The 70,878-nt window shown below is 39.6% G+C and overlaps 5 protein-coding genes, 3 long non-coding RNA genes and 3 pseudogenes across 13 annotated transcripts in view; 4 read left to right on the plus strand and 7 right to left on the minus strand.

Annotated features, from left to right (window-relative positions):
* Nucleotides 1-624, minus strand: part of LOC108955591 — a 1,209-nt pseudogene extending 585 nt beyond the window's left edge.
* A 1,208-nt stretch (nt 625-1,832) lies between these two features.
* On the plus strand, nt 1,833-3,480 carry LOC120290402. 2 transcript variants are annotated; one of them, XR_005548372.1, is made up of 3 exons: nt 1,833-2,022; nt 2,537-2,867; nt 2,955-3,480. It is a non-coding gene; the product is annotated as an uncharacterized LOC120290402 (long non-coding RNA). The 2 variants fall into 2 exon arrangements; XR_005548371.1 differs by lacking the exon at nt 1,833-2,022 and having other exon boundaries at nt 2,039-2,692; nt 2,810-2,867.
* A 247-nt stretch (nt 3,481-3,727) lies between these two features.
* On the plus strand, nt 3,728-4,825 carry LOC104432240. 2 transcript variants are annotated; one of them, XR_005548375.1, is made up of 3 exons: nt 3,728-3,946; nt 4,026-4,091; nt 4,503-4,825. It is a non-coding gene; the product is annotated as an uncharacterized LOC104432240 (long non-coding RNA). The 2 variants fall into 2 exon arrangements; XR_005548376.1 differs by lacking the exons at nt 3,728-3,946; nt 4,026-4,091 and adding an exon at nt 4,114-4,250.
* Nucleotides 4,826-5,648: 823 nt separating this feature from the next.
* Nucleotides 5,649-11,748, minus strand: LOC120290817 (putative disease resistance RPP13-like protein 1). The gene is made up of 5 exons (XM_039307250.1): nt 10,102-11,748; nt 9,280-9,359; nt 6,357-6,471; nt 6,058-6,245; nt 5,649-5,817 (listed from the first exon to the last, which is right to left on the minus strand). The coding sequence occupies exons 1-5, from the start codon at nt 11,746-11,748 to the stop codon at nt 5,649-5,651; spliced, it is 2,199 nt and encodes a 732-aa protein (XP_039163184.1).
* Nucleotides 11,749-18,713: 6,965 nt separating this feature from the next.
* Nucleotides 18,714-20,212, minus strand: LOC120290818 (annotated as a pseudogene).
* A 2,278-nt stretch (nt 20,213-22,490) lies between these two features.
* On the plus strand, nt 22,491-24,802 carry LOC104435089. Of its 4 annotated transcripts, none has more exons than XR_005548368.1 (3): nt 22,491-23,329; nt 23,496-23,574; nt 23,810-24,802. XR_005548368.1 is itself a non-coding variant. In XM_039306516.1 (3 exons), exons 1-3 carry the CDS (start codon nt 23,059-23,061, stop codon nt 24,187-24,189), a joined length of 486 nt encoding a protein of 161 aa, XP_039162450.1. In that variant the 5' UTR covers nt 22,491-23,058; the 3' UTR covers nt 24,190-24,802. The 4 variants fall into 4 exon arrangements, 1 of the variants encoding a protein (XP_039162450.1); XM_039306516.1 differs by having other exon boundaries at nt 22,491-23,085; XR_005548367.1 differs by having other exon boundaries at nt 22,498-23,085; nt 23,175-23,574.
* A 1,774-nt stretch (nt 24,803-26,576) lies between these two features.
* On the minus strand, nt 26,577-28,850 carry LOC120290819 (annotated as a pseudogene).
* Nucleotides 28,851-29,031: 181 nt separating this feature from the next.
* Nucleotides 29,032-32,579, minus strand: LOC120290820 (putative disease resistance RPP13-like protein 1). The gene is made up of 2 exons (XM_039307251.1): nt 30,912-32,579; nt 29,032-30,192 (listed from the first exon to the last, which is right to left on the minus strand). Exons 1-2 carry the CDS (start codon nt 32,577-32,579, stop codon nt 29,032-29,034), a joined length of 2,829 nt encoding a protein of 942 aa, XP_039163185.1.
* A 21,311-nt stretch (nt 32,580-53,890) lies between these two features.
* LOC104432264 lies at nt 53,891-54,788 on the plus strand. The gene is made up of 3 exons (XR_005548374.1): nt 53,891-53,980; nt 54,068-54,288; nt 54,463-54,788. It is a non-coding gene; the product is annotated as an uncharacterized LOC104432264 (long non-coding RNA).
* A 10,224-nt stretch (nt 54,789-65,012) lies between these two features.
* LOC120290822 lies at nt 65,013-65,666 on the minus strand. The gene is made up of 3 exons (XM_039307252.1): nt 65,647-65,666; nt 65,295-65,511; nt 65,013-65,204 (listed from the first exon to the last, which is right to left on the minus strand). The coding sequence occupies exons 1-3, from the start codon at nt 65,664-65,666 to the stop codon at nt 65,013-65,015; spliced, it is 429 nt and encodes a 142-aa protein (XP_039163186.1).
* A 3,537-nt stretch (nt 65,667-69,203) lies between these two features.
* LOC120290823 (putative disease resistance RPP13-like protein 1) overlaps nt 69,204-70,878 on the minus strand; it is a 2,171-nt gene continuing 496 nt past the window's right edge. Inside the window, exons 1-2 of the mRNA XM_039307253.1 lie at nt 70,644-70,878; nt 69,204-70,589 (exon numbers count right to left, since the gene is read on the minus strand). The exon at nt 70,644-70,878 is cut by the window's right edge and continues 496 nt beyond it. Of these exons, the coding sequence (XP_039163187.1) occupies nt 69,204-70,589; nt 70,644-70,878 (1,621 nt within the window). The remainder of the gene's footprint in view (nt 70,590-70,643) is intronic.

Here is a 70,878-nt window from a genome sequence, read left to right on the forward strand (position 1 = left end):
AACTGGCAGGAAACTTCAAGGGGAAATATAGGGAAAGCAACCCTGGAGTATGTAAGGCAGATTGTCATACCCCCAATATGGGTTTCTCCAACTCTGTGATAGCCCAAGCAGGATTCCACTCTACGAGCTCGAGATAATCAATTTCCTCTGGAGATTTAACCACTTTGAAGTGCTGCGGATACTCATGTACCCACTCATAAAATCAGCCGGCAAACCAAACTCTCTCCTGAAATGAGCAATTTTATCCACAGGAAGCCATTTATCGACCAATATCATCAACATCCTAGTCATGTATTCAACAGCCGTGCCAAAGTGTCCCCTAATCAATCTCTCCTCTTCCTCAAACAAGTCTTCAACTTCTTTAGTCAATTCCAAACCACGATACCCCCTTCTGATCCTTATACAACTCAAACACTTTTGGTGACTTCCGAATAAAATCCATTATACCATTTGGCTTGGGTATAGATCCAACGACCTCACAGGGATTATCATCTCGGGTTCTTTCTTCAACATTTCCATCAAAACCAACACCTTTGACACCACTCTATGCTTCTCGGTGGCAATTTCGAGATCATGGACCCTCTTGTCCTTACTCCTATATTGCAATCTCTTGCTGGTGGTCATGAATATACGCTGCGACCAGTTAAGTAAAATCTCACCATAACTCCAGTTTCTTCTCAGGGTAGGCGAACGCACTAGCGAGGTGACAAAGCAACCAAACCCTCTCGCCGCGCTCCATTCATTCGAGGAAGCTATGGTTTTACCAATGATTTGAAGACGGATCATGTCAAGATGGAACATGCAATTTCTACGGTTTTACCAACGATTTGCCGTTTTGGTTTTTGCGTTTCTCGTCGTGAGAGAGATGATATTTTGATTTAAATAATTAAAAGAGCCTGAGGGTCTTATAAATGGCAATATTCTTGTGTTTTTTTAATTATAAAATTGAGGCGTTTGAGATTACATCAAAAATCCGATTTAAAATCATAATAAACTTTAACTAAAAAAATGAACCATATCGAAACTAAACATTGTGTCTCGTAATCATGGACAGCTGAACGTCTTTTCTCATTATACGTATATTCAAAAACTTACTTAAAAGAACAAATTTTTAAAGAAAAAAATGAGGAAAAATATGTCGGAGATCACTAATGGTTCTATTTCTTAAGTCTAATTTGCCTATTTTGTAGATCGGACTCGTAAGGGTTCGATATTAATTAAAAATCAAATTTTAGACATTAAATGTGCTCCGTGTCCGACAAAAGAAAACACATGCTGCATGTTCGTCACCTTTAATGAATCATCAAGTTACAAATTTTAGGATGTATGCCAACCTAGGTGTAGTACAATCAAACTAGTCACGAGCAAGTTCTTAGCAAGCCATTCCAAACAACTCAATTGTTTGTTGATATTTTCATGATTCTATGAGTGATAAGTGTAAAATTTGAACATAACGTAATTAAACCAAGTATTGACCACAATATAGATCGATTCTTTTCCTTTTTTAAGAAGAACTTAATTCGGTCCCATTTAAGAAAATTATAAGCCGGACAAGATTAAGATGAATATAAAACCGAGCTAAAAAAAAAAAAACTGAGTTATTTAATGTGAAAAAAAAAACCTCTTTTTTCTTAAAAAAGAAAAGAAAAATAAGCCGAGAGGCATTCTTCCCCGCTTCCCGCCTCTCTCTCTATATATAAGATTCCCCCCAATTTCCGATCGTTTCCAAAATCCGCGGAAAAAATTTGAAAGTCTCTTCTCCTGCGCAGACGCAGCGAACTTCATCGCCGATCGTCAAACTCCATTGTCGTCGGAGATGCTTTCGTCTCTCAACTGAGTTTCACGATCTCCGCTTGATTTCAGTTCATGTCCTTTTCTGCGGCGCGATCGCCGGCGATGACGATTCTGAGTTTCATCTCGTGTTCGCTCGTTGATGTTCAGAGCCGAAGAGCAGAAGATCGTGGAAAGAGAGGACATCGACGACGAAGCAGAAGACCTGCTCGAAACGATCGACAAACAAACGTAAGTTACGGCAAAACAGAGTGTAGGCAACGCTCTCTGTTCATGTCATCGCTTTCCTAATGAGTTTCGGTGCGTCCTTTGATTCTGAGATTGATTATCGTTATTTTCTGATCCGTGTTCCGAAAGTTAAAATTAAGATGCAAATGGTTCGATGAAGCTATGGCCGTGATTATCATGATTTACATCTCGACCTTTCTCCAGACACCTGTCGTGATTTCCTGCACGTACAATTGTTTTTAGTTTTTTGTCTTCTGATCATACAAGAGCAATGTTACGTGACATTGGAATTGCACCATTGTATTGGTGACATAGCTGGATTAATAAGGAATATCCTCAGCTAAATTCATCAATAATCACTGTTGGAAAGCTAGATTGTCATTGATCATCTAGGAAATGCTTTTGTCCTGACATTCTACATTCACCAGGAAACATAAGAGTTTAACGCGATGCTGAGTTGAGGAACGTATTCTTATTTGGCCAAGTGAATTGCTTTTTCTTTGTTTATTTTTTGTAGCACTTAACTGGAATAAAAGGATTATCTGAGGCAAAAGTTGAAAAGATATGAGATGGTGGCTCCAATCAATTTGAACTTCTATAAGCATCTCGCATTGACTTCCCTTTGTTTTATCAGAATTTTGGCTATATTATTGGAAGTGATGCTCTGCTCCGAGTAAGTTCTTAATTCTGCAAACTTCAAGCTAAAATGGTTCAGAATACCCTTGAAATAAAGCTTGCAAATTAGCAAATCTGTTGCTCAAAGTACTTTCAATGTCTTCGTTATTTCCAGAGAGAGTCGTCGGTTGTTTGCATCACAACTGGAAGCCCCCTCGATGAGCTTTTAGGTGGTAGAAGACTTTCTTTTGCAGATTTTGTGTCTTATTCTTCGTGCATTTCAACAAATACAAATTTCATTGGTTTGGCAATGTTAACAGGTGGTATTGAAAGTCCGGCAATTACAGAAGCATTTGGCGAATCTGGGTGAAAATCACAGTCCAACAACGTTACCTTTGATGAACTTTTAGTTGCTTTTGTTAATTAGCTTTCTCAGAAAATGCTGCTGACGTCACTTCAAGTCTGGGAAAACACAGCTGGCATGTACCCTATGTGTTACTTCTCAGGTTGGACTGAATTAGATGTTAGGTTTCTGTCTTGAACTTCTGTTGCATTTTTTTTCTCAGATGAACAATACCAAATAGTAACATAATGATTGAATTTCTATGGAGTATAGAGATGTGGGTGATCTTGGCATCATAATGTGTGTGTTAGGTGATTCTAGAAGTATGGCACTCATTTTCTGTAATCTGCAGTCAGTATACTGGAACGCATATATAGTGGCTCAAACCAAGCAGGGAAAAGGCCAGAAGAGTTTGTACTATGTCATAACCGAGTAAAAGCCTTAATCATAGTCGGACTTGGACTTGGGTTGATCATTAGTTGAATGTGATGCTTGAAGATACTCTACTTCTTTTGCAAATCCTACAACAGTATTAACCCCTGTTTTCAATCATTCTTTATTAATGGTTTTGTGGATTCCATGGTCGTAAAATATTTTCAGCTGCCAATTCACATGAGAGGAGGAAATGGCAAGGTAACTTATATCAACGTGGTAGGAACTTTGTATCCTATTATAATCTGTCTGTATTTTTTTTGACCTTGACAAAGCTACTTGTGTTTCATAATTGTCGTCTATCCATGTAAGCACAAATGCAGTTTCTTAACTTAGTACACCTGCGGTCTTAGATAATGTAAGCAATGCTTTCTATACTAGTGGCAACTCTTACTTTTCTGGCTAGTGTACTTGCTGTAATCTAGTCTTTCCATGAATTTGAAGATCATTTATGCCCGTGCCTCTACTTCTGAGCATCAGTACAACTTGCTTCTTGGTTTGGCTGCCAAAATGTGTGAAGAACCATTCAAATAACTGGTAAGACACTGCTCGAGAGTCAAACCCTACAGATTTTCTGAGGTGTGGATGGTTGACCTATGGTGAGTGCCTTTTTCAGATTGTGGATTCAGTGATTGCTCTCTTCCAAGTCGATTTTACTGCAAGAGAACTTGCAGAGCCCCAGGTTGATCCCGAAACCATAAAATCATGCAAGTTGTTATTCTGCAGCTTATCTGGTTTGACACTAATGATTTCCGAATTGCGGCAAAAATTGGCACAAATGTCTCACGTTTAATTAAGATAGCTGAGGAATCTAACGTGGCAGTGTACGTGGCCAATCAAGGTACTGCATCAGATCTCATTTCTCCCACGTAGTTCTGCATCCATTCAAAGTTGTTATTCAATTTAGCCCTTTGATGGTTGCACACTGACAAATAGCATTTTAGGGACTGTACTAAGCTCATACTGATTCTTGTAAATCTCAAGAACCAGCTATTTGGTGTAAACTGGTGATGCATACAGTAGCTGCAGTCCATGACATAGGAAAAGGATTTTATTATTTTTTAAGACTCTGTCTTTGATTTATCTGTTTTAGTCGTAGCTGATCCAGGCGGAGGTGTGTTATCAGACCCAATGAAACCTGCAGGCAGGCATGTTCTGGCTCATGCAGCCACAACTAGGTTAATGTTTGGGAAAGTCAGAAGGAATCAGTGTGTCTGCAAGGTGTTTGATGCCCCAAACCTACCCGAAGCTGAACCTAAGTCAATACTGAGGCTAAATATAGATAGGTGGAGACCTTATTTAAGCATGGTGCTTACAGTATACTTGATGTTGTATGGAGATCCATGAACACGTTGAATACGAATTTTGTGCAGAGTTATTAAACAAAAAGAAGTGGATATGGAGAATTTTTTTAAACAGGACTAGTAGGTTAGTTGTGCAGCCTGTGCTATGTAGACGGCACATCTATCAAAACCATCACTTATTTATGTAAGAAATTTCAGCGTGAGCTCATATGTCAATAGAATGAGACTGAGATTTATTTTATCGATGTTGAACTTGACAAACATACGTTTTTCAGATAACAACAGGGGGCATAACCAATGCGAAGGACTAAAGAGGTCTCTCCTACCGAGATGGCTAGGCAAAGTATTTTTTTTTTTTTGGTTAGTCTGCATTCTGGATAGCTATCTCTATCTTCTTTCATGTTAAGTTTGTATCAACATGCGTCAAGGTCCTTTTGACTGCTTTTAAAATTGCACGAGAGTTTACTTTTAGCCTTTAATATCTAACATGCCACAAGGTATCGTGTAAACGCGATTTCCATATGAGGACCAGCATGCTCCAAGTTTTTATAGTTCACATTTGTCCTCATATAACAATGTCGTCCCAGCCTAATTTACAAATGGAGAGAACAATTTCGCAATAGAAATCTAAGTTAAAAAAAAAAAAAAAAATGACAGTCAATAGACTCTGCGTGATGGCTAAATGAAATGCCAGAAAGATATTACTTTACAAAGCATGAGCAGGTTCTGTAAAGGCTTGGTTTTATACGCAACATATACAGCTGCATAATACAATGTCATCTCAAACTCTCAACATAGAGTAACCAACCATTAGAGCTGAAAAATTTGCAATGTATGAGAAAGCATGACTGGGTTATTGGCAACAGAAGGCCCTCCAATAGCTAAAGGCCTGTCCAGAAACGGGCCATAAACCATACGACTCAGTAGAATGAGGACTAGTTCGCAGCACTCCCAACTCTAGGCATGCTGGAGTCCTTAGTCTCCGCATCCACTTTGAATGTGGCGCCACACACGTGGCCAGAGCTGTCCACCCTAGGAACCAGCTTCACCTCATTCGGTGGGTGCTCATAATTCACAAACCTCCAGAGCTGGTGAAGTAGCATCCTGGGTTGGAAAAGAATGCAATGTTAAAAGGTGAACAATTTGGCGCTCGAAAACCATTGGAAGAGCAACATTGTAGGTGAAAATGCACAAATCAAAACACGCATACAGGTAAAGAACGTCATTTTCACCATACATTATAAATTTAGGTTTGGGACCAATTTTTCGAATATGATGTCACCCAACAAGATAACACTCCCCTCTGAATTATGCTTAATATCAGCAGAGCTCATCCATCATTACTTTTCACATTGCAATGCATGGACTGAACTCCAGTGGAGCCACATCAACAAACCAAAAAGATACTTACCTTTAGGGAATGGTGCGAAAGACTTCCCAAAGCCCATCTTCACGACTTCTGCGTCATCCGAGAGAACAAGACTGCCTCCAGAATCGATTCCCCAGAAGAAAGGAACACTTCCATCAGCATCCTGCATGATTCAGAGAACAGAAAGGATTAGATATAGATCGCAGGTGGAGGGAGAGATTGAGAGCGATATCCCAGAACGAAACCAATGAACATTATTATTACTCTCAGAGACCAGAAAAGCAGTTTTAGAAGAGCTGTCGAAGAGCACAAAACCAGACTTCCTGCTGATGTCTCTCACACCTTGATCAGCAGGGTAAGGCCTCCAATCCTCAGAGTTCAATAAGCTTCTACGACAATAATGACCTCATTAGCGGTTTTATTCCATCCATATTGCTGCTAGGGAAGAGCAACATTGTCTATGTGTCCTTGGAACAAGCAGGAGATATCATTGACAACGGCAAACAATCTGCCACAGAGGGTAAGACATGTCTAATCTTGATGTGGGATGAGCTGATCGAGAAGAGAAGACAGCAGTGCAATCCCCGTCAATTATCAATCCAATAAATTTCATTTTCTGGCTTTCAAAATGAGCTAGAGACTGGAGTTCCAATATCAGTCTGTATTACGCATCAAATTGAGGGAGCAGAATCAAAATTGATGCCTTGAAAACCAAAAACTTACCCGAACCCAAGAAAACTTACATTACATCAAAGAATGAATCCCGGTAGGTTAACAAATGAAAGTGAAATATGAAAGAAGTTGGAAGCATTACCCGAGGAACAAAAAAAGAAGTCACGGAGAAAATCTATCATCATGGCTCGGGCATGATCGATTTTACTCCATTGGATCCGAATGCTAGCAATGCTGATGAAAGGGATCTCTTGAAGGGAGAGAGAAAGAGAGGGCCATCCTCTAGCAAGTAACCCAACTTCGCATCCATATACGAACAGAAATTTGTTGGGATTGATGCCAAAACAGAAACAGAGGAGGTTGAATTAATTGTTGTTCGAAAGAGCATTGCAGTGGCTAAAGAGAAAAGCCGGCCCAAGGCAGTAGTGGACACGGATGCAGCTGTGGCATACAAGAATATCATCATCATCATCATCAACTTTCGCAAGCCAGTGCAATTGGAGACTAAACGAAGCTCTTGCTGGATATTCAAGCAGCTAATTATCAATTTTTCAGCTCTGAATTTCAGTCGTACTTCACGAAAAGCAAACGTCTGCGCACATTGGAAGAAATTACTTCATAATTAAGCGTCGAACTGAAGAACAGAGACACGAAATCGATGCATTTGAGACGAAAGGACTTACCCGAACCCTTTGAAATCCGACCGTAGATGGAAGGGGTTGAATCACGGCAGTTAGCAAATGAAAGCGAAAGTGGATGCTGAGGATTTCTTGGATTTCCGGAAATTCATGCGGAGCATCTCCACAGGAAAGTATGGATTTGTATTGAGCATTGAGTTGAGGAAGCAGAATGGAAACCCATGCCTTCAAGACCATAAACTTACCCGAACCCTAAGAAAACTGACCGTACCAGGTTTATTGGATCCGAACGCCATCAATCTCAATGAGAGGGATCTCTTGAATGAGGGGCCAATAGTCGCCGGTGTGTTTTGAGCATCGATCTTTCAAAATTTCACATCCAAGAATGTCCAATTGTTGGAGGGAGGGAGGGAGGCCATCCTCTGGCAAGTCCCTCAACTTCGGGCAACCTCCAATGGATAACCATCCGAGAGAGGAGAGATGGTTGCGAAGGCCACTAGATAGTCTTTCCACGTTCCTCATACCACAAATGTAAAGAGAGGTAAGAGAGGAAGGAAAGAGAAGACTCCAAGCATCCTCGTCATCTTCCTTAGAAGGAAACCACGCCTTATCTCCCTCCCCTCCCATGCTGCTTCCGTGGATTGTCAGATACTTGAGGGATGTGAGCGTGGGCAAGCCCCATTCTCTCACTGGTTGCTTCATATTCTCACACCCCAAAATTGAAAACAACTGCAAATTGGGAGGTAAACCTCCTTGGGGCAAGCATTTGATATTTTCACACTCCCAAATATGTAGCCATCGGAGGGACGAAAGATGATGCCACTCCTTTGGTAGAGACTTCATCTTGAGGAACTAATTCAAGGTCGAGTTCCACCAGGGTGATGGGAAGGGAAGGGAAGTTCTCTATCTCCAATGCCGGACACTCCCGTATTTTCAATTTAGTGAGATGGGAGAACGTGTGAAGGCACTTTGGTAGACTTATCAAATTCTCACATCTCTCTATAGCCAAAGAATCCAGCGGTTCTACTATGGTCTCTTTAAGTGACTTCACCCCCTCACACTTCCGAATAGTATGTTTCTTTTGAGAAGAGAGTTTGTCCTTGGCAAACAGAAACGATATCAAAGAATCACATTCACTCATATTGAGAAATTCAGGTTGAGATATCGAGTTGTTGTTGCTATGGTCATCTTGAGAAGTTATTAGTCTCGAGATTTTTGGACAATTCTCAATCCTCAAATGTCTTAATGTGTACAACTTGCTTGGAAGCTTTTCTAAACTCTGCAATTGCTCAATTCTATCTCTTCAAGGTTGCAGGATAGCTCCATTTTTCCTTCTCCAACCACGAAAGATGTGAATTGAGGACAACTATCAATAACTACACGCTGAAGGCAAGTAGGATTTTGTGTCTCATTTCCTTCTTCCCACAAGTAGTTTAGCTTGTCACACTGTTGTATATAAAGCTCCTTCAGCTTAACCAAGTAGCTCGTAAACCCATGATCAAAGCAAACAAGTTCAACAAGATTCTCAATTTTGAGACTGATCAAAGAAGTTAGGTTGGCGAAGATTTTTAAGATCTCTTTGTTACAATCCTTAAGGTATAACTTACAAAGAAATGGGAGACAAACCACTTTGGTTGAGTTATTCAAATGCGGGCATGAATGAATTTCAAGCTCCATGAGAAAATCAAGTTGACTAGGCAATGTCCCGACCAATAAATGACAACTCCGAATAATAAGATGCTCAAGACAAGAGAATGGAACATCTTCTTCTCGACCCCCAACACAATGAGACCAATCCTTCCATACTGACATCTCCTCCAACTTCAAAGTTGTTAAGGATGAAAAAGGCCTTTTACCTCCGTAAAATTCAAGGCCCATGGTGCTTACTGCATGTAAACCTTCAAGAGATAATTCTCTAAGTGAAGGTAGCTGTCCAAGTGGTGGAAGCGATATGACATTAGGACAATCTTGTAAGCATAAAGAAACTATCTTAGAATAAGATGGACCATCTAACCATGAGGGGAATCTTGCACCACCATAATATGAGATAGAGAGACGTTCAAGATTAGTGTGAGGTTGCAGAGAGACAAGAACTAGTTCTTCTTGCTTCTCATTCCGCAAATTTCCAAAATTTTCACCCCAATCCAAGAATAAGTTGCTAAGGCCTCTCTTTCCAAATAAATTAGCATCAACCGCATCTCTGACTTCTTCTACCTTTTGCAATTCTGATATGAACAATTCTCCTTGAAGATGTGGCAAGTTCTTTAACTCCTTTAACAGTGACCCTTTCTGTAGTCCTACTACAAACTTGGAGAAGATAATTATATTCTTCAAATTACTCATACCCAATGGTATCTTTTTGAGACTCCCTGTATCTCTAATATCAAGAAATTGTAACTTGACCAATTTTGTGATGCCTGAAGGCAACATAGAAAGCATTTGACAACCTCTTAAGATCAAAGCTTGTAATTTGCACAAGGCGCTAATTGACTCAGGTAGCCTTTTGATATTGGTGTATGAGAGATTGAGATATCGAAGATGTTTTAAATCACATACACAATTTGGTACCTCTATGATGTCACAATGGCATAATGATAACACCCGCAAGTACTTCAAGTTTGTTAACAAGTCATGCAGCACCTTTCCAGAAATAAAAATTTCTTTTTTACAATTAGATTGAATAGTCAATAGCATTAAACTTCTTAGTACCTTCATTGTAGCATATGCTCTCAAGCTTTTTGATGTAACATATTGTGAGACAAATGATGCATAACGAGCTTTCTCTTCAAAAGGGGGATCATTTTCAACACTCACTACCTGAGACTCCCCAGAGGTAAAGCATGTCTTATCAGCAATTGACTTTGCTAGATCATTCAAAATATCATGCATCAAAAACTTCGATGTGTCAATATTAGATTGTTGAAGAAAGGATGTAGATACTAACTCATCAAAGTATTTCTGTCCTGATCTCAAGATATTCTCTTTTGCTTTTCGACCATTTAAAAAGCCCTCCGCTATCCATAAGAGCACCAACTCATCCCTCTCAAATTCGTAGTCATTTGGAAATACTGCGCAATAAGCAAAACATCTCTTCAAATAAGAAGGGAGATGGACATAGCTCAATTTCAAAGCTGGAAGAACCTCATCATTTTCTCCGGGTGCTATGTCCCATATTTTGTTATTTAAGATAGCTTCCCATTCGTCAAGATTCTCTTTATTACGTAGGAGACCGCCCAATATCTTCACTGCCAAAGGTAAACCTCTACATTTTTCAACTATTTTCTTGCCTACTATTTCCAAATCTGGGTGCGTCTCAAAATTTCTTGCTTCCAAAGCATGATAGGCTAATAAGCTGGTACAATTATCAATGGACAACTCCCTCAAAGGATATGGCGTAGCTCCTGTTATGGAAATGACAGGATGGTTGCGCGTCGTGATGATGATCTTGCTTCCCTTAGCCCCTGCTTCAAATGGCTTTAAGAGGGAAGTCCATTCTTCGTACTTCTCATTCCAAACATCATCTAAGACCACAAGAAACTTCTTTCTGTATAAATTATCCTTCAACTTTATTTGAATCTTGTTAAGATCTTTGTCCTTGCAAGGATCTTCGGTGATGGACTGCAAAATAGTCTTTGTTATATCGAGAACATTAAAAACATCTGAAACACATACCCATGCTCTCTTCTCGAAATAACTACTCGCTTTGGCATCATTATACACCTGTTGAGCCAAAGCCGTCTTTCCAACACCGCCCATCCCAATTATGGAGAATATGCTCAGTGTGCTATCGGCATTTTTGGCTTCATTGGTTAGTAGTTTGAGTATCTCTGCTTTTTCCTTCTCCCTACCAAAAAACCGAGGCTCCGGTAGAGAAGTGCTAGGGAGCCTTTTGTTGGTGTAGTGAGATCTGTCCACAACCTTCTCTCTCAAGCTTAAGGGAGCCTTCCTACTGATGATATCTTCAAACCTGCCTTTGATCTCTTGTAACTTGGTTTTAGACACGAGAGAGCGCAGTCGGCTAAAGAAAGAGAACTTCCTTTTCACCTGACCTCTGCTTGTGCTGGATTCTGCCTTCGACTTGGCTTGAGCAGCTTCAATCTCGAACTCCTCGAGCAAGTCTTCCATGTCATAGGCCAAGTCCCTAACGTCATCCAGCCATGGCTTCACTAGATAGTCACCGTTGAGTTGCTTGTCTTCTGCATCATCAAGCACTGAATTGATTGTTTCTAACATCCCCTTACATTGGAGCAGGGTGGTGTTGATTCCTTCCTGATGCGTGTATTCCAATCCCATAGAAGCCAACTTGTCGAGCAGGACTTGAAAGAAGGAACCCAAAAAGATCTCTCCAATGGCCATGGTGAATTAGTCACTATAGTTTGTAGAGAGCAACAAAGGTTATGAAGAAGCAAAGTGATAGTGAGCTAGTGAAGAGAGAAAACTTTGAAGTCGATGAAGACCAAGACTTTTTAGGATGCACGTCTAAGATTAGACAAATCAAAGTAAAATGCCTTTTCTCCACAAGTGCTCGTTTCACATAGAGAATATCTCGAGCGTCTTTATTGGATATAATATGCCTTCTTTGTCTAGAGAACTCTGTCATCCATTCAATTTTGGGTGCTTTTCACATGCACAGCAGTGGCTGAAGGAATGAAAATGAAGTACTTTTTGTCCACAAGTGCTTGTTTCGTAATATTCAAAGAACATAATCAGACTTTACTGGATACCAGGGGCTTTTTGGTCTGGAAAGTGAAGCAAAAGTGGACAAGAGCTAATGCGACAGAAACATTAATAGATTCCAAGAAGACCAAGACTTGGACCATGTGAATGTCTTGGTTATCATTACTAGTAATACTTCTACGCCGTTAGATCAGGATTAATCTCTGTTTTTTTCTTCAGATTTTGTTCAATTTGAGGCGTTTGTCAAAATATTGCTATGCCGTAATGATTTTGTTGACATGATTCGCTTAAGTTGGGTGAGAGGAGAAAAGGGGTGTGTTGGCTTAGACAATCTTAGCTTCGATTGTTCTTGTTAACATGACAACATCTCAATGTACCATATTAGATGTCAATATGGACATTTAATAGCCATTTAGCAATGCTAGTCACCATGTCAACCTTTTCCATCTGTAATTTTAACAAAGATCTCACATCAACCCACATTCGAAAAATTGAGGTAATTGATTGAACAATAAGAAGTTCAGTTACTTTATTGCCAAAGGGATAATAGTTCAAATACTCACGATGTCATTGTCCCAAAGAGTTTATCATACAATCATTGGTCTAGGTTCAAATTTCACATACTTTTGTTTACGCTATATTTGTTCTACAATTTTATTTTCTCAATTCATTGCTTGGTCTCCCTTTAATAGTTTTCTTTTGTAAGATTATTCATTCTCTCATTTGAAAGAGAACAGGAGATATTTTCGTTAATTTCACATGCCACAAGATTTCAAGGGCTAAATGTCAGCCACAGAAACAGTTCGTTTTATTCTAATTCCTAATTATTAATTACATGTAATCTGAAAATATAATCGCAAGGTTCAAGCCTTTCCATTTTCCCTTTTGACTCCATGGACGCAGTTTTGTCGATCAACCCACTTTGCTTTAGTGTCGCTAGAACAACTTTAAAACATTTAGAAAAAGAAAGGGACCTCTTGTCTGCCATTATTGGTGGAAGAAGATAAGAAGAAACAAAATAAAGGTGAAGCGTGCAAGCTTGATTGAGATGGTGAGGAAGGGGACCCAAAATTTGGAATAATTTCGCCCTTTTTGCATTAGAATTGCGAAAGGAGTCTTTCCATCTACACACCAAAAGCAACCCAACCAGATAAAAAGGCTAAAGTTCCTCGGCGGCAGATGCTTCCGAGCCAGCATCGTATTTACATTACCTTTCCTTTGAGATGAAGCAAGAAATGATGCTGGACCTCTTGGCGAAACATATTTCCTGTACCTTATACCTCGGTAGAAAGAAACAACGAATGTCGCATTACTAATGGTACGAGGAAGATAACAGATGCTGTCCTGATTCTGTGAGCTTTTGTTCCAATGTAGGAGGATCTTCCTTAGAGCGAAGCCATACCGAATATGTCAAGTGATGATGTTGCTTATGCTTATTTGCTAGAGCACTTCACAAAGCAAATGTGATGTTGCAGTGATACGGCAATTTTCAGCAACAATGATCAGCAGATCCCAAGCGCTGTTCATTCAATCTTCTGATGGCCGAATCCAAAGTCATTACCACTTTCTTCGAGTGCTCTCTTAAAAGGCCGGAAGATGTCATAACAATGTTGAATGTCATAGTAGTAGACATGTTAGTTATATTTTCTTGATAAAGTGATGCATGAAGTTTAGCTTAATGTGTAATGTAATCCATGAATTTTAACCTAATGTGCAATGTCATCTTTGAACTTTTAATTTATTCAATTTAGTCCCTAAATTTTTTGCACATGTTTAATTTAGTCATTGGATTGTCCCTAAACTTGAATTAATGGAAGAACAGCATTGACCATTTTCATATAAATGAATTAGAAGATAGTTTTATTTAATAAAACTAGCAAAAGTGCATACTAGTTGCGTTCAAAGATTAACATCCAAAAGATTTTGCAAAATTCAAATTATTAATTCATAAAAAGTTATTTATACGATATGAGGAAATTGTATCCATGTACGTTTACATGGAAAGAGAGAAACATATCAAGATTTGAATTTTTTGGTAAAATTTTTTAAAAGACAGAAAAAAATCAAATATTTAAGATCGAATTACATGAGAGAATATAACAAAATTATTGATGTACATATTGAGCAAGGTGATGCTGATTCCATCACTTTACACATAGTCCAATGCTAAATAACTCAATTTTGTTGAACAAAACCCGAAAGAAGGAACCAAGAAATATCTCTCCAATGGCCATAGCGAATTAGTCCACTGTAGAAGTTATGGGAAAGCAAAGTGATGATGAGCAAATGGAGAGAGAACCATAAAGTCCGGGAAGATCAGGACTTTCACCTACTAAAGATACCATTTTCATACAAGGACTAGATGTCATTTTCATTTTATTTTTTTTTTGTGGAAAGTGAAGCAAAAGTGATAGAGTGATGGCATAAAAGAAACTAATATATTTTATGAAGACCAAGACTTTGCACGTCATTTGATTGTGCACGTCTTTTGATGGTGGGAAAGAAACTTTAATAGATTCCAAGAAGACCAAGACTTTTGCACGTTTTTATGTTAGTGGGAAAGAAACTTCAATAGATGCCAAGAAAATCAAGACTTTGTATGTCTTTTTTTTTTTGGTAAAAAGACTTTGTATGTCTTTCTTGCCATTAACAATAGAATTTCTAGGTGCTACAAGTCTTGCTTAAAATTAACAATGCCATAATTTTCCTCCAATTCTTTTTGGGTTTAATCATTTTGGGATTTTTTCATTCATTAATCTCTATGGTATCGCAAAGTGATGGTGAGCAAATGGAGAGAGAACCGTAAAGTCCAGGAAGATTAGGACTTTCACCTACTAAAAATATCATTTTCAGACAAGGACTTTTGCCTACTAAAGAAGTCATTTTCTTATTTTGTAGAAAGTGAAGCAAAAGTGAGAGTGATGGCAGGAAAGAAACTAATATATTCTAGGAAGACCAAGGTTTGCACGTCATTTGATTGTGCACATCTTTAGACGGCAGGAAAGAAACTTTAGTATATTCCAACAAGACTAAGACTTTTGAACGTTTTTATGTTAGTGGGAAAGAAACTTCAATAGATGCCAAGAAGACCAAGACTTTGTATGTCTTTCTTGCCATTAACAACAGAATTTCTAGGCGCTACAAGTCTGTCTTAAAATTAACGATGCCATAATTTTTCTCCAATTCTTTTCGGGTTTAATCATTTTGGGATTTTTTTTTCATTCATTAATCTCTATTGTATCGCAAAGTGATGATGAGCAAATGGAGAGAGAACCATAAAGTCGGGAAAGATCGGGACTTTCACCTACTAAAAATATCATTTTTAGACAAGGACTTTTTTTGTTTTGTGGAAAGTGAAGCAAAAGTGAAAGAGTGATGGCGGGAAAGAAACTAATATGTTCTAGGAAGACCAAGACTTTGCACGCCATTTGATGGTGGGAAAGAAACTTTAACAGATTCCAAGAATACCAAGATTTTTGCACATTTTTATGTTAGTGGGAAAGAAACTTCAATATATGCCAAGAAGACCAAGACTTTGTATGTCTTTCTTGCCATTACCAATAGAATTTCTAGGCGCTACAAGTCTTGCTTAAAATTAACAATGCCATAATTTTCCTCCAATTCTTTTCGGGTTTAATCATTTTGGATTTTTTTCATTCATTAATCTCTATTGTATCTTTTCAAATTTGAGTTCAACAAATGAAAAGAAAAAAGCAAAGAGAAAAACTGACAAGAAGAAAGAGCAAAAAGTTAAAAAAGGAAATAAAGAAGGAAAGGGGAAAGATAGAGCACCATTGAAGCATGGCCACGGCATGTTGTTGCTGTTAGCATCGCCACTTTGGTGACTATTTCCAACTTTGCCACCTTATAAGTTACAATGACCTTCGTATACAACATTTTTCTTGAGATGTTTTTCTTAGAGTGGTTCAGAAGTTGAGGATAATGACATCAAAATTATCAAAACTTTTGCTTGTTTTACAATAGAGTACCTAAACTTTTCTTTTTTCAATCAAGTATCTCACTTTTTCAAATTTGATACAATTTGAGGCATTCGCTAAATGAATCATGATGTCATATGATTTTGGTTACATGATTCGCTCACCTCGCATATTGAGTGATGTGGAAAGAAAAAATATTGACTTAGATAATTGTAGCGTCTTATATATCTCGGCTGATGTGGCAGCAAATCAAGATATTGTAGGAAACACTAATGTGGGCAATTAACGACTATCTAACAACATTAGTATGATATCAACATTTTTAGTAGTGATTTAATAGAGGACTTAACCTATATTCAAAAAAATTGAGGTAATTGACTGAATGAAATAAAATTTTGTTATGATAACAAAAAGGGTAATAATTTGGATACTTGTGCGTCATTATCCAATAATTTATCTTTTTTTTTTACGTGATATTCATGTGAAAGAGAATATTAAATAGTTTTGTCAATTTCAAGCCATTGCAAAAAGATTTTAGTGGCTATATGTCAAGCCCATTCGGAGACTATAACGTTCTCAATGTTGATTTCCTTTATATTTTCTGCAATCATTCAATCATAAACCATTCTTACCCCTTTTTCTTGGCCAATTCCACTGCTTTCCCTTTCATCTATTCACCCAAAACTCAAAAAGCATGCGTAGGTGGTTTGGCCTAAATCAGTTTGAGCCAGTTTGAAAATGTACCGATTTTCAAAATTGGATCAGCCTAATTTTAGAATCCCACGAGTATAGAACTAGGCTTTTGGCTATTGTTTGTTGCACATGAAGGGACTCAAGCACTCAATTCCACGGATCACCGGCATTTTACTTTACCACCAAGGCCAAACGATTCATGTGTTCATGGGCAATTGACAGCATTACATATCTATAATCATTTGCTCTAGACACAATCACCGATTCACCCCTAGTCCAATCGCTAGGACTGCAAACTGGCAACCTAACTGGTTCTCCAACTGGCCTAAGTTTGAAAACATTGGTGCAAAGTTCCTATCCCTTCTTAAAATAAGTAGATATGACCATCTGATATGAATTGAGTCGTAATTGATGCAATACTTTTGCCATGTAACAAAAAATGATAGCTAAGTGATTATAACTAATAAACATCGATGCTCCTCTCTTTCTCCTTGATCATATGAGATCTGGAAATTCTTCGTATTGCTCCAAATGAGGTTGATGCTCAACCTCCATGGTACATTACTCCTATCTTTGCTCTAGTTGGAGCTATGACTGATGCTTGACCATTCCCTAAAAAATTTCATATTCAACGGTAAGTCTTTGCTTTGGCATCGCACAGACTTCAATTTAAGATGCTAATAAATCCAAGTCAAGGGGGGAAAAGGTTAACATCTACCGCTCTTAGGAACCTCATATGCTATTAGGAACTTTGTCGAGCATGGCATGCTATTGAGAGGTCATAGGATTTTGTCAAGTTTAAGAAGAGATCTAATCGCCCCAATCAAAAGAAATGAAATCTATCAACCATTGAATTTTTATAAAGCAAAAAACCAGAAAATGATGCAGTGCAATATATTTAGCTACACAGTAGCAGTTTGATTTGTCACATACAGTTTTTGGATATCATGGTTTTTATGAGCACGAGAAGAAAACTAGTCACAACATTTGGAAGCAAATTACTCAGCATCATCTCCAATGAGTTTGCTAAGAATTTTCTTTTGATAAGCAAAAGAAATTTACTGCACAATGGCATCAAGCAGATGCTAGCCCATGTAACAAATCATAAACGCAGTTCATGCTATGAGGTATAAGAAAGAATGCATATTAGTAATGTCATTGTCACACAACCAAAAGCCGTGGAAAGCCATCTATCATTCAAATAAATAAAAAAACCAGTCTTGCTATTTAAAAAGGCTCTCGTATTTCTTTCTTCTCAACGAAACAGTAAGCTATTGAAGTGAATCAACCATGAACACAGCCCAACATAAACAAGGAGTAATAAAAACTACTTACTGTTTGATGTTGGGTTCTAAAATCCAACAAAAGGAAGTTCTCTAGTAGAACCCAAAAACAGGAGTGTGCCATAGATTCATGGAGAATTTAAACAGAAATTACAAGACCTACGAAACATGCAATCGAATAGAAAGCAAATGAAAGTATGTTGCAGAAGGCAGTCCTACACATTGTGGACCTGAATATCCATGCACAGTGATGAACAAGGCATTACTGCAGGGTGAGCTCGGCATCTAATTTGTAACAACAAGAGAGAGAATGTCAATCATCATAGCAGCTGAGGCTGTGTTCTCCATGATAGCTACTACCCAATCATCTCTTTGACCCAACAATTGAGATGCAAATGCAGGGTGGCAAGTTCATCTTCAGAATAGCATATTAGTACAGCCCCACTCATTAAGTCAGACCAATAAGTGAGAATGAACCAGTCATTGCAAATAGGCTACTTCTGATGTCCTTGCTGGCATCAAGGCGAGCTGAGAGTTGCCAAAAGCATTATCCGCACATTCTTTCTGAATCATTGATTTCAGGAGTTCCAGTGGCAATTTTTAGGACTAACAAGGAATGAGATGGATCAGTCCACTATTAATTAACTTGGTTTATAGATGTAAGTAGAGTTTGTCTAATTAAATCTTTACAAAAACTCGAAACTTTGAACTCGTGAAGAAGAATACTAGAAAGCAAGTTATCTTGACAACTCGAATAAGAACATATGACCTTAAAATGAATCATGAGGCTTGTATTTATTGTCAATTTCATGTATATCCATGAAGGAGCTGTCTCCAACTGCAATATCCTCCAATTCACTTATGGCTTCTATTTGGTTAAGCTGCATAGCAATGCCTCCATCCTTAGAGCTACCCTCTAGAAAATCATTATCTTCCTTATCTGATAAGTCCATAAAAGTTTCTATCTTTTTCTTCCTCCCCGTATAACCAATAAGGCTTAGGACCTTTTCCTTCCAAATATCGAGCGGACATTTCTGAATCAGCTCTGCACCTTCATAAGCTCCTATGAAGAACATACTAAACCTCTTTCCCCTCTCAGAGACATGGAAAATGCCATAATGCTTCAATGGGAGTCTCATCAGCTTTTGAGGCATCACAAATTCTTGTCAAAACTGCGTGAGGTGATTGGTTACCAACATCTTTTCCATTGTGAAGCTAAGTAACTTGTGCATTGCTGTAATGGCTCTCTTATTGAATTCTTTCAATCCAGGTTGAAGGCCACATGCATCAGCATAAGGAGTCAAGTAAGGCCTTTTTTGAAAGTGCTCAATCTTCCCTCCATATCTACACACCTTGTAACTGGCAGGAAACTTCAAGGGGAAAAGATAGGGAAAGCAACCCTGGAGTATGAAAAGGAAAATTCTGATACCCCCAATATGGGCTTCTCCAACTCTGTGATAGCCCAAGCAGGATTCCACTCTATGAGCTCGATATAATCAACTTCATCTGGAGATTTAACCACTTTGAAGTACTGTGGATACTTGTGTGCCCACTTGCTCCTAAAATCAGCTGGCAAACCAAACTCTCTCCTGAAATGAGCGATTTTGTCCAAAGGAAGCCATTTATCGACCAACATCATCAACATCCTAGTCACGTATTCAACAACCGTGCCAGAATGTCCCCTAATCAATCTCTCCTCTTCCTTCAGCAAGTCTGCAGCTTCTTTAGTCAATTCCAAACCACAATACCCCCTTCTGATCCCTATACAACTCAAACAGTTTTGGTGACTTCCGAATAAAATCCACTATCCCGTTTGGCTTGGGTATAGATCCAGCGACCTCACAGGGATTATCATCTCGGTTTCCTTCTTCAACATTTCCATCAAAACGAACACCTTTGACACCACTTTAGGCTTCTCAGTGGCAATTTCGAGATCAGGGACCCTATTGTCCTTGCTCCTATCTTGCACTCTCTTGCTGGTGGTCATGAATCTACACTTGCGACCAGTTAAGTAAAATCTCACCAACACTCCAGTTTCTTCTCAGGGTAGGCGAAGCACTAGCTACGGTTTTACCAATGATTTGAAGACGGGTCATGTCAAGATGGTAATGCCTCGCTCCAAATCCAAGAAACAAGCCCAAGAAAAGCAAATGCCTCTCAATCAGGACAAACATCGAACGGCTTACGTGCAATGGAACTAGGAACAACAAGAGCCCAAGACAAAAACATCCGAGAAGATCACCGTAAATGCGACATTACCAACTCTCTCAGATCACTCGATCAGCATCAGTCTCGACTTCGACAGAAGCTGGTTGGGATTTCAGGCGGGGCTTGTGCGGAGAACGAAGAAGAAGAAGAAGAAGCGAGGCGCGAAGAAGAGGAACGTGCGGTATAGACGGAACGGATTGTCGTTTTGGGCTTTGCGGTTCTCGTCGTGGGAGAGATGATATTTTGATTTAATAATTAAAGGAGCTTGAGGGTCTTATAAATAGCGATATTCTTGTGCGTGTGCGTGAGTGTGTGCGTTTTTTTTTTTTTTTTTTTAAAAAAAAATTGTAAAATTGAGGCATTTAAGATTACATCAAAATCCGATTTAAAATCACGATAAATTTTAGTTTAAAAAAATGAACCATATCGAAACCAAAAAATTATATCTCGTATTTTTGTAAATAGCTGAACGTTTGCTCTCATTATACACACGTTTAAAAAGTTATGTAAAAGGACAAATTTTTTTAGGAAAAATTTGAGGAAAAATATGTCGAAGATTACTAATGGTTTTGTATTTTAATTCTAATTTCCCTATTTTTGTAAATTGGAGTCGAAAGGGTTTGATATTAAATAAAAATCAAATTTTAGGCATTAAATGTGCTCCATGTTCAACAAAAGAAAACACATGCTCCATGTTCATCACCTTTTATTGAATCACCAAGTTACAAATTTTAGGATGTGTGCCAACTTAGGTGTAGCACAATCAAACCAGTCACGAGCAAGTTCTTAGCAAGCTATTCTGAATAACTTAATTGTTCATTGATATTTGCATGATTCTATGAATGATAAGCATGGAGTTTGAACATAATGCAATTAAACCAAGTATTGACCACAATATAGATCGATTCTTTTCCTTTTCCAAGAACTTAATTCAGTCCAATTTAAGAAAATCATAAGCGAAACGGGATTAAGACGAATATAAAGCGGAGCTAAATAGAAAATTGAGTTATTTAATGCGAAAAAAAAAAAAAATCAAACCAATATCTGATAAATTTTTCTTTTAACGAAACTCAGTCAAAAAAAAAAAAAGAAAAATAAGCCGAGAGCCAAATTCGAAAGATTCCCTCTTCGATCGTTTCAAAATCTGAGTTTCAGAGCGATCTCGTCGAAGATGCTTTTGATTTCAGATTTCATGTCCTTTTCCACAGCGCGATCGCCGGCGACGATGATTCTGAGTTTCGTTTCGTGTTCGCTCGTTGATGTTCAGAGCCAAAGAGCAGAAGATCATGGAAAGAGACGACGTCGACAACGAAGCAGAAGACCTGCTCAAAACGATCGACAAACGTAAGTTACGGCAGAACAGGGTGTAGGCAACTCTCTCTCGTTCATCTGATCGCTTTCTGTTCATCTTTGATTCATTGATTATCGTGATTTTCATTCTAGTTAAAATTGATGATGCAAATGGTTCGATGAAGCTATGGCTGTGATTGTCGTGATTTACATCTCGAGCTTTCTCTCGAACTTGCTGTGATTTCCTGCGCGTGCAGTAGTTCTCACTTTTCAGTTTTTGTCTTCTGACCATACGAGAGCAATTCCAGCCTTCCTTATGTTACGTGACCTTGGAATTGCACCATCGTACGTCTTATTTTCCGTGTATTCGTCACGTAGCTGGATTAATAACGAATGTCCCAAGCTTAATTCATCAATAAAGACTGTTGGAACGCTAGATTGCCATTGATCATTTAGGAAATGCTTTTGTCCTGACGTTCTACATTCACCAGAAAACATAGAGTTTAACGCGATGGTTAAGCTCGAGTCTTCGTTGAAGGACGATTCTGATTCGCTCAAATCCAGCAAAGTGAAGAATAATGTGGAGAGAATCGACTACTGGAAGCCAAGCCCTTGATAAGCTTTTAGGCGGTAACAGACTTTCTTTTGCAGACTGTGTGTCTTTCTCTCCATGCATTTCAACGAAAACAAATTTCACCGGTTTGGCAATCTTTACAGGTGGTATTGAAACTCCGGCAATTACAGAAGCATTTGGCGAACCTGGGTGAAAATCACAGTCCACTCCAATAACGTTACCTTTGATGAACTTTTAGTTGCTTTTGTTAATTAGCTTTCTCAGAAAATGTTGCTGACGTCACTTCAGGTCTGGGAATACACAGCTTGTGTATACGCTGTGTGTTACTTCCCAGGTTGGTCTGAATTGGATATTAGGTTTCTGTCTTGAACTTCTGTTGCATTTGTTTTTTTTCCTGATGAAAATGCCAAATAGTAACATAATTATTGAATTTCTATGGAGTATAAAGATGTGGGTGATCTTGGCATCATGATGTGTGTATTAGGTGATTCTGGAAGTATGGCACTCTCATTTTCTGTAATCTGCAGTCAGTATACTGGAACGCATGTACATTGGCTCAAACCAAGCAGGAAAAAGGCCAGAAGAGTTTGCGCCATGTCATAACCGAGTAAAAGCCTTAATTATTGTCGGACTCCGACTTGGGTTGATCATTAGTCGAATGTGATGCTTGAAGGTACTCTACTTTATTTGCAAATCCTACAACAGTATTTACCCCTGTTTATAATCATTCTTTATTAATGGTTTGTGGATTCCATGTTCGTAAAATATTTTCAGCTGCCAACTCACATGAGAGGAGGAAATGGCAAGGTAGCTTATATCGACACAAAAGGAAGCAAAAGGAACTTTGTATGCTATTATAATCTGTCTGTATTTTTCTTGACCTTGACAAAGCTGCTTGTGCTTCATAAACGCCGTCTGTCCATGTAAGCGCATGTGCACTTCCTTAACTTGGTACACCTGCAGTTGCGGTGATTGAATTGTACCACTTGCCAAGAGATTTGGCATGGATCCTGCTGCAGTCCTAGATAATGTAAGCTAAGCTTTCCGTATTGGTGGCAACTCTTCCTTCTTTTCTGGCTAGTGTACTTGCTGTAATCTAGTCTTTCCATGAATTTGTAGATCATTTATGCCCGTGTCTATACTTAGGAGCATCAGTAAGATTTGCTTCTTGATTTGGATGCCAAAATGTGTGAAGAACCATTTAGATTACTAATAAGACAGTGCTCGAGAATGAAACTGCACACATTTTGTGAGGTGTGGATGGTTGACCTTAGGTGAGTAACATCTTTCAGATTATGTATTCGATGATCCCTCTCTTTCAAATGGGTATTATTGGAAGGGGAGAACTTGCAAAGAGCCAGGTCCATTGTAACCGTCAAATCATGCGAGTTGTGATTTTTGAGCTTATCTTGTTTGACACTAAAAAATTCCGAATTGCAGCAAAAATTCGCACAAGTGCTCTCAGGCTTACTTAAGATAGCTAAGGAATTTAATGTGGCGGTGTGCATAACCAATCAAGGTACTGCATCACATCTCATTTCTCCCGCAGTCATGCATTCATTAATACTTATCCAATTTAGCCCTTTGATGGTTGCACACTGAAAAATTGTAATTTGGGGATAGCACTAAGCTCATGCTAGTTCTTGTAAATCCCAATAACTGTTTGGTGTAAACTAGTGATGCATACAGTAGCTGCAGTCCATTATTTAAGGAAAAAAGGTAATTTTTTGACGACTTAGATTTATTTGTTTCAGCATCAAAGAAACCTGCAGGAGGGCATGTTCTGGCTCATGCAGCCACAATTAGGTTGATGCTTAGGAAAGGCAGAGGTGAGCAGCGGGTTTGCAAGGTGTTCAAAGCCCCAAACCTACCTAAAGCTGAAGCTACATCCTTTTTGTGCCGGACCTTCTTCTTGCCATACACTTCATTGAAATCTACCAGATTATACTGCAGAGACCAAACAAAATATCTAGAAATTTTTATCAATTGGAGAGAGTCGATACTAAGTCTATATATGGATAGGTGGAGACCAGAATTTGAACAGTATACTTGCAGTGTACTTACATGCGCAGCCTGTGCTATGGAAACAAAATACCCAACCATTGGTGATGCCATACTGCAGATCTTCCTCTAGTTATATACTTCGTTGAAATTTATCAGACCATACTGCGGAGATCAAGTGAAAGTCCGGAAGTCTATATCAAAATCTGTGAGACAGTGTATACTTAGTCAACATAGGGATAGGCGGAGACCTGATTTAAGCATGATACTCACGGTATACTTGATGTTGCTTGGAGATCCATGAACACGTTGAATACGAATTTTGTGTGGAGGAATTAAACAAAAAGAAGTGGATATCGGGAATTTTCCTCTGTAGGATTGGCATATTATTATTAGCTGTGCTGTTATGTAGATGATGCACATCTATCCAGACCATCACTCAAGTTTGTCAGAAAATTTAGCAAGAGCTGAGATTTATTCCATCCATGTTGAACTTGACAAACACACGTTTTTCAGATAACACCAGGAGGCATTGCTGATGCTAAGGACCGAAGAAGTCTCTCCAACCAGGAAGGCAGGCGAAATGCTTTTTTTTTTTTTTTTTTTTGGTTAATCTGCAATTTGATGTTAGTCATCGTATTGACAGCTAGAGGCATATAATGAGCTCCCAAGCACTTGTTCATTTCCTTTCTCTGCAATGGACACTTTGTCGCCCTTGTCATAGCTTGTCCCTAAGTTTCATGTGCTCGACAACAAACCGCTCATGAATGATATAAAATACTTTCTCTAACCGTGATAGTGACCCAAAAGATTTGTCAACTACATTGTGACCTTTGTCCATCAAATGCAAAATATATCATAACGGTAAGGCGGAAGTATCCTTTCTGCTGCTTCTATTTATGTTTAGCCAATCGAATGCAAATAATACAGCCTTATATGCTCTTAGAAGGTTGATCGAGCATGGCATGCTATTCAAAGATCATAGGACTTCGTCAAGCTTGAGAAGAGACGTAACCAAAAGCAAGTTATTCAATATCATTTCAAATAACTTCAAATAAAATGAAATTTATCAACCATAGTATTTTGTCATATGGTTTTTCATAAAGAAAAAAATTTAAAATTATTTAGTGCAATATGTTTTTAACTACACATAATAGTAGTTTGGTTTAAGGCTAACAGTTTGTGGATATCATGGTTTTTTTTTAGCCCAAGAAGAAATCTAGTCACGATATTTGAAAGCTAATTTCCCAACATCATCTCCATTTAATTCGCAATAATTTTCTTTTGATAAGTAAAAGAACTCTTTAGCAAAATGGCGTCCAGCAAATGCTAGCCCATGTAACAAATCCTGAACACAATTTATGTTATCAATGAGGTATAAGAAAGAACCGAAAAAACCTGTGGAAAGCCATCTAAAACTAAAGAACGAGTCTTCCTAAGGAAGAACCGAAAAAACCTGTGGAAAGCTATCTATCATTCAAACTAAAGAACGAGTCTTCCCATTTTCAAAGGCGATATTCAGGACAAATGAGGAATAAGCCGGATCAGCCTGATATTGGTTTAGTGTTTACAGATGTAAATGCGAGTTTGTCTAATTAAATCTAGACAAAAGAAGCTCAAAACTTTGAACTTGTGAAGAAAAAGACTGAAAAAGCAAGTTATCTTGACAGCTCGAACAAGAACACTTGACCTTAAATTGAATCATGAGGCTTGTATGCATGGTCAATTTCACTAATATCCATGAAGGAGCTGTCTCCACCTGCGATATCCTCCAATTCACTGATGGCTTCATCTTGGTCAAGCTGCATTGGAATGCCTTCATCCCCAGGACCACCCTCAAGCACATCATTTTCTGCCATATCCAATAAGTCCGTAAAAGTTTCTATCTTTTTCTTCCTTTCTCTATGACCAATAAGGCTTATGACCTTTTCCTTTCAAATAACCAGCGGATATTTCTGAATCAGTTCTGCACCTTCATAGACATAGAAGATGCCAAGAACACAATAAACCTCTTCCCCCTCCCAGAGACATAGAAGATGCCAAAATGCTTCAACAAGAGTCTCATCAGCTTCTGAGGCATAAAAAATTCTGGTCAAAAGTGCGCGAGATGATTGGTTACCAACCTCTGTTCCATTGTGAAGCTGAGTAGCTCATGCATCACCACGATGGCCCTCTTATCGAATTCTTTCGATCCAGCTTGGAGGCCACGTGCATCAGCATAAGGAGATAACTAACACCTTTTCTGAAAGTGTTCAATCTTCTCTCCATATCTATACACCTTCTTGTAACTGGCAGGAAACTTCAAGGGGAAAGATAGGGAAAGCAACCCCGGAGTATGAGAGGCAGATTCTCATACCCCCAATACGGCTTTCTCCAACTCTGTGGTTGCCCAAGCAGGACTCCACTCTTCGAGCTCGAGATAATCAACTTCATCCAGAGATTTAACCACTTTGAAGTGCACAACAGAAGGCCATTCAATAGATAATGGCCTGGTAAAAAAAGGGCCATAAACCATAAGACTCAGTAATGCGAGGACCAGTTCACAGCACTCCCAACTCTAAGCATGCTGGACTCCTTTGTCTCCGCATCCACTTTGTGAATGTAGTGCCGCACACTTGGCCAGAGCTGTCCACCCTAGGAACCGACTTTACCTCATTCATTGGGTGGTCATTACTCCTCAAACCTCTGCAGCCAGTAAAGAAGCATCCTGAGTTGGAAAAGAAGGCAACGTTAAAAGGTGAACGATTTGGCACTCAAAAACCATTGGAAGAGCAACATTGTAGGTGAAAATGCACATCAAAACATGCATACAGATGAAGAAAACCATTTTAACACCTTCCAACTCTTGCCAAACCTTATACATCTTTACTTCCTATTAGTATACCCATCTGTTGTTAACCAATAATATAACATTCTCCTATGAACGCTACTTAATATCAGCAGAATTCATTCATCCTTATTTTCAAATTTCAATGCATGGAGGAAACTGCGGTGAAGCCACATTGACAATCCGTAAAAATAATTACCTTTAGGGAATGGTGCGAAAGATTTCCCACAGCCCTTCTTCACCACATCTGCACCGTCCAAGCAAACAAGATTGCCTTCAGCATCACTTACCCAGAAGAAAGGATCACTTCCATCAACATCTTGCATGACTAAGAGATCAGAAGGATTAGATTGATCACAGGGGAGGGAGAAATAGAGAGCAACGCCCCAGATTGAAATGATGCAAATTACTTACGGTGGCCAGAAAAGTGGTTTTCGAAGAGCTGTCGAAGAGCACAAATGCAAACTTCCCATTGGTGTCTCTCACAACTTGCTCGGCAGGGTGAGGCCCGATCTCTCAGAATTCTATGCACTTCAGTGACAATGATCATCCCATTAGCCATCTTGTTCAATCCAAATTGCTGCTTAGGAAGAGCAACATTCTCTGTGTCCTTGAAACAAGCAGAAGACGTCATCCACAACAGCAAACAATCTGCCACGGGGTAAGACAAGTCAAATATCTAAGTGAAAGGAGGCATTTGAGGAACGAAGACAGTAGCGCAATTTCCGTTAATTGACACTATTTTTCTGGCTTTCAGAATGAACAGAAGACTCGAGTGTCACTTTCTCCTCTAGGCTGATACTTGGGAACTGCTCATTAACATCACAATGAAGTCAAACCAAAATCAGTTTTTATCTACCATTGGTATTAAAATACCCAATCCCCTCCAGAATCCTTTCATTAGGGAAACAAAATAGAACTTTATAAAGAAAAAGCATATAACTTCGAGTGAGGAAATGGGCCAGCATTTCTCGGGATTTTTTGACAATATGTTAAATAAAAAGGTTTTTTTAGATGCACCAAATAAAATCGAAAGCTTGTTTTTTCGTGTTTTGTTAATTTGGGACAAATGACTCATATAATTTACTATGGTAGCCCCACCTCAGCAACGTTCGCTCATGATCCTCACAATGTATCTGCAAAACAACCACAGGATATGAGCCAAGGGCACAAAAAAAATGATGTTGGGAAGAGAACATACAACAAACGCTGAAAATGTAGAGGAATAGATTGTGGAACACTATGATACTTGGAGATTCTCTCGCAAAGCATAGTGCATCATCATTCACAATTTGTTTGGTGGGTCACTCAAGTGCAAAAATAGGCATTCTTTTTGGGCAGCAAGCGGAGTTCAAGATAATTCATCAACATAGCAAGAGGCAGCACTGTAAACGTTTCGTCCTTCGGATGTCAATCTCTCACCTTCAGTGGATGGTTTTCAGAAACTTATGCGAAAAAACTTCATGAGCTAAATCAGTTTTTTGTTAAGCATCGAACTGTGGAATTAGAATAGAAATCGATGCCTTCAAAACCAAAAACTTTCCCGAATCCTAGAAAACTCACTATAGATGGAGGAATGAATCAGGCAGCTACAAATGAAGCGAAAGCGGATCAATTTTACTTCATTGGACCCGAACGTTCTCAATGTAGATGACAGGGACTTCTTGGATGAGGGGCCAATAGTAGCCGCTGAGTTTCGAGCACCGATCTTTCAGGATCTCGCATCCAACTATGTGCAATTCTTGTAGGGAGGGAGAGAGGCCATCCTCCGGCAAGTACCTCAACTTCGGGCAATCTACAATCCATAAATATTGGAGAGAGGAGAGATGGTTGCAAAGGCCACTTGATAGTCTTTTCACATTCCTCATATGAAATATCTGAAGATTGGTTAGCGAGGAAGGAAAGAGAAGACTCCAAGCATCCTCGTCCTCCGAAGGAAACCACACATTCTCTCCCTTGTCTCCCATGCTTCTTCCATCAATCGACAGTTCCTCGAGGGATGTAAGCAGGTTCAAGCCCCATTCTCTCACTAGCTGCTTCAGATTCTTGCACCCTCTAATTATGAGCCACAACAAATTGGGAGGCAAACCTCCTTGAGGGAAGCATTTGATATTTTGGCAACTCCCAATTCTTAGCGTACGGAGGGATTTAAGATGGTGCCACTGATTTGGTAGTGACTTTATCTTCGGACAATTCCAAAGTGTAAGCCACGACAAGGTGATGGGAAGGGAAGGGAATTTCCTCTATCTCCAATGTTGGACAATTCCAAATTTTTAAATGAGTTAGATTGGAGAGCCTTTGAAGGCACTCTGGTAGACTTCCAAGATTCTCACAGCCGCCAATAGTCAAAGATTCTAGTGGTTTTACGATGACCTCTTCCAACGACTCCACTCCCTTGCACCCCTCAATATGAAGCATCTTTAGAAAAATAGGTCTACCTTTGGTAAACGGAAAGAATGTCAGAAAATAACAATGACTAAGCCGCAAAAATTCAAGTTGAGATATCGGGTTATTGCTGTTGGGGTCACCTCGAGGAACAGTCTGTCCAGTGATTTTTGGACAATTATCAATGCCCAAGTATCTGAGGGTGTGCATATTGCTTGGAAGCTTTTCTAAACTTATGCAATTCCTCAATTCCATTCTTTCAAGGTTGCAAGGTAGCTCTGTCTCTTTATCTCCAGCCAAAAAAGTTGTGAAATGAGAACAGCTTTCAATGATCACTCCCTTAAGGCAAGTAAGATTTTGCATATCATTTCCATCTTGCCACAAGTATGCTAGCTTGTCACACCGTCTTATATGAAGCTCCTTTAGCTTGACCAAACAACTCATAAACCCATGATCAAAGCAAACAAGCTCTATAAGATTCCCAATTTTGAGAATGGTTAAAGAAGTTAGCTTGACCAAGCTCTTTAAGATCTCTTTGTTACAATTCTCAAGATATAACTCATTGAGAGATGGAAGACAAACTACATTGGTTGAGTTTTTCATATGCGGGCATGAATGGATTTCAAGCTTTATGAGGTGATCAAGTTGACAAGGTAATGTCCCAACCAACGAAGGATTGTTTCGGACAACAAGATGTTGAAGATAGGAGAATGGGACTTCTTTTTCTTGGCCCTCGGCATAATGAGACCAATCCTTCCATGCCAACATCTCTTCAAACTTCAAAGTTGTTAAGGATGGAAAAGGCTTTTTAGCTGCGCAAAATTCAGAGCCTATCACGCTTACTGCATGTAGACCTTGAAGATATAATTCCTTGAGTAAAGGGAGCTGTCCAAGCGAGGGCAATGATGTAACATTAGGACAATCCTGCAAGCACAAAGACACTATCTTAGAATAAGATGGATTGCCTAACCATGATGGGAATATTCCACCACTATAGTACGAGATAGTGAGATTTTCAAGATTAGTGTGAGGTTGAAGAGAATGAAGCACCCGTGCTTCTTGCTCATCATTTCGAAGTTTTCCAAAATTTTCATTCCAATGCAAGAATAAGTTGCTAAGGCCTTCTTTTCTGAACAAATTAGCATCAATTGCATCTCTAACTTTTTCCACCTTCTGCAGTTCGGATATGAATAATTCTCCTTGAAGACGCGACAAGTTTTTTAACTCCTTTACTTGTGAGCCTTTCTTTGGACCTACCACAAACTTGGATAAGATAGTAAGATTCTTCAAAATACCTATACTCAACGGCATCTCTTTTAGACTCTTTGTATCTCTAATATCAATAAATTGTAAGCTAACTAATTTTGTAATACCTGGAGGCAACATAGAAAGCTTTTGACAACTTCTTAAGATCAAAGATTGTAATTTGCATAAGGTGCCAATTGACTTAGGTAGCCTTTTGATATGAGTATAAGAGAAATTGAGATATCGAAGATGTTTTAAGGCACCAACACATTCCGGTACCTCTATGATGGAACAATGGCATAAGGAGAATGCCCTTAAGTACTTCAATTTTGATAGCAAGTCGTGTAGCACCTTGTTGGAAATAGAAATTGTCTTAAGCTCCCACCAACACGCAATACCGTTAAACTTCTTAGCACCTTCATACCTTCATATGCTCTCAAGCATCTTGATGTAAGATGCAGTGATGACATGACTGATGCATAACGAGCTTTCTTGAAAGAGGCATCATCTTCATCATTCACTTCCCAAGACTCCCCAAAGGTAAAGCACGTTGCACCTGCAATTGACTTTGCTAGGTCATTCAAAAGATCGTGCATTAAAAACTTTGATGTGTGAACACTGGATTGTTGGAAAAATGATCTAGATACTAACTCATCAAAGTAATTCCGTCCTAATCTCAAGATATTCTCTTTTGCTTTTTGTCCATCTAAAAACCCCTCTGCTATCCATAAGAGTGCTAGCTCATCCCTATCAATTTCATAGGCTTTTGGAAATACTGCGCAATAAACAAAACATCTCTTCAAATACGAAGGAAGATTGACATAGCTCAATTTCAAAGCTGGAAGAACCTCATCATTTTTTTCCATCATTGCATCCCATATTTTGTTATTTAAGATGGCTTCCCATTCATCGGGATTCTCTTTATTACGTAGGAGACCACCCAACATCTTTGCTGCCAAAGGTAAACCCCTACATTTTTCAGCTATTTTATTGCCTATTATTTCAAGATTTGGGTGCCTCTCAAAATTTCTTGCTCCCAGAGCATGAAAGGCTAATAAGCCAATACAATTATCGATCGATAACTCTTTCAATGGATATGGCAAAGCTCCTGTTATGGAAACAACAGGAAGGTTGCGTGTCGTAATGATGATCTTACTTCCCTTAACCCCCACTTCAAATGGCTTTAAGAGGGATGTCCATTCTACATACTTCTCATTCCAGACGTCGTCTAAAACTACAAGAAACTTCTTTCTGGATAGACTGTCCTTCAACTTTACTTGAAGCCCATTAAGATCTTTGTCCTCATAGGGCAGTCCAGTGATTGACCGCAAAATAGTCTTTGTTATGTCGAGAACATCAAAAACATCTGAAACACAAACCCATGCTTTCCTCTCGAAATAGCTACTCACTCTTGCATCATTATATATTCGTTGAGCCAAGGCTGTCTTTCCAACACCAGCCATCCCAACTATGGGGATTATGCTCAGAGTAGCATCGGAATTTTGGACATCACTGATTAATAATTCAAGTACTTGTGCTTCTTCCTTCTCCCTACCGAAAAATTGAAATTCCGGTAGAGAAGTACTAGGTAGCCTTTTGTTGGTGTAGTGGGATCTATCCACAACATTCTTCATCAAGCTTAGGGGAGCCTTTGCGGTGACAATCTCTTCAAACCTGCCACTGATCTCTTGTAACTTGGTTTTAGACACAAGTAAGCGTGGTCGGCTAAAGAAAGAAAACTTTCTTTTCAACTGACCTCTACTTGTTGTAGATTCTGTCTCCGACTTGGCCTGAGTAGCCTTGATCTCAAAATCATCGAGCAAGTCTTCCATGTCATAGGCCAAGTCCCTAACATCATCCAACCATAGCTTCACTAGATTGTCACCGCTCAATTGCTTATCCTCTGCATCACCCAACACAGCATAGATTGTTTCTAGCATCCCCTTCCACTTATGGAGGAGGGTGGTGCTACTTCCTTCCCGTTGAGCATAGTCCAATCCCAGAGAAGCCAACTTGTCAAGCAGAATTTGAAAGAAGGAACCCAAAAAGATATCCCCAATGGCCATGGGTGAATCAACTGTTGTAGAAAATGACAAGCAATGGTGAAGGAAAGTGATAGTGAGCTAATGGAAAGAGAAAACTATGAAGTCTAGGAAGACCAAGACCATCACCCGCCAAAAAGATGCAAGACAGATCAAAACTTTCAAGGATACATATATGAGATCAAACAAATCAAAGTAAAATACTACTCATCCACAAGTACTTGTTTCATAATATTTAGAGAATATCCCTATAAACTTTGCTAGATATCATGTACCTTCTTTGTTGAGAGAGTGAAGCAAACGTGAAAAAGAGCTTCTTTGTTGAGAGAGTGAAGCAAACGTGAAAAAGAGCTAATGGGAAGAAACTTCAATTAAATCAAAGAATATAAAGACACACTAGTAGAGTACCCACTTTATGCATCGGTTTATATTCAATGTGTATGTATTTTTTAAAATTGAATCTTTTGGAACTGATGAGCAACAATTGAAATTGTCCAGAACTTATTGAATTTTTCTTGTCCTTTTGCTCAGTTCTATCTTATTTAAAGCAGAAGTGAGAACTTTTTAGTCCGAGAAAGACTTGCACCTGCCAAAAACGTTAAACAAAGACCTGGCAAGGGATGCACATCGAAGACATCAACATAAAATACTTTTTGTCCAAGTGCTTGTTTTGTAACATTTAGAGATTATATTCTTGGAATATGGGAAAAGCGCATGGACACTCCTCGTGGGGTTAAATGATAAATGGCTCGGCCGCCTTATGTATTTGGGTTGGATTCGATTGTTTTTAAATGGAAAAGTTCAAAAAAGAAGGACAAATAGAGTATTTTTTGTAATTGTAGTATAGTCTGTACTAGTGAAATGAAATTTTACATTTTAATTGATAGCAGCATATTACTTACTTTTCCGTTTTTTTTTTCTTGATAATCATCATTTAAACGCTAAAATGAGTGCCGTACTAAAATGGATTTGCATAGATGACTAATTTAATGAGATATCTAATGCTTATTTTGCGCTTTTTAAGAAAAGCCAAGGGTTGCCTTGAAATGTTTATTGCTGGGAAGGGGTTCCCTTGATATTGCACCTAAAACAAAATACCCCGGAAGGATAATACCTTCCTTTTCTTACGTGTAATTATCCTCTTTAGAATTAACCTTAGCTATACAGATTGTATAACTTTCATTTACATTTCTTACATCGCCCACCGTTGGTATGATTAGGTGCGCAATTTTCCGGATGGATAAGGTATTACTCTCCCCTGAAATCTACCATGTAGGCACCAATTCAAAGTTCTTGAACCAGCAATTTATCTTATAGAGACTTGAAACCACTATAGAATCTGTCGGTTCCACACGTTCCACTATATTTTTTTCCCAATTTTTATTAAGTGAAAAAGAAGAAGTCATTATTGGAATTATTAATGCATTCAACATAAGTACAAGTAAATTCACAATAAGTTACACTTTCAATCTAATGGTAACATAATCCTAAGTGAAAAAACATTAAGGATGGATACAAACATTAAATATGCTTCCTTCTATCATTTTACATATTTAAATATTAAAAATTTGAAAAGAAAAGAGAAAATTATAAATTGTTTAGTACATATAGAGGGGTGACAATAATCAACACGATATGATAGCATGACTCAAACACAATACGAAAATTTAGAAAGTTAAAATTTGATCTCAAATATATACAGGGGTGACAATATTCAACAAGATATGATAGCATACCTCAAACACAATTATATGGGTTACGCAGGGTCTGTTCAAGTTGAGCTTTTATGACATAATAAGTAAAGGGTCGTACTCTGATTGACCTAATTATTAGTATAACCTTAAATTGACACGACTCATGAACATGTATTGACACCTATATATATATTGTACACGATATCCTGCATCTTTCTATAGGTATGTTGTACAGGGCATGGGGTATCGAGTACAAGATGGGTACATGGTGGAAATGAACCCGAGCTCGGCATTACGCTGTACTCAACCTCCCGAACTTCTGGGACTTGGAACCTTGTTGCGACCTATAATAACTTTCCGCCGTGCTGGTTTACGGGTTCCGCAAGTCTACAGCTTTTCTTTTTTTTTTTTTTTTGCACACATCTATATAAGACAAGTTAGTTATTTGCAACTACTCATATGTTATAGATATGGATACGTAGAATTTTGGTCACATATTTTGTGTAACTAATCATTATTTATTATTTTTTACGTATATGTATTTATCAACTAATATGTCACTGCAGGAAATAGAACCTTACATATGTTCTTGGATGGTAAATTGGATTTTCAATTGAAATAAAAGTAGCCAAGACATCTAAACAGAAAACAGAAAGTTATGTTTCAGTCTATATAATTCACCTCGGGAATTCAGCATCTGGAAAGAAGAGAAAGATTAAAATATAGGGTGAGGAAGCCTAGGGTATTCTTTTTAGATTAGCGGGCAATTGAGACACATAATTAAAACTAGGATCAGTCAAAGATAAACTATACATTCTTTTTTATGCTTGTGACTAGGCTTGCATGGATTATAGCATGAGTCGTAGGAGTCCTAACCATGTGCTCCCATGAAAGTTTATTCTCTTGCCATTTGAGAGCCAATGCAAAGCTTAAACTAATTGATAACCATTACAACCCTTAATGACCTATTTGCTTTGTGCAACATGGGACGTATTCTGGCATTATTTGTAATCAGATTGCATAATTTCCTAATCATTTTTTTTTTTTTACTTATAAGTGTTTTGTTGGATTTTTTGGCTTTGTACGCATCCGTAAATTCTCACTATCCTAATGATTTGGGCATATTGTTGAATATGCGATCCAAGTAGGCTTTTTTGTGGTAGTTACAGTGCTAAAACTGCCCAAATGTTTAAGAAAATGAATACCTTGAGTATATTATGGATGCTTATAAAGGTGCTCGATTCCTCCTCCAATGTGGACGAGCATGTGAAGTTCTTGCCAACAAATGATCTCATATTTTAGTGATGCATCATGCTGACCACTTCTGACCAGAAAAGAGAAAGAAAGAAAAGAAAGAAAGCTGACCATAATTATTGGGACTGGCAAATAAGATAAACGTTTTGAAAGATACACCCAGCAATGACAGCTTAGTACTTGTTATACATGTACCATCGAGAACCGCTAACTTTGTCTGTTCCACAGGGAAAACAAAAACAAGTGCTTCAGGCTAAAAAACAAAAAGAGGGTCGCACACCGACTAATCTATTAAGCAACTTGCTTTATTTTACTCTGGAGATACAGGAAATTACACTCTAATAGGTATGCTTCATCTTCAGTTGGAGAATGCTTCATCTCATAATAACGGCCGAAGGGGATGAAGGAGTCTCCGGGACAGTCTCATCATCTTCAGTTGGAGAATGCTTCATCTCATAATAGGTATGCCAGAATAAAATAAAGGTAAGCAGACAATGGCAGTAATGGAGCCTGATCATCCTATTATTGCTGCAAATCCTATTAAATGGCAATCTATGGTTCCAACTACATCAGAGAGTCAAAATGTGCACCACAAGCTTCTGGCCAACAGCATCACAGCAAGCAATATACAATCTAAGAAGGGTAAGCATTCTCGTCTTACTGCTCGATCTGGACCTATTAAGAAGGCCAAAAAACTCGTTAGCCCTGATGTTCGTACTCAAATCCGAGAGAACTTTGATGACTCGCATTTAATGGACACCCCAATTCTTACCATTGAAGAACCTAGCAGATGGGCTGTGGTGGCTAGCCCGAATCAGCCACCCCATGACAGATGAAGATATTAAGCTGGAACTGTCGGGGTTTAGGCAATCCCCCGACAGTTCGAGCTTTAAGGGTCCTAGTGGCCCAAGAAAAGCCCTAGATAATGTTTTTGATGGAAACAAAAAACCAAAGTTCAGTTTTAATCAGAATCCAGAAGAGACTCAAATTCTCTCACTGTTTTCTTGAAGAACCTGTTGGGACAGCAGGTGGATTGGCTGTGTTTTGGAATGATAGTGTGTCCATGTCACTTGAACACCAATCCTCAGACTACCTGGATATGATATGTACGAATAAGGAAACTATGTTGGTCACACGCCTCGCCTGTGTTCATGCCCCCATCAGTCTATAATCAAAGACAATATGTATGGAATGAGTTACACCATATCAGCGACTATAATACTCTACCTTGGGTGTGTGTTGGAGATTTCAATGACATCCTTTACCACTGGGAGAAAACGGGTAAGCGCCAAGCTGATCCCTATCGGATGCGATCTTTTCGTGCTTTTGTTGAATCCTGTTCTTTTCTGGAGGTGGCGAGTAAAGGCTGCGCATATACCTGGGTTAATAATCGAGAGGGAGAGGAGTTAATTAAGGAAAAACTAGAATCGGGCTCTCTGCACAATGGACTGGCATTTAGCTTATCCAGCAGCTGAGGTGTTTGTATTACCTGCTCTCGTGTCGGATCACAGCCCACTCCTCCTTTCCACAGAAGCCACAAATAAAAAAAAAAAGGAGAAGAAGCTTTACCTTTGAGGCCTTCTGGATTCAAGATCAAGAGTGTTATCAAATTGTTGCTGCAAACTGGCGTTCCAATCTGCGGTTCAAATCTACAATTTCAGAGCAGATCAAGTCTGTTTCAGGTGCTCTTGCTGTATGGAGTCAAAGAAAATTCGCTAACAGTAGAGAAAAACTTAGTGGTTTGACGCTACAACTCCAAGACATAATGAATAAGCCCCATAACCAACATGATAACGAAGAGATGACTCGCCTGCAAATGGAAATTCAATATCTCTGGCAACAGGAAGAGCAGTATTGGGCCTTGCGATCCCGTATTAACTGGCTTAGATGGGGTGATAAAAACACCAAATTCTTTTATGCCTCTACTATTCAACGGAGACAGAGAAATAGGATTAGCATGCTACAGGATATAGATCAAAATTGGGTGTGGGATCAACAGCAACTTAAGGATATGATCATTCATCATTTTCAATCTTTATATACATCTATGGGACACCGTGATTATGAACCTATATTGTTGCAGTGCCCTCAGATGGTCACAGAAGATATGAATACTGACCTCATACGAGCTGTCACTCAAGAAGAATTAAGACAGGCTGTCTTTCAGTTGGGGGCAACTAAAGCGCCAGGGCCGGATGGACTAAATGGGCTTTTCTACCAGCATTACTGGGACATTTTGAAAGCATATCTCTTTGGCTTGGTACAAGATTTTTTCTGCACTGGTGTCTTGCAACCTGCACTCAATCAAACAACTATTACTTTAATACCCAAAGTCCCTAACCCAGAAAGACTAGATCAGTATCGCCCAATCAGTCTTTGCAATTATATCTACAAGATTATTTCAAAGATCTTAGCCAATCGTCTCAAACTGTGGCTACCAATGCTGATTTCCCCAGAACAATCTGCTTTTATCAGTGGTCGTCAGATTCAAGATAATATATTGATAGTGCAAGAGGTCCTTCATCAACTTAGGATTAGGAAAAGAAAGAAACATTTTCAAGCCGTCCTAAAGTTAGACATGCAGAAGGCCTACGACCGCGTTGAATGGGATTTTCTTCGGGATTATATGCTTAAATTGGGTTTCAGCTCAATATGGGTCCAAAGGGTTATGGAATGCATTACAACTTCTACCCTCAGTGTCAGATTTAATGGCGAAAATCTTCCATATATTCACCCTACTAGAGGACTTTGTCAGGGTGATCCTTTATCACCATATCTATTCATCCTAGTAGCAAATGTACTTTCTATCCTCATCCAGCAAGCCCTACATATGGGAAATCTAAAAGGTATCACATTGAATAGGTGGTGTCCAACCCTATCTCACTTATTATTTGCTGATGATGATGTTCTCTTCCTGGATGGCAAACTTCGGGAATGTCAGAATCTAGCGAATTTGCTAAATCAATACTGCTTAGCTACTGGCCAGACTGTGAACCGGAACAAATCTAGTATCCTTTTCAGCAAGGCGTGTCCTATCCAACTACAAGAGAATTTGGCCCAAGAACTCCGAGTTCCTATCCTAATTAAATGTAGTAGATACCTTGGTATACCATCAGACTGGGGAAGATCAAAAAGGGATATGTTTGCCTAGATTTTAGCTCGTGTGCATTCTAAACTAGAAGGCTGGAAGGAGCAGTTCATCTCAAAAGGAGGTAAGGAACTTTTAATCAAAACCGTTATTCAAGCTATCCCTCAATATGTGATGTCTATTTTCAAGATCCCTGTTTCTTTATGCAAGTCTATTCAACAGAAAATTGCCAGATTTTGGTGGCAGAATAGCAGTACTAAGACTGGTATATATTGGAAACAGTGGGATTTTCTAACTACAAGAAAGGATATTGGAGGGATGGGCTTTCGTGACCTCACCATTTTTAACAAAGCCTTACTAGGCAAACAGGCATGGCGTCTAAGTAATAATCCCACTTCCCTATGGACTAAATTGTTTAAAGGTCTTTACTATCATTCTACGGACTTCTTGCATGCTAATATAGGCGTTAGACCTTCATGGGGCTGGCAGAGTCTAGGGGTGAGCACGGTTCCCGGGTAGAACTGGGAACCGGAGAACCGAACCGGAGGGTCCGGTTCGGTTCCCGGTTCTAAAGAGACTGTTCGGTTCCCGGTTCCCTTTTTCTAGGAACCGGTCAAAATTAAAAAAAAAAAAAAAAAAAAAAAAAACCCTAACCCCTCACTTCCCCCAACGGATTTCCCTCCCTTTCCGCCGATTCCCCCTTCTCCTTTCTTTTTCTCTCTCTTTCTTTTCTCCCTTTTTCCTCCTCACGTCACTTCCCGCCCAACTTTTTTATTTTCTTTCTCTCTCCTCTTCCCCCTCTCGCCGAACCCCCTTCTTTCTCCTCTTCTTCTTCTTCTTTCTTCTTCTTGTTGCCGTTGCTTCACCCACCACCGCACCGCCGCCCCACTCCCTACTCACCACCACCTCTTCGCCACCGAACCACCACCACCCATCGCTCGTCCGACGAGCCGTTTCGCCGTTGAGCCCGACGAGCTGTCGCGCCGTCCGCGCCGCCCCTCGACGCCTCTCGATCCCTCAACGCTGCTCGACCCCCTCGACCCCCTCAACGCCCTTGACGCTCGCTCGGCCCCTCGACGCCCCTTTGACGCCGCTCGGCCCCTCGACGCCGCACGGCCCCCTCAACGCCCGCTCGACCCCCTCAACGCCGCCCGACGTCCCTTGATACCGCTCGCCGCCCTCGACACCAAAGAAACTCGCCTCCTGCAGCTTCAATCGCAGGTCTAATCTCTTGTTGTTTCTGCTCTTAACTGTTAGATCTAATCTAACATTTTAGCTGCTTTATTTGGTCGATTTATGAGATGTGAGTGTCATGCTTGTGTGCCCCGATCCAAGTACATACATAATGAGGGAAGGGAATTTGTGGGGGTTGTGTCACGTAGGTTCTTCCGTATCCTAAAATAAGACCAAGATGGCTGTTCTGGGATCTTCATTTTGCTGTTCAATGGCTATTGTTGGGGCTGTTCTTGTTCTGGTTTTGAATGGGGCTGATTTGTGCAATGGAGGGAAGACCAGCACTTCCGTTGTGGTTTTGATTTGGTTTTGATTTTGGCGCGAGTCTTTAGGTACATATTACCCAAGGAGATCATGTGGGAAAAGGAGTGATTGTGTCATGGGTGACTCCGGATGAACCTGGGTCCAGTGCAGTGCGTTACTGGAGTGAAAACAGCAAGCACAAGAAAAAGGCAAAGGGCAAAGTTAATCATTATAAGTTCTACAATTATACTTCTGGTTACATCCACCATTGCACCCTGAAAAACTTGATGGTAAATTTCTAAATTCCTCCAGAAATATTAATTTTTTGGTGCCTGGTCTGCAAAATTTGGTAAATGTAACTGATGTTTATTCTGTTTACTTGCAGTACACACTAAATACTATTATGAAGTTGGAATTGGAAACACGGTCCAACAGTTTGGTTCATTACTCCTCCGAGGTTGGCCTTGATGTTCCATATACTTTCGGTCTCATAGGAAAAGTAAATCATATTGTCATGCATAGATAGTCAATGACTCAAAGTAGCTTCAAAAGCTCATTCCTATGTATGTACTATGAGTCTTTGTAGAATCATTTAGTTTTGATAATCATTTATTATTGCTGTGTTCATTTTCGTTTTTTAAAACTAAAAAAGAAAAAAAAAAAAAAAAAAAAAGAACACGTTGGAACCCGGAACCGACCCCGGAACCCGTGACGGGGTAGGTTCCGTGTTCTGGTTTGACGGGTAGGTTCCAGGTTCCAAAAATGAGGAACCTGACGAGGATAGGTTCCCTGGTTCCGGGCGGAACCGAACCGGAACTTGGAACCGCTCACCCCTAGCAGAGTCTACTGCTTGGCAGAGACTCAATTCTGGATAATATTCAGTGGTCTGTTGGTAATGGGCAAGATATTTCAATCCGTGAAGATAGGTGGCTATCAAGAGGTACCATTGGTGGCCCTGCACCCCAAGGTGAACCAAAGCAAGTTGATGGTTTTATCCTACCAGGTCAGTATATTTGGGATGAACCCTTGCTGCGTCAATCTTTTGATGCCCAAATAGTGACTGAGATCCTAACTATTCAGCTTCGGCCCCAATGCTTAACTGATAAAATCATATGGAAAGGCACTCAAGACGACGAATATACAGTCAAGAGTTGTTACAACTACCTTAGAGCAAAAGCAAACATGAATGATCGCAACAACGCATCATCTTCCTACCAAGCCCCTACAACCCTTTGGCGCAAGATCTGGCAGATCAACACATCTCCAAAACTCCGTGTCTTTAGGTGGTCTCTTTGCCACAATGCTCTTTCAACGTGTGAGAATCTCTACCGTAGACATTTTATTTCGGACTCCCTGTGCAAGTTATGTACCACACATACCCGGAGAATCTACGTAACACATCTTCTTATTATGTCCATGGACAGAGAAAGTTTGGTCGCATCCGCAACTAAACATCAATCCGGCAGCTTATAACACTCAACGTATGGATGCTTGGGTAACAAACATCTTAATGAATAGCAGTATCTTACCCGATTTGGAAACTATTGTGCATACTCTGTGGCAGATCTGGAAGGCCAGAAACAGCTTTGTCTTTCGCAGAGTTCATCCTGATCCAACACAGGTGGTGCGAACGGCTCTGGCTAATGCTCTGACAGATCGTCGTCTCTGTGCAGCGAGCCCGGCATCTCGGCTTAAATCCCTTCCATCTGATCGTGTTTGGCGTCCTCCGATTCCTGGCACTTGGAAGGTTAACATTGATGGAGCTTTCATCCCAGCATCTCCTGAAGGATCGGTGGCTTCAATCACTCGAGATCACGCTGGTCGAATCGTAGATGGATTCTCAAGCCATGTTGCTGCATCTTTGGCTCTGCAGACAGAAACCCAAGCTTTAACCCTCACTCTACGAGATCTGATGCAGAAAGGACACACAAACCGTGATCTTACCGTGGAATCGGACCGCGACGCCGGTGGATGCGGTCAACAACTCTTGCACTCCGCCATGGGAGCTTCGCTCTCGCTTGCCGAGGCGCAGCGCTCCTGCAAGGGTTCACAAACCTGCGTATTGTCCATTGCAGCAGAGATGCGAACGAGGCAGCCAACTGGGCCGCCAAGGCCCATCAGTCAATAAGTCTCCCTCCAAATTGGCCCTCTTCTATCCCCCCTCCACTTTTGGATATAATATGTACGGATCTTCTTGCAAACGGTGTAACTCTTCCTTAATTATATATATTTGCCTCTTTGACCAAAAAAAAACAGCAAGATCATGTTTAGAGGATCACAATGCTCCGATCAAGTGATTCCCGATCATCATCTCATACCTCATCACCCTTCAACAAATCATTACGCCCATCTTGTTGCGGTATTTTTGTCTGCAAAGCTTGTTTAGTAATATTTAGAGATTATCCCCATTCATTTGTATATTTGTGCAGTTATATTAACCAGAAGACCAAGACGTCACTGGAAGTGCAAGAGCTAATAGGAAAGAAACCTCAACGATGCCTAAATTACTAGGGCGCGAATGATAACGATTTCGGCGTAAATTGATTTATGGAAGAGAAATATCTCTTTTTATTTCTGTTTCCAAATGAATTTCTAAACAAAAATACCCGTTTAATAATTATACGAAATTTCTACTCATAAAATATAAATTTGTTTGATAACGATATAAAATTTTCTCCCTTTCAGATAGTGATGACTGGCAAGGAAGCACAGACACGTTTGAAGGGCTTTCGTGTCGTGTCGACATCCCGACACATGTTGGACACGCTTGGACACGGTCGAACACGTCCGGACACACGGTCAACACGTGTCGAAAACTCCGACACGTGATTAACTCTTTCCAACACACGCGTCGAAGCATGTCCAGAGGTTTGTGGGTGGATCTGCAGGTGCGAAGGGAAGAAGGTGATGGAGGGTGAGGTGAGGGAGCCGAGGCAATGTTGCGAGCAATGGCGAGGGAGGGCTGCGACCGCCGACTGCAACGTCGAGAAGCCTTCTCGACCGTCTTGGTCTGCTGCGACCGACGCCGAGATGGAAAATCGCAATGCCGCGATGGAGGGCTGGACGTGAGGCTACAACGGCAAAGGGGGGAACGGAGGCGAGGCAGCGGCGAGAGAAGTGGAGACCGAGCAAGGGAGAGGAGAAAGAAGGCGATTGTTAGGGTTTTTTCGAGTTTGGGAAGAAGAGCAAGAGAGACATGACGCGTAGATGGCTTCGGGGAAGAAAGAAATCCTCGTGCAGCGTGACTTTGGGAATAGACAGGCGCAGGCGGTGGGTGGGGTGGGGGAGAAAACGGAGGAAGATGGGGAGAGGGCCGAGGGCGGTTTTGTCATTTTCCGATGTTTATCTGGATGCGAGCAATAATGTTCGCTAGCGTCCAAAAAGAGAATTTCGGGGGAGAAATTTGATATATCGTGCCCCGGTTCAATTAGAAGAAGAATGCCCAATGGCCTCCATTTTAGAATACTATTTTTGGTCGGAAGCCTCGATTTCGGAGTTATCTTTGTAATTAAGGGTATTTTTCGAGGCCTGTTGTTTAATGAAAATGATCGACCACCATGTTTTTGAAATTAATCGAAATAATTAATTAATAAAAATATTTTTATTATTAATAATAATTTATGTATATTTTTATTATTGACAACAATTTATGCATGAAACATTTAGTAGAAGATGACCAAAATTTCGTTCATTCATTTTCACAAGTGACATTTTAATTATTTTTTATGAATAAATGTATTAATGTTATTAGTATAGATTTATTATAGGCTCTTTTTTATTATTTATTTATTTATGAATTTGAATAAATTAATTTAAATAGAATAATTAATCATGTATATATAAAAATATTTATTTAATATATAACGTGTCGGAACGTGTCGGAATTCTTTACTTTTTGAGAAACGACATGTTGGCGTGTCGTGTCGTGTCGTGTTGCGTGTCGCATGTTCGTGTCAGTGCTACATAGGTGACTAGTAGTGGTCGGCGGCGACCGGCGCCAACGGTGATAGCGGCGACCGGCGCCAACGGTGATAGCGACTAGCGGCCGACAACCGAGGAGGCGACAACCGAGGGGGCGACAACCGAGGGGGCGGTGATTGGTGGACGGCAGCTAGCCACCGGTGACTAGCGACCAGTAGTGGTCGGCGGCAACTAACAGCCGGCGGCGAACGGTGGACGGCGACCGCCCACCGGCAATCGGCGGGCAAGCGGTTGGCAAAGCGAGGTGGCGACAATCGGCGACCAGCAAGAACGGCGACTAACGGCCGGCGATCGGTGACCGACGGCGACCGTCGCCTGCCGACGTTCGACACGGGGGCGTGGCGAAGGCAAACGATGATCGACTACTGACAGATAGACGACCGATTCGTAGCAAGTACAAACAATGAGAATAATTTTTATTTCTCTTTTTTGTTTCAGAAATAGAAAAGTAAAAAAATTTTACTTCTAATTTCTATTCCAAATCTATTTCTGAAAAATATATATATATATATATATATATATATATATTTCGAAAATAGAAAAATGAAATAATTTTATCAAACATATTTCTATTCTAGATATAAGTCTGGAATAGAAAAATTATTTTTGGAACATAAATTTTGGTTTGTCACGCACCCCCTCACTCAATAACTCATGCAGTGTTTAGTCCACAATTTCTTAAGAAATAAGCTCTCAATCTCACGAATGAATTAACAAATCTCACCATAAGATTTAATCGATTACAAACACTAGTCTTTCCTTGAATGTAATTTCGCAAACAATACCATGAAATAACCCACGTCGTTCCGAGTGACTAACTCAGCAACGCACGGTTACGGGTACATATTTAATTGTACATGCACCCTGCGCTAAGAACCCGAACCAACTTCTACACGGAATAATTCCATATCTTTCTCTAACCAATTGTTGACCGAGTCAAAGTCTTCAAGTCCTCGTTGGACTTTCAAATTTGCTGATTTCTTACCGACTTCCCTACCGAAATCTATTTTCGTTTATATATTTGAACGAAGTCCACAATGACTTTTCTTTTCTGTTTTTTTTTTCTGCTTGGCCGACAATCTGGAGCACCGGTCTTAATATCAAAGCAAAATAAGAAATATCTAATTCGGAATATTCAAGCCTCCACCAATAACAATTAATCTCAGATCAGGTTCATCCATCGGACTCAAACTGGAGTTTGATTTCTTTTCCAGAAAAAGCAGCAAAAATAAATAAATTAGTTTCGTGATCATTTGCGTAGAAATCAAATATTTCTAAAATAAAGACCAAGACTATCACCTACCAAAAGATTAAAGAAAGAGACTTTTGAGGATGCACATTAGAGGTTAGACAAATCATAATAAAATATTTTCTGTTCACAAGTGCTTGTTTGGTGATTTGTTCTCTTTTTTCTTCATAGCAAGACTTTTGGCTGTCGTTTGATTCAAAGGACCTTTTCTTTGGGGCATCCAGAAACAGAGGAGTGTTTTGGTGGCATTTTGGCTTTGTGTGCATCCGCAAATTTCCGCATGTTGTTGAATATGCGATTAACGTATGCTTTTTCGTGGCAGTTACGGTACTAAAAGTTCCTAAATATTTAAGAAAATAAATATTAAGAATACTTGAGAAGGTGCTGGATTCCTCATTCAATGTGGACAAACATGTAAAGTTCTTGCCAACAGATTAGTACATTTTTTTTATTGATGAAATGAAGCTGACCACCATTATAGGGACTGGGAAATAAGCATCTTTATGCGACTTCCGACTGAATTTTAAGATAATCGTCTTGAAAGATACGCCAGTAATGGCAGCTTAGTTTTTGTTATGCATCTACAAGTCATCAAGGATACCTTAGCTTTGTCAGTTTGACGAGGAAAACAAAACCAATTACTTAGGGCTAAACAACAAAAGGGATCAGGCACACCAACTACTCAGTTACGCAACTTGGTTTATTTTACTCTGGCAATACTGAATGAGTCCAAATCACCAACTAACACTACATTAAAGTACAGGAAATTACTGTCTATGCATCGAATTAATGAACAACAAAGTCGTGTTCAAAGGACCAAAATGCTCCTATCAAGCGATTCATGATCATTGACTCCTACCTAAACACTTTTCAACGGATCATTGTCGTCCGTCTTGCTGCAGAATTTTGTCTGCAAATGCTTGTTTTATAATATCTAGAGATCATCCCTAGACATTTGTCTATTTGTGCACGTAAATTAACCCAGGAAGACCAAGACTTCACTGGACGTCCAAGAGCTATCGGGAAAGAAACATCAACAGATGCTAGGATGACCAAGACTTGTGAGGACGGAATCCGTTGCTTCACTTTTCACATATCTTCTCTTTTATCCCAATGCGAATGACTTCCCTTTTTTTCTTTCCCATTACCAGTAGAGTTGTGTCATGATTTTCTTGTGTCTTTTCAAATTTAAGTTTAATAATATAAAAACAGAAAAAGAGAAAAACCAAAAAGGAAAATCACCAAAAAAATATTTGGAAGAGAAATGAAGGAGGAATCGGGTGAGAGATCACCATCGTACCACAGCTGCCGCCGGTACTAGAGCGACTATTGCCGACGTACCCACCTTCTAGTCACCTTCGTTTTTCTTGAGATATTCTTCTGATTGCTGTTTAGGAAATAATAATGACATATAGGTATCTAGACTTTTGTTCATTTTACAATTGAGTACCTAATTTTATTTTATTTTTTATTCAATCCTCAATTTTCCAAATTTGGCTCAATTTGAGTATTCCATTAAGTGAATTGCCACATGATGTGATTTTACTTACATGACTCACTTACTTAGTAAAAGTTAAGCATGATAACTAACATGGCTTACTTATTTTGCAAATTGGATGATGAGGAAAGAGCGTGTGTGTTGACTTAGGCGATCTTAGCATCCAATATGTCTTCGCTATCGTGGTAACATCTCAAGATATCACGTCAGATGCCCATGTCAACATTTAACTGCTATTTAGCGGCATTGGTGTCATATCAACATATTATTTTTGCCATGTGAAGGAAAATGGATTCCTAAAAAACGATTGAATACCGATATTCAAACGATCGAATACCGGAAACAAATATAGAAACGGGCCTGAGGATACATGTAACACCGATCGAAAGGCATATCATAAAGACGAACATACCTTGTTTGCCGTAAATTAATTACTTATTGCAGTCTCAGAGGAATTAATCAAAACCTTAGAATTCTGCTCTTCAAAAGGGAATACACTATTGTCAAAAGGAGAAAAAGAACGTACTATTTCATTCTATCTTCAACATCCCCCTTTTTTTCATATTTATACAACAGTTATTTTTACTTAAAAAATAACTACACTCTCTCTTATGGGCCTTTTTTCTTATGGACCGAGTTTTGGCCCATCATGGACGGATGGGCCTGACTTGGCCCAAAATATAAAAAAACCTGTCACCATGATATACCTATGTGATATTCCTTTAGATGTGCATATGCCCTCTTAAAATTTCTTTGATAATGGATAGGTATAACGAGCTTTAATAGCCCAAAACCATTTCTATGAAGCAAACTTCCCTAGTGGAGTCGTCAAGTTATTGCGACCTTCACTTTTCCAATAAGGGAAAAAGAGAAAAACTATAGTAGTAATGCCCAAAACGGCAGGCCTACAGCTAACGATTAGGCGTGGACTTTCCCAAACCCTTACTTAATGTGACGTTTGATTCATTTTAAGTTCAAATTAATTCCTAAGGATTCTATGTGAGACAAGAGTCACCACTAGTTTTTTGGAGTTAGTTAGAAAGTATGCGAGATATGAGAGTTTGTCTTGCTTCCTATGCAACCAAAGGTTAACATGGTTTGATGATTTGATTATGCTAATAGTCTAATTAGTGTTTTTTCGATACCTCTAACTTGGTCTAAGTTATTCATTTAAATGATCAAATGCTCTTTTCCAATTATGAATCCTAAATGTCATTTGATGTCGCCAAGTATTCATCCAATGGTTTTCAATGAGCTTATTATGATCCCAAGGCTTACCTTAACCATGCTAAAAAGGTAAAGAACAACCAATGTATTAAAAGTGTGAAAAGTAAACACTCAAGTATTTAAAAGCTCAATGTAAAAGTACAAAAATGAAAACTGGATACCTGTCGAACAAAGAATATATATGGGCATGTTATAAGCCCCAAAACATGATTTCCATGAGTTAAATTCAAATCAAGTTGAATTTCTTACCTAAAAGATTAATATACTAAGATGCTCACTAAAATATCCAACTATATGTGAGCTGAAAAAGAAACTGAACTAAATCTAATGCTAAGGTATAACAACTAGATCAATACCGATCTCTAAACTATTTTCTGAATATTACATCTTTTTAAAAATATATATATATTTCAAAATTAATCTTTATTTCGAAAATGGGAACCCGAACTGGGCCCTTAGGCTTGCTCCAAATGATAACCGAAACTAATCCTTGAGGGCCTGGGCCACGGACACAATTAGGCTCTATTTCTCAACCCTTTTCAAAAGAAGACCAAATGAAGCCCAATTTGTCAAAACGGGATTAAAACTAAAACTCATCTAAGTCAATCTCAGCCCAGATCCAAACAAGCCCAAATTCTCTGAAGCGGAAGCTAATTTATATTTACTAATAATAGATTCAGCCCAACCCTATTAGACCCATTTTGAACATATTAACACTTAGGCCCATTTTTCTCTTTAACCTCACTAATTAGGCACAATTTCCCTTGCCTACCTTTCTGGTTTTGTAACTATCCTCCTACGGTTCCTTCAAAAAAAATTTTTCCTTTTCCTATGGACGCCTGCGCTTCTCCTCTCTTTCCCATATCCCTCTTTCAACTAGTCTCAAGAAATGAAAAACTAAAAGAAAATCGACAACACATCTACATCTATATCAAAACCTCCAAGACACGAACAAAGCCTCCCCGGGCATTTACCCAGCTACCGACGTCAACCATCATCTGAACACCATGGTCCATCGATTCGACCCTCACACCCATCGCTTCATAGAAGTGCCTAGAACATGGATATGGAGAAGGGAGCGTAACAAGAACTCGACACCAACATCATCTGAGATCTGTGCACGCGTCAGAGACTCCAGTCTATTTTCTCATCAACGAGCACCACCATATCAACATCTCTGCTCATTGGCCTTCCAACGACAGAGCATCAACAATGCGGAATGCACACAGAGTGCAAAGCACTACCAAGGCAAATTTAGGCACTTTGCATAACAGTGACCCTCACTCGTTCTCCTCGCCAATGTTCATCATGAGGAGACCATCCACGACGAAGAACATAATAATAATAATAATAATAATAATAATAATAATAATAATAATAATAATAATAATAAGGATAAAAGCTACAAAAAATTTAAAATTTTATTTATTGTGACACATTTACCCCAAACTTTTTTATAAAACAAAAATTCAAACTTATATCCATGTGACACGGTTAGCTCAAACTTATTTTTTATGACATCAAAAAAATCCCAAACTTTCTTTTAGTGACACCAAAAAGTTCCAAACTTACATTTGTGTAACACATTTACCCGAGAAAAAGTTCGGGATAAATGTGTCATATAGGTAAAAAGTTTGAGATTTTGGCATCACAGAAAAAAAGAAAAAAGTTTGGGATAAATGTATAACGGTAGGCAAAGTTTGAGGTTTTTTGTATCAGTTTAAGAGATTGACCTGAACTATATTAAATCAACTCTCAGAGGCATTCCTTCGGTGGAACATACGGTGAGCATCTTGGGTGAGGGTCCTATGTACAAAACCAAAGCAGTGTTTCGATTCCATGGCATCACGTCAGTAGAGATCCAGACGGAATCGTCAACAACTACTTTTACATTATTCAGTTGTCACACCAACGTCACTAGGACACTAGTTTTAGTTTTAATCACAGAAGAACCAAGGTGGACATTTTTTCGAATCCTACCTTAATGAGGAGGAATTTTGATCGTGATTACTGGCCAAGCTTGCACGAGGAAGCTCTGATTAGTATCGCCCGTGAGGATGAACGCCAGCGATGGAGTCGTGCAGCGAGAGATGAACCAATTCGCACAATCTCAGTCAAAAACAGGGGCAAACAGGTTTTTCAACTGGGCGGTGTAGCGATGAGGAACGGCCATGGCACGAACCAAAACCAGGTCGTGTTTTTCGGCTGAGCTCGCTCGTCGGTAATCAAAGGGAACTCTCGTGGCCGGATAGGGGAAGGACGGGTAGTGAATGGCGGACGGCCGGCGAGGGAGAGGCAACCAATTTCTAGAGGGGTCTCCCTTGATCGTTCTCTCTCGTCTCTGTTCCTTCTCTCTCCTCTCTGTTTCTCGAACGCTCTCTGCTCCTTTATGGCCGATTTTCCCTTTGTGGGCATTCTCTCAATCTCAGTTTCTCCTCTGTCTCTGTGAATGCCCTCACCCACTCCTTTTCCCACGGGCCTCTGTCGATCTCTCCCTCAGTAAACGAATCTTCCACTTTTGCAATCTCGCCCACGTCACCGGAAAGGACAAATTTGGTTACATTCCTTCCATGAATCGGCAATTTTGCATCTTTTAGAAAACTTTCTGCTACAAGAGATCGTCCTTTCATCGTCTGGAGTGGATTCATATACTTCCATTTCAGCCAAAGAATAGGCATAATCATCATTAGACAACTCCTTCCCGTCTACATCACAGGATATCCAAGAAGGTATTCGAAAACTGAGGAGCTTATTGCGCTTGAATAATAACAAAAATCTACAGAAAATATTTATGTTAATTTCTCTAGCTGAACATTCATCTCCAAATGTATCAAAGAGACGAACAGAAAGTACAGATGTCTATTATAACCACAGCCTAGCGTGAAAAAAAAAGGTCTGGGTGCAATTCTAATATAGGAACAGAGCATCTTCGAACAGTTTCTCCATGAACATGCACAAAATAAATCATCAGAAGACTGGTTTTCTAGGCAACTGAAGATTCAAACTTCGCAGGCTATGCATGGAGGCCAGTTCAAGAGGGCCTACTGATGTCAACCTGTTATTGGATCTTGAATCGGGTTCATAAATTTATTACATTATATGTTTGCCATGAGCTTCCTTGACTTGGCTCATTTTTACCGTCTTCCGTGTCATCTTCAACATGAGAGTGTTTGACTGTATTATCGAATTGAAATTGCTGAATTTTCTTCCTCTAAATATATACAAAGGTCTAGTTTATTTCTTGCTTATTAGTCATTGCACATACAAAGTGCGTGCCTTTTTTTTTTTTTTCAATTAAAATAGTTATAGCTAAAACAGTTGTTTTCTATCAAACCTGTACTGAAATTTAGAAGTAACTAAAAAATAATTTTATTTTACTTGAAAGATGCAAATCAGATAATAAACTAAAATTGCATTTATCATGTCTTAGTAATCATTTAACATTACATATGCTTAGATTCTATCTAATGTCTATTGATACGTTATTCAATCTTTTTCTTCTTAATAAAGTATGATTTTCTATTGATGATATATATACGCTTTTGTAAGTATGCCTATCTATCTTGTTTAGGCAAAACTTGTCCATCCATATAAACTATTATTTATATATGGATGAAATCATCCTTGGTTTAATTTTAATACTATAGTGCAAAAGCTCGTCTAATAACTAATGATTTTAACTTGTAAGCCTAATTTGCTTATTTTTGTAAATTGGAGTTGAAATGGTTCAATTTTAATCAAATTCTAGACATCCAACACACTCCATGCCTATCACTCTTTACTAAATCACCTTGTTACAAATTTTAGGATGTGTGCCGATCTAGGTGTAGCACAACCAAGTTGGTCACGAGTAAGTGTTTGGCAAGTCATTGTGAATAAGCTTAATTGTTGATTGATATTTTCATGATTTTATGAGCGATAAGTGCAGAGTTTGAGCACAATGGAATTAAACCAAGAATTGACCACAACGTAGATTGATTATTTTCCTTTTCTAAGAAGAACTTTATGCGGTCCAATTTGAGAAAATTATAAACCAAGCGAGACGAAGGTGAGTACAAAATTAAGCCAAATCGAACTAAATTATTTAGTGCGAAATAAAAAAGGTCATACCCAATTTTCTCTCACCCTCTTTAAGAGTGGATTTAAAAAGATTTTAAGAATTTATCAGATCCATTAAAGCTCAATTTATAATAACAAAACTCCATCAAACCTCTTTTTCTAAAAAAAAAGAGAAAAAAAAAAGAAAAAGAAAAATAAGCCAAGAGCCATTCTTCCCCACTTCCCGCCTATATATATATATATATATATAGATTCCCTCCAATTTGAGATCGTTTCCAAAATCCACAAAAAATTTTGAAAGTCTCTTCTCCTGCGCAGACGCACCGAACTCCATGGCCGATCGTCGCACTCCATCATCGTCGAAGATGCTTTTGAGTTTCACGATCGACGAAGAAGACCTGCTCGTAGCGATCGACGAACGCAAGTCAGGGCAAAACAAGAGCGTAGGCAACTGCTCTCTGTTCATCTCATCGATTTCGTTTTCTCGTCGACGTTTCGGTGCGTCGTTCGATTCTGAAGTTGATCATCGTGAGTTAAGTGTATATCTCTTCGAATGTCGATGTTAAGTGACTCTGAATACTGCTGAGTGGATGAGCTCGATTTCGATTTCGGTTTCGGTTGCTCAGTTTAGCTCGATTTTCCTGGAACATCGCCGTGAATCCATTGGTGTTTTTACATCTCGGCCTTTCTCTCGAACTTGTCGCGATTTTCTGCGCGCACGATAGTTTTTAGTTTTTGTCTTCTGATCATCCAAGAGCAATTCCAGCCTTCGTTATGTTACGTGACATCCGCTGGATGTTTTATTTCCCGTGTATTCGTGACGTAGCTGGATTAATAACGAATATCCTAAGCTAAATTCATCAATAATATCTGTTGGAACGATAGATTGTCAGTGATGATCTAGGAAATGCTTTTGTCCTGACATTCTACATTCACCAGAAAACTTAGTTTAACACGATGGTTAAGCTTGAGTCTTCGTTGGAGGACGATTCTGGTTTGCTGAAATCCAGCAAAGTGAAGAATAATGTGAAGAGAAAATCAAAGAGTAAGATCGAAGAGAATCTCAAGCGTGTAATGCAGAAAGCTGATATATCTGCCGAGGAGGATCTGAAATTGGAAAGGAAGAAGCTTGCCAAGAAGCTCAAGGTGAAGGATGGACAGCTACGTGGGTCAGACGATGGAATGAATATGTTATTTAAAGGAATTCCTTCTATTCTTGATTCTTTTGAACAAGAAGCACCAGGGGTAAGAGAAAATCGTAGTGAAAGATTTGAAGGTAAATCTTCAGGGGAAAAAAGTGAGATGTCCAATTAAGAGCATATGCAGGATGATGGAAAAGCTGTTCATGTTAAGGCTGGAGCCTGTGACTCTGTAGACTAGAAACCCCATCATTTCAGCTCTCAAGTGAGTTCATGAGCTCCACAAATTTCAATTCGTTTCCTTTTCGTGATGTGATTGCCAAGAATGATTCTGAGTTTCCATTCGACTTCCTCTTGAACTTGTCATGATTTTCTGTGCATACGATAGTTTAATTTTCGCTACTACTTGAATATGATACGTCTAATTCACCTCTTAGACGTATGTCTTCTAAATCATACAAGAGCAATTTGGCCTTTGTTATGTTACGTCACATAGTAATTACACCATTGGTACATCTATTATCCACGTATTTATGGCATAGATGAATTAATAACGAATCTCCTAAGCTTAATTTGTCAACAATCACTATTGGAACACTTGACATTCTACATTCACCAGAAAATATAGAGTTAAACACGATGGTTGGTTGTTTTTTTTCGTTTGCAGGTATTTCTCAGGGTATCCATGCTGGAGATGTGAAAAAGATACAGGATGCAGGGATCGACACTTGCAAATGTCTTGATGATGCATACAGAGAAGGTATATCTGAAATTCAGTTCCAAAAATTAAGTGGAGGTATTATTTGGCTAAGGTGATTTCCTCTGTCTTTGTTTTGTTTTTTTGTAGCACTTAACTAGAACCAAAGGTTTATCTGAAGCAAAAGTTGATAAGATATGCGAATCAGCTGAAAAGATAGTGGTTAGAGCTTAATTTCTTCTTATCCTGAGATGGCGCTGTAATCAATTGCAACTTCTATATGCATCTCACAATAACTTCTCTTTGTTTTCATCAGAATTCTTGTTCTATTGCGGGAATTGAAGCTATGCTCAGAGTAAGTTATGCTCAGAGTAAGTCCTTAATTCGGCAATTTTGAGCTAAAAATGGTTCGGAAGACCTGAATGAGTCATTGACCCTTGAAATAAAGCCTGCAAATTAGCATATCGACTGTAGAAAACTGCACTTGCTCTAAACACTACTTATCTCACAGCACAAAGTACTTTCAATGTCTTCGTTTTTTCCAGAGCAAGTCGGTTATTTGCATCACAACTGGAAGCCAAGCCCTCAATGAGCTTTTAGGCGGTAATAGACTTTCTTTTGTAGATTGTGTATATTATTCTTCATGCGTTTCAACAAAAACAACTTTCCCTGGTTCTGCAATGTTAAACAGGTGGTACTGAAACTCAGGCAATTACAGAAGCATTTGGTGTATCTCGGCGACAAGCACAGTCCAATAATGTTACCCTTGATGAACTTTTAGTTGCTTTTGTTAGTTGGCTTTCTCAGAAAATGCTGCTAACGTCACTTCAGGTCTGGGAAAACACAGCTTGCACATACCCTGTTTGTGGCTACTCAGGTAGGTATGAATCGCATGTTAGGTTTTCGTCGTTAACTTCTATTTCATGTTATGTTTCCTAGATGAACAACATAAATAGCAAGATAATGATTGAATTTCTAGTAAAGAATAAAGCTGTGGTTAATCTTGGCATCGGAACGTGTTTATTAGGTGATTCTGGAAGTTTGGCAATCTCATCTTCTGTAAATTGCAATCAGCATGCTGGAACACACAATCTATAGTGGTTCATACCAAGTAGGAAAAAGGCCAGGAGAGCGTACTAGGTCATAACCAATCAGAAGCCTTAGTCATTGTCAGACTTGGACTTGGGTTGATCATCAGTTGAATAGGATGCTTGAAGTACTCTACTATATATGCACTTCCTACAACATTATTTTCCCTTCTTTCCATCACTCTTCATTAAAGCTGATCCCGTTCCATGAGATGATATCTTATGGTTTGTGGATTCCACGATCCTAACAATTTTTCCAGCTGCCAACTCACGTGGGAGGGGCAAATGGCAAGGTAGCATACCTCGCCACAGAAAAAAACTTTGTATCCTATTATAATCTGTTGGTCTTTTTCTTGACCTCAACAAAGCTGCTTTTGTTTCATACTCGGCTTATGTCCATGTAAGTGCATATGCACTTTCTTAACTTGGCACACCTGCAGTTGCCATGATCAAATTGTACAAATAGCTGAAAGATTTGGCATGGATCGTGGTGTCGTCGCATGTAATGTAAGCAATGCTTTCTACACTGGTGGCAAGTCTTCCTTCTTTTCTGGCTAATGTACTTGCTGTAATCTAGTCTTTCCATGAATTTGAAGATCATTTATGCCCATGCCTCTACTTCTGAGCATCAGTACAACTTGCTTCTCAGTTTGGCTGCCAGAATGTCTGAAGAACCATTTAGGTTCCTGATAAGACAGTGCTCAAGAATCAAACTGCACACATTTTGTAAGGTGTCGATGGTTGACCTTAGCTGAGTAGCATCTTTCAGATTGTGGATTCAGTGATCGCTCTCTTTCGAGTGGAATATAATGGAAGGGGAGAACTTGCAGGGTGTCAGGTCGATTCTGAAACCATCAAATCATGTGAGTTGCAAATTTTCAGCTCATCTGGTTTGACACTAATACATTCCCAATTGCAGCAAAAATTGGCACAAATGCTCTCACGCTTACTTAAGATAGCTGAGGAATTTAATGTGCCAGTGTACATGGCCAATCAAGGTACCACATCACATGTCATTTCCCCCACCTAGTCATGCATCCATTAAAGGATCTTATCCAATTTAGCTCTTTGATGGTTGCACACTGAAAAATAGCAATTTGGTGACTACACTAAGCTCATACTAGTTCTCGTAAATCTCAAGAACCAGCTATTTGGTGTAAACTAGTGATGCATACGGTAGCTGCAGTCCATGAGTTAAGCAAAAAAGATAATTTTTTTGACGACTTTTTCTTTGATTTCTTTGTTTCAGTGGCATCAAAGAAACATGCAGGTGGGCATGTTCTGGGTCATGCAACCACAAATAGGTGGATGTTTACGAATGGCAAAGGTGAGCAGTGGGTTTGCAAGGTGTTCAAAGCCCCAGACCTACCTAAAGCTGAAGCTATATCCTTTTTGTCTGGATCTTCGTCTAGCTATACACTTAATTGAAATTTACCAGATTACACTAGACATAAACGAAATTTCTAGAAATCTAATATCAATTGGAGAGAAAGCTGATACTAAGTCTATATATGGATAGGTGGAGACCAGAATTTGAGCAGTATACTTGTAGTATACTTACATGTGCCGCCTGTGCTATGGAAACAAAATACCCAACCATTGATGATGCCATACTGCAGATCTTCCTCTAGTTATATACTTTGTTGAAATTTTTCAGACCATACTGCAGAGACCAAGTAAAATATCTGGAAGTCAAGATCAAAATCTATGAGAAAGGCGATACTTAGTCTACATAGGGATAGGTGGAGACTTGATTTAAGCACGGTGCTCACAATATACTTGATGGTGTATGGAGATCCATGAACACATTGAATACAAATTTTGTGCAGAGTAATTGAACAAAAAAAAGTGGATATCCAGAATTTTTTTAAGCAGGACTAGTAGGTTAGTTGTGCAGCCTGTGCTATGTAGACTGCACATCTTTCAACACCATCACTTACTTACGTAAGAAATTTTAGCGAGAGCTCATATGTCAATAGGGTGAGATCGACAAATGCACGTTTTTCAGATAACAACAAGGGCATAGCCGATGAGGACTAAAGAGGTCTCTCCTACCAAGATGGCCAGGCGAAGTTTTATTTTTTGTTGGGTTAATCTGCAGTTTGATTTTAGTCATCGTATTGATAGCTAGCTCTATCTTCATGTTAAGTTTGTATCTGCAGGCATCAAGCTCCTTTTGACAGCTTTAAAATTGCACGAGAAGTTACCGCTTTAGCCTTAATATCTAACATGCTACCATCGTCTGTTATTAAAGTTCACATGACCCTTCACAAGGTGTTGTGTAAACTTGATTTCTATATGAGAACCAGCACGCTCCAAGTTATATTGGTTCGCATTTGTTCTCATATGACAATATCCTCCTGGTCTGATTTACTAGTAGAGATTCTATGCGGAAAACATTACATTGGATAGACTTTGCATGACAGCTAAATGAAATGCCAGAAAGATATTACTGCACAAAGCATGATCAGGTTCTGTAAAGGCTTGGATTTAAAGTACATATACAGCTGCATTAAAAAATTGTCAATGTATGAGAAAGGGTGACTGGGTCATAAGCAACAGAAGGCCATTCAATAGCTAATGGCCTGGCCAAAAGTGGGCCACAATGCATATGACTCGACAGTGCAAGGACAAGTTCGCAGCACTCCCAACTCTAGGCATGCTGGACTCCTTAAGTCTCTGCACCACTTCAAATGTAGCGCTTTGTACTCAGCCCGAGCTATTCACCCTACGAACTGGCTTCACCTCATTCGGTGCATGCTCACAACTCCTCAGACATTTAGAGCTGGTAAAGAAGCATCCTGAGTTGGAAAAGAAGGCAACGTTAACAGGTGAACGATTTGGCACTCCAAAATCATTGGAAGAGCAACATTGTAGGTGAAAAGGCACATTTCAATACATGGATACAGGTAAAGAACACCATTTTAACCTTAGATTATAAATTTATGTTCAAAACCAATTTTTCCAAAATGCTGTTACCCAACAACATAACATTCTCCTCCGAACTTCGCTTAATATCAGCAGAGCTCATCCATCCTTACTTTTCAGATTGCAATGCATGGACTGAACCCCAGTGGAGCCGCATCAACAAACTGCAAAAATAATTACCTTTAGGGAATGGTGCGAAAGATTTCCCAAAGCCCATCTTCATGACTTCTGCATTATCCAAGAGAACAAGACTGCCTCCAGAATCAAGTCCCTAGAAGAAAGGAACACTTCCATCAACATTCCTGCATGATTCAGAGAACCGAAAGGAATAGATATAAGATCACAGGTGACGGGAGAGATTGAGAGTTATATCCCAGAACCAAACCAATGAACATTATTATTACTCAGAGGCCAGAAAAGCGGTTTTAGAAGAGCTGTCGAAGAGCACAAAACCAAGCTTCCTGCTGATGTCTCTCACAACTTGATCAGCAGGGTAAGCCTCCGATCCCCAGAGTCCTATAAGCTTCTATGATGATGACGACCGCATTAGCAGTTTTGTTCCATCCATATTGCTGCTTAAGAAGAGCAATATTGTCTATGTGTCCTTGGAACAAGCAGAAGATATTATCGACAACCACAAACAATCTGCCACAGAGGGTAAGTGTCACGCCCCGAATCCCGAGCGCATGCCCATCCCTATCTGGTCGATAATAATTTGCGACTTTTCAGGACGAGTTGCCGACCCTTTCCATTTTATTGCACATGCGGAAGCGAAAAGAAATCCCCGACAAGAATCATCTCGGGATAGAAAGGCGGGACAATAGATTCACAAACAAACATGCTTTTATATATACACTGAGTCATGTACACAGGTCTATGACCAAAAGACTACAAAAGACTGGCCTTCCAAAAAGAAGCAATCCTAACTGACCTACGCTTCCGATCACCTCCTCTTAGCTCCAGGTCCTCCACTTGATGATCCTGAAAATGTTGTCCCACAACGGGGTGAGATATCATCTCAGTGAGTCTAAGCTCTAAACCCCAATTAGGAGGGAAATACGCCTAGAAGTGTCCTAATCACATAATTACACAATCAAGGAGACTTACCTCGTCTTAGATCCACCCTGCAGGTCAGTACAATTTATCTCACAGACAACACGAGAGCATGAGCAACAAATAAGCTTCAATAACTGAAACGCCACACTCAATTAATCATACAGTCCTAGTTTTGATCTCGGCATATAGCACGGCCTACTCTCAGTTCGGCAGTCTTCTGGCATTGCCAGGCTTCGTCTCACTCCATTGAGCATGGCACGTCTCTTTATTAGACGGCTTTCCCGAAGAAGCATAGAGTCCAGAATCAACTGCAACCGGCTTCCCGTTGTCCAAGGGGTATCCCAAATAGGGATAACGTCCAGCTCAATAACCCACGATGATTTCTCTCAACCATCACACGATCACTCAAATATGGCCCAGGGTACCGTGCATTGCACTCAAATGCTTCAATTAAAATGGTGAGCCTGGCCTTTTTCTTCATATTAGAAATTCACATGAAATTATTCGTGTGTGGGTACACGGTCAACTTGATCCAGAAAATTTGATATTCATCCTTTTTGAAACCCCACTATTTCATATAGTACTAAAAACCATTTTCGGTGTCAAAACCCGACACCGGGATTTTATGAATAAATATTGGAAATTCACAATCTTTTGGGATTAAATACAAAAATCCGATCAACACTCAATTTGCATAATTTAACACTCAACTGCAGAAATTAACCACACTATTGCAATCAGCATGAAATTTCGATCATCGGCTATCCCAGCCTAATTTCCGGAAAAATAATTAATAATTAAATAATTACTGAAATTAATTAAATAAATCAATTTAAATTCTAAAAATACTAACCTAGGCCAGAATCATTAAATTAATAACCAATACGGACTCGGAAAATTCCTGAACTCTTCTAGATAAATAGTACAATTTATTTAGGCCTTAGCTAAACCATGCTAACCACCTAACATGCTCAATTAAATAATTAGATTTCTAATTTAATCTAACTAACCACCTAATTCCTAATAAAATAAATCTAAACACCCCTAAACGTTATTAGTCTACTAAGCAGAGTTTAGAGTATAAACTCACCGGTTAATTGCGGAAACCGATTCACCGCGATGACGACGCGATGGTGGCCGAAATCTTAATTTTCAGTGGCGTCGGCGAACTCTCGGACCGGGCCTAACGGGCCCAACAAATCTCAGCCCAACTGAGATTTGTTGCTGAAACGGGCCGGGCTTCACTGGACTGAGCTGACTTCAAGATGGGCTGCGGGACTTGGGCTTAAAGGAGCTGCTGGGCCTTGCTGGACTAAGCTTCAAATGGGCTGAAAATCACTGGGCTGAAGATGGGCTTGTGGTTGAATTCGTGGGCTATTGATGCGGGCTGGATACGGGCCCAATTGCTGGGCCGTCATGCTGCGAAGGTGCGGGCGTGCGAAAGAGCTGCGGTTCCATGAAACCAGAGCCTGGCGGTGGGATGTTGACCGAGAGACATGCTGTTTCGATCACGCTGGCATCACCGTTGGGACTAGCTTCGTGGAGATGAAGACGGCTGGGCCGAATCTCGGCCAAATGATTGCCGAACTTGCGAGCGAAGGAGAGAGGAACGATGGTGGGGTTTCGATGGGTGAGGATTCGTGGAGTTGAACTATTCGGTTGAAAGAAAGAAAATCGGTGGAGAGAGCCGCTTGGTCTTCGGAGAAGATACCGCAGACACGCGGCTTTGTTGGCGTGAATGAAGTCAACAAGGTGGGCTTCACTTGAATGTTGACCGAGCAAGCAGCAAATAAGGACTTGTCGTGGTTTGGAGATGGGAGAAAATTTGGTGTTTCGGTGGGTGAAGATGGAGAGCTGTCGTGAAAGGAAAAATGAAAGGAAAGCAAGGCAGAGACCGAAACGAAGGAGAATTGGATAAGGGGGATGGACGGCAGCTGGATTTGCTTGCCCAAGAAGCTGCGGAGGGTAAGGATTGAAGAAGACGTGCTGGAGAAGCTCAAAGAGGGGCCCAATGTCAGCAATCTTATCTCCTTAATTAAACACATGTCCCCCCTATTACTTTCCAACAAATCAAACCCAAAATTAACCATTTTGATGACAAAAATTGCAGCCATAGTCCAAGCTCCGAATTTCACTCTTTGGTATTCAGATTCTTCAACAAATTCCTAGTTTAATGTCCAAATTTTGATGTAGAAAAAGTCCACGAAATTTCTATAAGTCCCTTTCGCCATACGGTTCAGCTTGAAAGCCCAAATTTCTTTTGAATGAGTCCATCCGAATTTCCGTTAATTTTCCACAATGTCCAATTCGATTTTCCGCAAAAATCCCAAAATCTCTTAAAATTTCTCGGAGAGTGAGTCGACGTTCCTCAAATAGCTCGTGACACCACAGAACTTTCAATTTTTGAAATCGGGTTCAAATTCACGATTATTTTCAATCCGGCGCGCTTTTAGCGTGACCTAGTCTATCGGGTAGCTTTTAGGAATTTTTGGTGCAATTGACCCGTGATCGATTTATCTCGAGTCACAATGTACATCTCCGACACATTGGCGACCCTCAATTGTTGTGAAAATCTTGAGATTTCAATTACGGGCACCGGGTACCAAAACGACAGAAAATCAATTTACTGTCGATCGATGAGAATTTTTCAATCAAGTGGAATCACCCACAATTTGATCAATCTCAGTCGAATCAACCTATCTCTGATTTCTGATCGATCTCTGACGGTGCCGTAATGACCCTTGCAGATCAACATGATCGAGCAGTCAATTTTTGGTCGAATTCTCAAGTCTAATTGCATTTAGATTCCCTAATTGCTTCCCCGGATAGTCAAGTTATCTCGTGAGTGATCAGCTCAGAGAATAGCACTATTAGCGTTTCGATGAAAGGCCCGATTTATTTATTTATTTATTTATTTATTTTATTGATAACCCAGGGAACCTCCGAACGCCGCTTCGCGGGGAGAGTAAACCCTGGAGCGCCGGGGGCCCCCACCGCTGACCCCCAAGCGCAGGTAAGTTGCGCGTTATGCATTGAAGCATCGCTTCCACGAAGGTTCGAACCCTTCCCCCTACGTTTGGGGTACCAAGCCCTAACCAACGCTTCCACCGCGGGCGGTGGTTGCCCGATTAATTTAATCGAAAACAATATATGAAAATTCAGGTTGTCACAGTAAGGAATGTCAAATCTTGATGTGGGATGAGCTGATAAAGAAGAGAAGACAGTACCACAATTTCCATCAATTAACAATCCAATAAATTTCATTTTCTGGCTTTCAAATGAACTAGAGACTTGAGTTCCACTATCTCTGACGCTGATATATGGAATCTTTCAAAATATCACAATAAAGTCCACCAAAAATCAGTTTGATCTAACCGTTGCCTCTCCAAACAATGAAATCATGATTTTTTTTTTTTTTTTTTTTTTGGTTAAAGCTACCATTATCAAGAGATGGAGTGGGTATTTGAATAGAAGAAAGATAAACTTTATTCTTTGACCAGGTAATCAGTTTTTAAATGGGTTTCGGCCTGCATGGTTCATTCAAAATTTAGCTGTTTCATTTGCATATTCAAACCCCCGTTTTCATTTTATCCTTCCATCTATACAATAACTGTTATGGGAAGAAAGAAAGCTTCTTTTTTTGAATATTGACCTGAACATGTTAAAAGGATATTATCCCACCAATTCACATACAGGATTTCATATAGTATTTTTTGGCTAGGCATGGCCTACAATATAGTTACTAAAAGCAATTCTGTACATAGAGTCAAAAGTATAAACTTTTTAAGATATTGGCAAGTGATACTGCATATTCAATGTTAAAAACTTAAGACTCATCCTTCCATGAGCCCTAATCAAATGAGAAACAAGGGCTGCTGTTACCGTGAGTACATCCTATATATCAGCTGCAATCCTCTCTTCATCCTTTTTCGCTCTCTCTGTAACAAAGCCTCATTTTATGTTTTGTAAGGTAATGTGATGTGATCCCATTGAACCCCTCTTGGTTGATGACGAACTAAACTTGCCTGATTCAACGAGGATTGAAGTATCTTCTTATGATCCTGGAAATTCCCATGGAAAGGCGCCAGCTTGCCTTGAGAAACCACCCGGAGCTCGTCCACGCTTCCAGATATTAGATGTAAGATGTAAGAGGCTCCCTGTTGTGATCACTAAATGGTTCCATTGTATTTTCAATGTAAAGACCAGATTCTTATAAGTTCAATTACTGCAAGAACAATATAACAAGCTAACTGAAAAAGTCATCGAAGTCACAAAATGGAGAAAAATGAGCAAAACTTACCAGATGATAGGATGGCTCGCAAGCAAAACTATGTATGGTTTCTCGAAATTTATCTTGGCAAATGCAACACTGCTTTTCTGACCACCTATTTATATAGGCAAAGCACCATGTTACATGTGCAATAACATCCAAAAAGCCACAGAGAAAGTACACAGTGAGCCACAATTTAGATCACAAATTAACCTCTAACAAAGCTTCACAATCTCACATGACAATTGCTTCAACCAAAAATTTACATATGCAACAGTAGCATAGAGGGAGGAGATGTATCAGACAAGGTTTGCATTCATCAAAGTGCAAGATTTCCAGTTACACCAAACAAACACAAGTGAGCTTGAAACTTTTGTTCCGGGACTCCCTATAGGAAGAATGCCACATAAGAAGGTATTTTCAAATAAAATAACATAATGTAAGACAAAATAATATTCCAGAGTAAATGCACATGACTGATACTTTAAAGAACTAAATAGATTTGCCCCAGAGGTCACTGGTGACAACACAATCACAGAAGCAGGTAGCATATCATTTCAATCTCAACCAAACAAGCATGAGTAAATTGGCTATTTTTTTTTTTGCAAGCTTTCAATAATAGTTCCTAACCCACCAGAGATCAAGACCCAAGCAGAAGATGATTTATGGAATATAAATGCCGTCATGAATTGGTGTAGCATTGATAGGTTGGAGCCATGAGATGCCACAGAATTTTATCCCAGATTGACTGGTTAATACTACGAAGAATCATCATCAACAAAAAGAAGGTTTTCAATGATAAAGGAAACCATTAAAAAAAAAGTAAGTGTGTCCTTTGCTTGGAAATCATATCATAGCATCCACATAACTAATCAATGTTTTTAGATTTTAGAAAAGATTATTCTTATTTAGATCGTATTCACTAGAAGAAAATTTAGAACATCTCAGTCCACCAAATAAAAGTAAATGCTTATTTTTTCTTTTATTAAATTGCAAAAAGTGACACTTAACATTGACAGCATTAGCCCCACCTCAACAGCATTCACAAGAGATCCTTCCAAGAGATTTTTCCAATACAGATCATAGTGGTATCTACAAAACAACCACAGTGAATGAGCTTAAGGGCACAAGAAAAATGAAGTTGGGAAGAGAACATACAACAAATGCTGAAAATGCAGAGGAATATGATTGGGCAACACTATGATTCTTGGTGATTCTCACGCGAAGCATAGTGCATTTTGATTCACAATTTGTTTGGTGGGTCACTCAAGTGCAAAAATAAGCAGAGTCTTTGGGCATCAAGAAGAGTTCAAGATATGTCATCAATATAGCAAGATGCAGCTTTGTGAACATTTCATTCTACATATATCAATCTTTCACCTTCATCAGCTGGTTTGTGAAAAATCTAAATGAGGAAAATCAGTTTGTATCAAGCATCAAATTGAGGAGCTGGCTTCACCTCATTTGGTGGGTGCTCATAACTCCTCAAACCTCCAGAGCCGGTGAAGCAGCATCCTGAGTTGGAAAAGAAGGTAACGTCTTAAGGTGAACAATTTGACGCTTGAAACCATTGGAAGAGCAACAACGTTATAGGTGAAAATGCACAAATCGAAACATGCATACAGGTAAAGAACACCATTTTAACCATAAATTATAAATTTAGGTTCAGAACCAATTTTTCCAATATGATATTACCCCACAACAAAACATTCTCCTCTGAACTCTGCTTGATATCAGCATAGCTCATCCATCCTTACTTTTCACATTGCAATGCATAGACCGAACTCCAGTGGAGCCGCATCAACAATCTGAAAAAATAATTACCTTTAGGGAATGGTGCAAAAGATTTCCCACATCCCATCTTCACAACTTCCGCATCATCCAAGAGAACAAGATTGCCTCCAGAATCACTTCCCCAGAAGAAAGCAACACTTCCATCAACATCCTGCATGATTCAGAGAACACAAAGGATTAGATATAGATTGCAGGCGGAGGGAGAGATTGAGAGTGATGTCCCAGAACGAAACCAATGCACATTATTATTACTCTCAGAGGCCAGAAAAGCAGTTTTAGAAGAGCTGTCGAAGAGCACAAAACCAAACTTCCTGCTGATGTCTCTCACAACTTGATCAGCAGGGTAAGGCCTCCGATCCCTCAGAGTTCTATAAGCTTCTATAATGACGATGACCTCATTTTCGGTTTTGTTCAGTCCATATTGCTGCTTAAGAAGAACTGCATTCTCTATGTGTGTCCTCGGAATAAGTAGGAGATATCATCGACAACTGCAAACAATCTGCCACAGAGGGTAAGACATGTCAAATCTCAATGTGGGATGAGCTGATCGAGAAGAGAAGACAGTAGTGCAATCCCCGTCTGTCGTGACCTACCCTCGGATAGGTGTCAACATCGTCAATTAACAATCCAATAAATTTCATTTTCTGGCTTTCAAAATGAGCTAGAGACTTGAGTTCCAATATCAGCCTGTATTACGCATCAAATTGAGGGAGCAGAATCAAAATTGATGCCTTGAAAACCAAAAACTTACCCGAACCCAAGAAAATTTACATCACATCATAGAATGAATCCCGGCAGTTAACAAATGAAAGTGAAAATGAAAGAAGTTGGAAGCATTACCTGAGGAACAAAAAGAAGTCAACGGAGACAAATCTATTATCATGGCTCGAGCATGATCGATTTTACTTCAATGGATCCGAATGCTATCAATACTGATGAAAGGGATCTCTTGAAGGGAGAGAGAGAGAGGGCCATCCTCTGGCAAGTACCCCAACTTCGCATCCATATATGAACAAAAATTGTAGGGATTGAGGCCAAAACAGAAACAGAGGAGGCTGAATTAATTGTTGTTCGAAAGAGCATTGCAGTGGCTAAAGAGAAAAGCCGGCCCAAGGTAGTAGTGGACATGGATGCAGCTGTGGCATACAAGAATATCATCATCATCATCATCATCATCATCATCATCATCATCATCATCATCATCATCAACTTTCGCAAGCCAGGGCAATTGGAGACTAAACGAAGCTCTTGCTGGATATTCAAGCAGCTAATTATCAATGTTTCAGCTCTGAATTTCAGTCGTACTTCACGACAAGCAAACGTCTGCGGGCATTGGAAGAAATTACTTCGTAATTAAGCGTCGAACTCAAGAACAGAGACACAAAATCGATGCATTCAAGACGAAAGGACTCACCGGAACCCGTAGAAATCTGACCGTAGATGGAAGGGATTGAATCGCGGTAGTTAGCAAAGGACAGCGAAAGTGGATCGATTTCACCTCATCGGATCGGAGAACCCAATCAATGCGGATGTCAGGGATTTCTTAGATTTCTGGAATTTCATGCGGAGCTTCTTCATGGGAAAGTATCGATTTGTATCGAGCATCGAGTTGAGGAAGCAGAATGGGAAATCCATGCCTTCGAAACCATAAACTTACCCGAACCAATTCAGTGAATCCGAACGCCATCAATTTTGATGATCGGGATCTCTTGGATGAGGGGCCAATAGTCGCCGGCGGTGTGTTTTGAGCATCGATCTGTTAGATTCTTGCATTTCTTTATGGACAACCATTGGAGGGAAGGAGGGAGGCCATCCTCTGGCAAGTCCCTCAACTTCGGGCAATCTTCAATTGTTAACTCTTGGAGAGAGGAGAGATGGTGACAAAGACCACTTGATAGTCTTTCCACGTTCCTCATATTAACCAAGCGAAGATAGGTAAGAGAGGAAGGAAAGAGAAGACTCCAGGAATCCTCGTCGTCTTCCTCCGAAGGAAAGCACTCCTTGTCTCCCTCCCCTCCCATGCTGCTTCCGTCCATTCTCAGTTCCTCAAGGGATGTGAGCATGGGCAAGCCCCATTTTCCCAGTGGCTGCTTCATATTCTTGCACCCCCGGATAGTAAACTCCCACAAATTGGGAGGCAAACCTCCTTCGGGGAAGCATTCGATATTTTCACAATCCGTAATTTGTAGCCATTGAAGGGACCTAAGACGATTCCACTCTAATGACTTTATCTTCGGACAAAGATTAAGTTCAAGGTGCGATAGAGAGATGGGAAGGGAAGGGAAGTCCTCTATCTCCAATTCTGGGCACTCACTAAATTTCAAATAAGTGAGATTGTTACAACTATCAATGTTACAGTTGGCAATAGACTTTATCTTCGGACACCTATAAAGTGAAAGACTCGACAAGGTGATGGGGAGGGGAGGGAGGTCTTCTGGTGCTGGACAATTATGTATAACCAAACGAGTGAGATGGACGAGCGTGCGAAGGCACTGTCGTAGTTCTTCCAAATTCATACAAGTGTTAATAGTTAGAGATTCTAGCGAGTCTACTGCGGTGATCTCTGCTAGAGACTCTACTCCCTTACAACTCATAATACGAAGTGTCTTAAGAGTAGTAAGTCTATCCTTAGCAAACGGAAAAGATACCCAAGAATTACAATAAGCAATCTGCAGATATTCAAGCTGCGACATTGTGTTATTGTTGCTGGGGTCATTTGTTGGAATGGTTAGTCCCATGATTTTTGGACAGCTCCAAATGCTCAAATGTCTTAGTGTGTGTAGCTTGCTTGGAAGCCTTTCTAAACTAGTGCAACCTATCAATTGCATCATTTCAAGGTCGCTTGGCAGCTCAATCTCTCCTTGTCCCCTCATAAAAGATGTGAATTGATGACAACATCTAATGACTACACTATGGAGGCAAGTAAGATTTCGCGTTCCATCTCCATCTTGCCATAGGTATGTGAGCATCTCACAACTATTTATATGAAGCTCCTTTAACTTGACCAAGTAGCTCATAAATCCATTATCAAAGCAAACAAGCTCCGCAAGATTCTCAATTTTGAGAATGGTTAAAGAAGTTAGGTCTGTCAACTTCTTTAAGATCTCCTTGTTACAATCCCCAATGTGTAACTCACGAAGAGAGGGAAGATGAACCTCATTGGTTGACTCATTCAAATGCAAGCATGAACGGATTTCTAGCTTTATGAGATGATCTAATTGATGAGGCAATGTCCCTATCAACTCCGGACATCTTTGGACAACAAGATGCTGAAGACAAGAGAATGATACTTTTTCTTCTCGACCTCCAGCATAACAAGACCAATTTTTCCATGTTGACATCCCTTCAAACTTCAAAATTGTTAAGGATGGAAAAGGGCTTTTAGTTCCGTAAAATTCAGAGCCTATCATGCGTATTGCATTTAAACCTTCAAGAGATAATTCTTTGAGTGAAGGGAGCTGTCCAAGTGACGGTAGCGAACTAACATGAGGACAGCCAAGCAAGCACAAATACACTATCTTAGAATAGGATGGATCACCTAACCATGACGGGAGTGATTCACCACCATAGTATGAGATAGTGAGATTTTTAATATTAGTGTGAGGTCGCAGAGAGTGAAGAACCTGTGCTTCGCGCTCCGTATTCCGGGAATCTCCAAAACCTTTATTCCAATGCAAGAATAAGTTGCTAAGGTCTTGCTTTCCAGACAAATTAGCATCAATTGCATCTCTAACTTTTTCCACCTCCTGCAATTCAGATATGAGTAAATCTCCTTGAAGATGTGGCAAGTTCTTTAACTCATTTAATTGTGACCCTCTCTCTGGTCCTACCACAAACTTGGACAAGATAATAAGATTCCTCAACTTACTAATACCCAATGGCATCTTTTCGAGACTCCTTGTATCTCTAATGTCAAGAAATTGTAACCTGACCAATTTTGTGATGCCTGGAGGCAACATAGAAAGCATTCGACAACCTCTTAAGATCAAAGCTTGTAATTTGCACAAGGCACCAATTGAAGTGGGTAGCCTTTCGATATTGGTGTATGAGAGATTGAGATATCGGAGATGTTTTAAATCACAGACACAATTCGGTACCTCTATTATGTCATAATGGCTTAATGATAACACCCGCAAGTACTTCAAGTTTATTAGCAAGTCGTGCAGCACCTTTCCGGAAATATTTTTTTTTTCCTATAATGATCAGATTGAATAGTCAATAGCATTAAACTTCTTAGTACCTTCATTCCAACATATACTCTCAAGCTTTTTGATGTAAAATATTCCGAGACAAATGATGCATAACGAGCTTTCTCTTTAAAGGAGGCATCATCTTCATCACTCACTACCTGAGACTCCTCAAAGGTAAAGCATGTTACATCTGCAATTGACTTTGCTAGATCATTCAAAAGATCATGCATCACGAACTTCGATGTATCAACACTGGATTGTTGAAGAAAGGATCTAGATACTAACTCATCAAAGTATTTCCGTCCTGATCTCAAGATATTCTCTTTCGCTTTTCGTCCATCTAAAAAGCCCACTGCCATCCATAAGAGCACCAGCTCATCCCTCTCAAATTCGTAGTCCTTCGGAAATATTGCACAATAAGTAAAACATCTTTTCAAATAAGAAGGGAGATGGACATAACTCAATTTCAAAGCTGGAAGAACCTCATCATTTTTTGCCGATGCTACATCCCATATTTTATTATTTAAGATATCTTCCCATTCATCTGGATTCTCTTTATTACGTAGGAGACCACCCGATATCTTCGCTGCCAAAGGTAAACCTCTACATTTTTCAGCTATCTTCTTGCCTACTATTTCCAGATGCGAGTGCCTCTCGAAATTTCTTGCTTCCAAAGCGTGATAGGCTAATAAGTTGGTACAATTATCAACGGACAACTCCTTCAAAGGATAAGGTGAAGCTCCTGTTATGGAAACCACAGGATGGTTGTGCGTCGTGATGATGATCTTGCTTCCCTTAGCCCCCACTTCAAATGGCTTTAAGAGGGAAGTCCATTCTCCATACTTCTCATTCCAGACATCATCTAAGACCACAAGAAACTTCTTTCCCGATAGATCATCTTTCAACTTAACTTGAAGCCTGTTAAGATCGTTGCCCTCGCAGGGCAACCCAGTTATTGATTGTAAAATAGTCTTTGTTATGTCGAGAACATCAAAAACATCTGAAACACAAACCCATGCTTTCCTCTCGAAATAGCTATTCATTTTGGGATCATTGTACAACCGTTGAGCCATAGCTGTCTTTCCAACATCACCCATCCCAACTATGGGAACTATGCTCAGCCCGGCATCGGAATTTCCAACCTCACCGATCAATAGTTCCAGTAACTCTGCTTCTTCCTTCTCCCTGCCGAAAAACCGAGTCTCCGACAAAGAAGTGCTAGGGAGCCTTTTGTTGGTGTAGTTGGATATGTCCATGGCATTCTCTCTCAAGGTCAGATGAGCCTTCCTAGTGACAATATTTTCCAACCTGCCACTGATCTCTTGTACCTTAGTTTCAAACGAGCATGAGTTCAGATTCGATCCGGATGATCCATCTTGGCCCCAGGAAAAGAATTTCCACGAGTTCAGATTCGATCCGGATGATCCATCTTGGCCCCAGGAAAAGAATTTCCACGAGTTCAGATTCTGATCTCTGCTTGCGCTGGATTCTGCCCCAGACTTAACTTGAGTGGCTTCAATCACGAACTCATCGAGCAAGTCTTCCATGTCATAGGCCAAGTCCCTAACATCATCCAGCCACAGCTTCACTAGATGGTTACCGCCCAACTGCTTGTCCTCTGCATCTTCCAGCACC

Source organism: Eucalyptus grandis, chromosome 2 (assembly GCF_016545825.1).
Source record: "Eucalyptus grandis isolate ANBG69807.140 chromosome 2, ASM1654582v1, whole genome shotgun sequence".
NCBI lineage: Eukaryota > Viridiplantae > Streptophyta > Magnoliopsida > Myrtales > Myrtaceae > Eucalyptus > Eucalyptus grandis.

What these genes read in the sequence shown, in the direction of transcription:
- LOC120290820 (XM_039307251.1), bottom strand. Translation starts at nt 32,579, where the DNA reads ATGGCCATTGGGGATATCTTTTTGGGTTCCTTCTTTCAAATTCTGCTT. An exon ending in AGGTGCTAAGAAGTTTAACG is followed by an intron (nt 30,193 to 30,911) that starts GTATTGCGTGTT and finishes TTGTGCTTGCAG; the next exon opens with GATTGTCCTAATGTTACATC.
- LOC120290817 (XM_039307250.1), bottom strand. Translation starts at nt 11,748, where the DNA reads ATGGCCATTGGAGAGATCTTTTTGGGTTCCTTCTTTCAAGTCCTGCTC. An exon ending in GAGCATATGCTACAATGAAG is followed by an intron (nt 9,360 to 10,101) that starts GTACTAAGAAGT and finishes TATGCTTACAAG; the next exon opens with ATTGTCCTAATGTCATATCG. An exon ending in CTTCTAAAACTGCTTTTCTG is followed by an intron (nt 6,246 to 6,356) that starts GTCTCTGAGAGT and finishes TGAATCATGCAG; the next exon opens with GATGCTGATGGAAGTGTTCC.
- LOC104435089 (XM_039306516.1), top strand. Translation starts at nt 23,059, where the DNA reads ATGGATCCTGCTGCAGTCCTAGATAAT. An exon ending in CTGCTGCAGTCCTAGATAAT is followed by an intron (nt 23,086 to 23,495) that starts GTAAGCTAAGCT and finishes TCCGAATTGCAG; the next exon opens with CAAAAATTCGCACAAGTGCT. An exon ending in GGTGTGCATAACCAATCAAG is followed by an intron (nt 23,575 to 23,809) that starts GTACTGCATCAC and finishes TATTTGTTTCAG; the next exon opens with CATCAAAGAAACCTGCAGGA.
- LOC120290822 (XM_039307252.1), bottom strand. Translation starts at nt 65,666, where the DNA reads ATGTTGACACCTATCCGAGG. An exon ending in ATGTTGACACCTATCCGAGG is followed by an intron (nt 65,512 to 65,646) that starts GTAGGTCACGAC and finishes ACTTATTCCGAG; the next exon opens with GACACACATAGAGAATGCAG. An exon ending in CCTCTGAGAGTAATAATAAT is followed by an intron (nt 65,205 to 65,294) that starts GTGCATTGGTTT and finishes TGAATCATGCAG; the next exon opens with GATGTTGATGGAAGTGTTGC.